At 39.4% G+C, this 72,089-nt stretch overlaps 1 protein-coding gene across 1 annotated transcript; it reads left to right on the plus strand.

The window, feature by feature from the left end:
* The first annotated feature begins 283 nt into the window (after positions 1-283).
* Positions 284-52,167, plus strand: LOC116754963 (zinc finger protein 883-like). Its single transcript, XM_032633854.1, has 8 exons — positions 284-380; positions 1,019-1,063; positions 9,040-9,166; positions 11,657-11,744; positions 13,476-13,485; positions 14,348-15,464; positions 51,230-51,380; positions 51,633-52,167. Exons 2-8 carry the CDS (start codon positions 1,049-1,051, stop codon positions 52,165-52,167), a joined length of 2,043 nt encoding a protein of 680 aa, XP_032489745.1. The 5' UTR covers positions 284-380; positions 1,019-1,048.
* Positions 52,168-72,089: the final 19,922 nt, after the last annotated feature.

Genomic DNA, 72,089 nt, shown 5'->3' on the forward strand with positions numbered 1-72,089 from the left:
GTCTTAGCTGAATAGGTTCCATCCTCCTATACCTGGAATTCTTTCCTAGTTTATGTCTTTGCTCCTTCATTGTTTCCGTACACCTTTTCCGTAGCTCCCGTATTCCAGTTCTCACAGACTTTGCTCTGAGAATTTTCTGCTGTACGGCACCAACACCTACTCGAAATATGGCGCCTCCCAGTCTGTCCCACTTTTCGCTAAACGGGCGCGGCCATGTTAACCCCCTGGCTAAGGGAGACTAACAACCGGGGAAGTCTCGCGATAAAGGCAAGTCAGGGGCCGTGCCACCTTCCGCGATAGCGCAGAGGGTTCAGTGTCCCCGGCGTTGTAAGGGGCGGATTGTATCTTTCAGCTAAGGGCCAGGGAGGAGAGGCGGGAAGGTGAGGAGTCCGGTTCTCAGGAAAGGTTTCAGTCACTGACTGCGGTGTTGGGAGTAAGGGCGTCATGTTTGACCAGCGACTGAGCGTTTGTAGCGGTCCGTGTATTCCGGTCCTGTCGTGGTTAGTCATTAAGGTGGCTTGCCTAAGATAGTGATTGCCGCCCAGTGGTGCTGCTGGTAGTGGACTCTGAGGAGGGTGAGAGGCTTACTGTGGGGTTTGTGGGGCTAGTGATTGGCCCTGCCTGTGTGAGTGATTCTTTCAGGGTCATGGGTTGAAGTGATAGAAGTCAATGGTTGGGGCCCTGAAGGGGGGTATCCCTTCCTTAGTGTTATTTAGGGTCAGTGAGTGGAGGGTGTAGCGCACCTGCGGGGCGCCTCTGTGATAGCTTAGGGAGCAGGCGGCTCGTGGTCATGTCCTGATCCTTTCAGAACTGCAAATTAATAGATTGATGTTATCACGGTGTAATTCTTCGTGGTCTCTCTGAATATTTGAAAGGAGCAGTCTCTAAAGGGTAGTCTTTTATATAGTTGATCATAGGATTTCATAGGCTCATGGTTGTGGGAATCACAGAGCAGGCTCAGACTCTCAAAGCTATCTTCTTTTTCCCCTCCCTGCTCATCCCACCTCTGTCTGTACAGATATCTGCTGCTTCTGAAGAGCAACAGAAAATGAGCAAGTCTCAGGTAAGTGAGCTATTTATACCCCATTTTGTTTTCCACTGTATTTGAGGCAGTTTAAAAGAATTAATTCAATTAACTGAAAAAATGGAAATAGAGATTGGGGAAAATAAAATAGAAGATATGACCGAGGAAACTTGGAACATAGACATACAAGTTGTAGGATCTTTCAGAGTTAAAGTTGAGCATATCATCTGCAATTATATGATTTACATTGTACATTAAATTTGATAATTTCTTGAAGATAGTAAAGATTTTTTTTTGCATTTAGGTTTGAAGTTATTTTCCTGATGGGGCTTCATGCATATGATGTAGTAGTCAGTGTCCTTAACATTTACCAACACATGATAAATTCCATAGCAGTTTTCTCCCTGGCTGTTTCTTAAACCATTTCTCCCAATAAGTATAGGGCATAATAACAAGGCAGAATTCAATTTCTAGGCAGTAAAATCACAGGGCCAAGTACACAGCTGTCAAACAGTCTGGCTTGATCCATGAATAAAATCTGTAATTTTGGAAGCAGCATTTCTGGGAGTTTGTAAAACTAGTCGTCCAGGGGATTCATGTCATTAAAGGTAATACTAATTTTAATTTTATTAAATTTAAAATAAGTTTAATTTGCAGTTTTTGACCAATAAATAATCAGATATTTTTCCTTTAAAATACAATAGATTGAGAACCTCGAAGTGTATATCAAGTGAACATGCTTGGTGGATAGTGGAGATCAAGTGAATTTGCTAATTTCTGTTGGTTTATCACTCAGCTACTAGCCAGCATCTTAGTGGTTGTGATTGTCATACAGTTTTAAATGTTTTTATTTGAAGGTACATATTGTTTGATTTTTACCTATAATGTTCCATTGGTTTATTCCCACTGTGTCGCATATAGCTTCAGCATAGTAGTGTTCAAAGTGGGGAGCATGCATTCCTTAGGAGATGTGCAAGATGATCCCCTGGGAAATGGAGAGAAAAGATGAGAAATTCTACTTATATATCTTTTTATGACCATAATATCTCAGTATTGAGTTGCTTATATATAACTTATGGGTTTTTTTTAAAGGTGTATATTATTGATGTGTGTGCTTTTTTTAACTGAAACATGTCTCACCAAGATTCGCCTCTCGGGCTTCCCTGGTGGCGCAGTGGTTGAGAGTCCGCCTGCCGATGCAGGGGACACGGGTTCGTGCCCCGGTCTGGGAGGATCCCACATGCCGCGGAGCGGCTGGGCCCGTGAGCCATGGCCGCTGAGCCTGCGCGTCCGGAGCCTGTCCTCCGCAACGGGAGAGGCCACAACAGTGAGAGGCCCGCGTAACGCATAAAAAAAAAAAAAAAAGATTCGCCTCTTTAGAACAAAATATGCTCCTGTCAACCAGGAGATTCCAAAAATTTTAGGAGCTCTGTCAAAAAATCAGAGTCAAAGATCAAATATTAGAACAAAAGATGCTCCTGGTACCTTTATTGCTTAGGAAATTACAAAAATTTTAGGAGCTATGACCAAGAGCCAGGGAGAAGACTAAAATATATATTTCTTATCATATCAAAATATCATGGTTTCTGATTTTAAAAGTTTGGGGATTACTGGGTTTTTTTTTCTTCTTTTTTTCATTGAAGTATAGTTGCTGTACAGTACTGTATAAGTTATAGGTTTACAATATAGTGATACACAATTTTTAAAGGTTATACTCCATTTATAATAAAATATTTGCTATATTCCCTATGTTGTACAATACATCCTTGTAGCTTATTTTATACCTAATAGTTTGTACCTCTTAGTCCCCTACCCCTATATTTCCCTTCCCCTCTTCCCACTGGTAACCACTAATTTGTTCTCTATATCTGTGAGGACTACTGGGCTTTGTACCTATAATTCTGTACCCAATTTCAATGTGTGGGTTTTTCCATACCACCAAGAAGTCTTCCAACACCAGCTGGGTGTTCTACAATTTAACTTAATTTTGACACTACCTACTTGGAGAAAGCATCAGATCCTATAGGTTATGGGCTTAGTTCCACAAGGCTGCCCTTCACCTCGGATGCTAGTTGCAAGTCCAGATTGTTATCTGTGCTTCTGACCCACTGGCTGTAAATCAGAGGTTCCCACCACCCCCTCCTTTGTTTTGATTTATTTGCTACAGGGGCTCACAGGACCCAGGAAACCAGTTTACTCATTAGATTACCAGTTTGTTATTAAAGGATATTAAAGGATATGAATCTGCGGCGAGCCGCTTCTGACCAGCAGAATGACGAATCACCACACGCTAGATTCTTCTCGCATCACACTTTATTGGAGTACAGCTTGGTTTCGGGCGGATGGAAGGAAGACCCCGTACGCTCGAGCCTGTCTGCTTATATAAGGGCTTAAGGACTCGTGTAAGTCCCTGATTCGTCCGTATGGTTATCGCATTTCGCAAGCCGGACTTTGGATAGGCCACTGCTTCAAAACCTGATTAGCATATTAGGTGCATACGCCCTAGCGGCATACTTAGTGCATGCGTAATGGCTATCCGGCCGCGCCCTACATCTCCCCCTTTTTTCTTTTCGACCATTGCAGCGGACATTGACCTGTACCAGTGCTCATACCAGGGTATGTACACGGTGTACCGGTAGTTTCCGCTTGCATTCACAGACACCCTCCTGCGTGCAATGCTCGCAATCGAACTGCAGGGTGCAAGGGCTGTCTTCACGTGGCATGGGCTCCTCATGGAGGTGCAATGGTAACGAGACCTCTCCGTGCAGAGGCAGCCCCTAGGGCCGATCCCCTATAGAGGTGCAATGGCGGCAAGGCCCCTCTGTGCAAGGGCGATCATATGTTTTTTAGGGTGGAGAGCCAGGCTGCGGGGGACTCGCCTTCACTGATGGCCACAAGCGCCTGAGTGAGCATTATCCTATCTCGCCGGGTTCGAATGCGAATACGACAGACCAACCAGAGACACAACACTATCCCAAACAAACAGCAGGCTGCGAACAGTCCCACACCCACCCATTCCTTAAAAAAGGAAAATGCTCTAGCTAGCCATGCGGTAAATTCTCCAAGAGTCACTGGATCCACTCTGGTTGCATTCAGCTGCAGGATATTCAACTTCTGCTTAAATATCATCTTCTCCGCCTCGCGGGACCAATTTCCCTTTAGGAATTCTCCAATCTGCTTGCTCTTATTCAGAGCATCCAATCTGTGCTTAGTGGCCTAGCACAAGCCGTATTCATCTCACAGCTAGTGGAATACAATACTGGGAGAATGGTACTTTGAGAATGAACGGGGATGGGGACTGGCCAGGTTCGGCTAATTCCCCAAAACGTCTTGATCTCCGCCTTGAGCAGGGGGAAGCTCATCAACAGTATCCAGCCCAGTGTCACTCCTTGAGCGCTCCACATCGTTCTTGGGATTATCTTCCACGACTCTTGTTAACCTTGTCGGGACCCAAATCGGATCTTGATCCTGAGACCAGACTTCTCTGGGTATGAATGTACACTTTGGCGGTTCCCGAACCGCAGTGCCGGGGGGGGCGCTAGCAATAAAAGCGGAAGTCTGAGTACATGTTAAAGCTTTTGATTTAGCAGAAGCACAAAATGGCGGACGAGCACCCGCAGAGGCACAAAATGGCGGACGAGCACATGGGGAACTGCCATATCGTCCTCTTTCATATTCGGCAGCTGCTTCTTCCAGATCCGCCTCCTCCTTGGGATTCAACTCATCTTGAGACAAATAAAGCGCTTTAAATTCATCTAAAAGTGGATACAATCCTGGCGTTGCATCCGATTTTTCTATTTGTTTTTCTCTCCTTTTCCTAGGATTCTTAGGCCTATCTACCGTAGTCCCTATATTTTCACTTTCTGACGCACTATCTTGATGTATGCTAAGAGCTTTACGGCCCATCTGTACAATATCTTCGCATTTCCCTTCTCTTAAGCACGAATGTATCATTCTCCATAACGGAAACGTGCCTCGAGAGAGCTCCCCCATTTTGTGACGATCAGCCAAGTCCTTCCCCAGTTTTTCCCAAGATGGAACAGTCAGGCTTCCAGACACCGCAAACCATGGGGCGGCACCATCAATATCCTGCAACAGTTTACTAATAGTTTTATGTGAAATCTTAAGTCCTCGATCGTTCAGAAGGGCTTGGATGGGCTCATGGAATCCAACGGTTGGTTCCGCGGATGAACTATTCCCCATAGTTCACTCTCATATATGAACAACTTGCTAAAGCGGGAAGATCTCTGACCTATCTAATGGCCAGGGGAGACACACTCGGTCGGGCTGATGGCACCGTAGCCACACGCAGACAAAAAGTGCGACAGCTACGAAGAGAACGAAAGCGAAAATAAAAATCTCGGGCTCTATTGCAGCAAAAACATACCTAAACTGGACTACTTAACGGCGGTTCACTCCGTGTGTCGAGTTCTGAATCGGTCCTCCATGCGGGGCGCGCAGGTTCCCGGGTTTCGGCACCACTTGCGGCGAGCCGCTTCTGACCAGCAGAATGACGAATCACCACACGCTAGATTCTTCTCACATCACACTTTATTGGAGTACAGCTTGGTTTCGGGCGGATGGAAGGAAGACCCCGTACGCTCGAGCCTGTCTGCTTATATAAGGGCTTAAGGACTCGTGTAAGTCCCTGATTCGTCCGTATGGTTATCGCATTTCGCAAGCCGGACTTTGGATAGGCCACTGCTTCAAAACCTGATTAGCATATTAGGTGCATACGCCCTAGCGGCATACTTAGTGCATGCGTAATGGCTATCCGGCCGCGCCCTACATGAATCAAGAGCCAGATGAAGAGATACATAGGTCCTGAACAAAGGAGCTTGGGGACCAGCATGTGACACATGGAAGCACTGTGGTCCACCACCCTGGAGGTTTTCTGAACCCTTTCCTCTTGGGTCGTTATGGAGACTTCATTATGTAGGTGTGATTGATTATCATTGGCCATTGGTGATTTGTTCAACCTCTAGCCCTGCTCCGCTCCCTAGAAATCAGGGAGTGGGGCTAAAAAAAAAAAGCACCCTCTATTCACAGTTGGCTTCCCTGGCAACTAGCCCCCATACTTAGGTGCTTTCCAAAGATGCCTCATTAACATAACAAAAGATACGTTTATCCCACTCCTCACAGAAAATTCAAGGGTTTTTAGGAGCTCTGTGCCAGGAACAGGATAAGGACCAAATATACTTTATTATAAACCACAGTGTCACAGTACCATTGGTACTAGTGCATCTCCTCATTTCCTTTATTCAGCCACCAATTCCCATAGTCATAGTCCAGATTTATAATTACCAGTAGCTCCAAGCATTTCACTCTCTGGCCCTTCCTTCCTTCCTTCTTTCTTTCTTTTCTTTCTTTCATTTTTTGGCTGCGTTGGCCTTCGTTGCTGTGTGCGGGCTTTCTCCAGTTGTGGTGAGCGGGGGCTCCTCTTCCTTGCGGTGCGTGGGCTTCTCATTGTCGTTGGCCATTATTTCTATTTCTAGCTCATTATCTAGTACCTTGACTCCAGCAATTCTTCAGTTCTGTACAGACCTCTGATCAACTGACCATCCATTTTTTCACTGTTTATTACATTCCTCTCCCCACTTCTTAATTCTCTCTTTTCTCAGCTTGAATTCCATGCTTCTCAGTTTTTGTTAGGAGCAACTGTCACCCCACGGAAGTCCAGTTGCCTACCCATTATTGCCATGTACATGTCAATTATAATAGATACCTTGAGCTTAATGGGGCAAGTAGATTTTCTTGTAAAAAATATATAACATAAAGTTTGCCATTTTAACCATTTTTATGTGTACAATCAGTTGTATTAATTATATTCACAATTTGTGCATCTATCACCACTATTTCCAGAACCTTTTTATCACCCCAAACAGAAACTCTATGCCTAATGAGCGATAACTCCCATTCTTCCCTTCCTCCCACAGCCCCTGGTAGCTTAAAACTACTTTCTGACTCTGTAAATTTGCCTATTCAAGGTATTTCATGCAAGTGGAATCATACAGTATTTGTCCTTGTGTGTCTAACTTATTTCACTTAGCATGTTTTCAAGGTTTATCTGTGCTGTAGCATGTATCAGAACTTCATTCCTTTTTATGGCTGAATAATATTCCACTCTATGGATATACCACATTTTGTTTATCCATTCATCTGCTGATGGACACTTGGGTTGTTTGTACCTTTTGGCTTTATTGTAAATAAAGCTGCTATGAACATTTGTATACAAGTACCGGTTTGAGTCCTGTTTTCAAATCTTTTAGGTATATACCTAAGAGTGGAATTTCTGGGTCATGTGGTAATTCTATGTTTAACTTTTGTAGGAACTGCACAGCAATTTATGAGGATTCCAGTTTCTTCACATCATTGCTAACACTTGTATTTTCTATTTTGTTGTTGATAACCATCCTACTGGGGTAAAGTGGTATCTCATTATGGTTTTGATTTGTTTCTCCAGTGACTAATGAGGTTGAGCATCTTTTCATGTGCTTATTGTCAGTTTGCATATCTTCTTTGCAGAAATGTGTATTCATGTTCTTTGCCCACTTTTTCACTGAATCATTTGTCTTTTTATTGTCGAACAAGTAGAATTCTTGATTCCACCTCTCCCTCCACCAAGACCAGATCTTTCTTGTCTCCTGGACTTCAGTGGGATGCAGTTGCTTACACCAAAAACCAAGGAGTTTTAGTTGATTCCTCTCCTTTCCTCATACACTGTCTTTCAGAAGTATCTCGGTTGGATTTGATTAAGATCAAATTTTAAAAGAGGGTGCTCTTATTGAGGTAGAACTTAACCATGGTTTGAAAAGTAAGGAACAGTGAGTTCATTAGCACTTTATTGTTACTAACTGATCAAAAATTATTTCATTTTTCTCATTATGTCTAGATATGCATTTTAAAAATTGAGTAGATTAAATATTACTTACATTTTTTATTTTAATTTTAACTTTAAAAAACAATGGTTTCTGCTTTATTTAATTTTGTAAAGTGTTTTAATGGAAAAATTCAAACATATATAAAAATATAGAGAACAGTATAATAAACCCCCTGTACTTCCTCATATATTTTCAACAATTAATATTTTACCAATCTGACATCTTTCCTCTTTCTCTCCTTTTATTTATTTGTTCTCTAGAGTTGCACATTTTAAAGCAAATCTCATACATGGCATTTCGCCAGTATATACTTGCTTTGCAGATTACTGTTGTTGTTATCTTCGTTTTCTGACAAGTGATACTGGTTTTCCCTTTAGTGGTTTCCTTTTAAAATACATTTATTTAAGTAAAGAAGTTGTTGAGTTAAAACTATTAAGTCAATAATAGCGCAGGTGACATGCAGATATGGTAAAACTTCTGAAGGCTGTATGTGAAAAAATGATGTTTGAGAGCATTATACTGAAGTGCTCACAGGTCCTTGAATTTACCATGTTCTTCATGTTCACATGCCTTTTTCCTACTCCACTCTTCATCTGGAATGATCTTTCTCCCTCCTCCACAGGTTACGAGAGAATACACTGTTCATTTTTTATGTTTCAAAAACTTTCTATTTTATCTTTACATTTAAAATTTTTTATTTTTACATTTTTCATTATTCATTTTGTATAATTTTACAAAGCCCAAAATAGAATCACTCTTTCTTTCCTATTTCTGTCATAACCTATTTAACATCTTATAGCATTTATATACTTACTTGTTTGCCTCCATCTACTAGTCTGTAAACCTGCTGTATTTTATTCATATTCGTATCCTGAGCACCAAATAGTGCTGGTCACATAGGTGCTTAATACATGCTTGATGGAAAGAGAATGGATGATTCTCAATGGCAAAGTTTTTCTAATAGGAGTTTGACTTCTCCCACATAGTAGAACCCAAAATTGGCCTCATGGTAAACATTTTCTTTAACTTTTTGTGATGAACCCTGCATGATGAAAACAGCAATTATTTCTCATACATCTCGTATACATCACTCAGTGTTTTCACTTTAGATTTAATAGGAATGTTCTGTTACAGGGATTTGTTTCATTCAAAGATGTGACTGTGGACTTTACTCAGGAGGAGTGGCAGCAGCTGGACTCTGCTCAAAGAAACCTGTACAAGGATGTGATGCTGGAGAACTATAGCAACCTTGTTTCAGTGGGTAAGGACATCTTCCCTCAGAGGGTACTGATGTTAGTTACCTATTGTTGTATAACAATTATTATAGTGGCTTAAAGTAAACATTTTTTTACAAACAATTTCTGTAGGTCAGGAATATGGAACAACTCAGCTGGGTGGTTCTGGATTGTGGTCTCCCATGTGGTTGTAGTCAGATGTTAGCAGGGGCTGAATTCATCTGAAAACTTGACTGGGACTGTAGGATCCATTTCTAAGGTAACTCACTCCCGTGGCTGTTGACAGGAGCCTTAGTTCCTTGCTGTTCATTGGCTGGAGAACTCAATTCCTTGCCATGTGGGCCTGTTCTCATGACCTGGAAACTAATTTCCCCTAGATAGAGTGAGAGCAAGGAGGAAGTCACAGTGCCTTTTATGACCAAGTCTCTGAAATCACACATGATCACTTCTACCTTCTTGTGTTCATTAGAAGTGAGTTACTAGATATACAGATTGCCAGCAAACACACGAAAGGATGCTCAACACCACTAATCATTAGAGAAATGCAAATCAAAACTACAAGGAGGTATCACCTCACACCGGTCAGAATGGCCATCATCAAAAAATCTACAAACAATAAATGCTGGAGACGGTGTGGAGAAAAGGGAACCCTCTGGCACTGCTGGTGGGAATGTAAATTGGTAGAGCCACTATGGAGAACAGTATGGAGGTTCCTTAAAAAACTAAAAATAGAACTATCATATGACCCAGCAATCCCACTACTGGGCATATACCCTGAGAAAACCATAATTCAAAAAGAGTCATGTACCACAATGTTCATTGCAGCACTATTTACAATAGCCAGAACATGGAAGCAACCTAAGTGTCCATCGACAGATGAGTGGATAAAGAAGTTGTGGCACATATATACAATGGAATACTACTCAGCCATAAAAAGAAATGAAACTGCGTTGTTTGTAGTGAGGTGGATGGACCTAGAGTTTGTCATACAGAGTGAAGTAAGTCAGAAAGAGAAAAACAAATACCGTATGCTAACTCATATATGTGGAATCTAAGAACAAAGAAGGCTCTGATGAACCTAGGGGCAAGACAGGAATAAAGACGCATAGAGAATGGACTTGAGGACACGGGGAGGGGGGTGGGTAAGCTGGGAGGAAGTGAGAGAGTAGCACTGACATATATACATTACCAAATGTAAAACAGATAGCTAGTGGGAAGCAACTGCATCACACAGGGAGATCAGCTCGGTGCTTTGTGACCACCTAGAGGGATGGGATAGGGAGGATGGGAGGGAGACGCAAGAGGGTGGGGATATGGGGATATATGTATACATGTAGCTGATTCATTTTGTTATACAGCAGAAACTAACACAACATTGTAAAGCAATTATACTCCAATAAAGATGTTAAAAAAAAATGAGTTACTAAGTCCAGCCCACACTCAAGGGGTGCAGAATAAGCTCTACTTCCTGAAGGGAAGCATGTCAAAGAATTTATGGGGATATATTAAATCCACCATAGTACCCAATCGACTGCCTTTCCTTTATATTTTGCTAAAAGCTACTGGGTCTCTGAATGCTTAGAGAGCTTCATTTCAACCTATAAAGGTCAAAAGAATATTAATTTTGAGTACCAAATACTGTGCTTCTACCTCTCCAGTGAACTTGGATGGAAAGAAAATGGGTACTGCATCCTGCTCATTCTTCAGAGGCTGAAGACAATGGGCTGGGCCGAAGTTCTTGGTTTTTATAAATTAATTGTGATATAATGTATATAATAAAGTGTTCAAATATTAATTACACAGCTGATGCATTTTTTCATATGTATACACCTACCTGACCACTACTCAGATCAAGATACTGAATATTTCCAGCACCCCAGCAGGCTCCCTTGAACTGCCCCCTTACCATTTACCTACCTCCTCAGAGATAACAACTTGGGGTTCTATCACCATAAATTAATTCTGTTCTTGACCTTCATGTAAGTGTAATCACACAGTATGTAAGGTTTTTGTTTTTTTTTTTGTCTAGCATATTTCATTTAACATAATATCTGTGAAATGCATTCATGTTATTGCATGTGACAGTAGTTTGTTGCTCCTTATTGTATTGTATTCTGTTTAATGAGTATACAATAATTCTTCAATTTATCCAGTCTACTGTTGATGGTCATTTGGGTTGTTTCAGATTTTGGCAATTATGAATAAAGTGCTTATTAACATTTTTATACATATCTTCTGGTAGAAATAAGCATATCATTTCTATTGGGTATATACAGAGGAGTGGAATTTCTGGGTCATAGGGCATATGTATATTTAGCTTTAGTAGATACTACCAGTTTTCCAAAGAGATTATACCAATTTATATTAAACTAGCAATGTAGTGGAGTTCCATCAACCTTTAGTAATGTCAGTCTTTTTAAATTTTAGCCATTCTGGTACATATGTAATGGATGTGAGTTCTAGGTTGGTTAGTTTATCCACTAACACCCAAGTCCTATATTATTTCCCATAAACAGGGTATCAGTCTCTGAATTCAGATGTAATCTTCTTGTTTAAGCAAGGAGAACCATGGATGGAGGAGGGAGAAATGTCAAATTGGGCCTAGTCAGGTAAGTTGAGAACCTGGCAAATGGGAGGCAGGGAAGGAAGATTCATATTGATTAGTGATATGTTTGTCTTTTTTTTTTTTAATTTTTTTATTTTTGGCTGTGTTGGGTCTTCGTTTCTGTGCGAGGGCTTTCTCCAGTTGCAGGGAGCGGGGGCCACTCTTCATCGTGGTGCGCGGGCCTCTCACTGCCATGGCCTCTCATTGCGGAGCACAGGCTCCAAACGTTCAGGCTCAGTAGTTGTGGCTCATGGGCCCAGTTGCTCCGCGGCATGTGGGATCCTCCCAGACCAGGGCTTGAACCTGTGTCCCCTGCATTAGCAGGCGGACTTTCAACCGCTGCGCCACCAGGGAAGGCCGATATGTTTGTCTTTGAAGTATTTTTTAGGAAATTATTATTGAAGGCCATAGATGTTTACAAATGGCTGAAAATAATTGATGTGGGTTTGTGGAACACCTAAATGACACTGCTACATATCAAACACCCACATAATCCTTTTCCTTTAGTTGACTTTTAGAGAAATAGGCAATCCTCCTACCTATACTCTGAATCTTATCTAGTCCACATATTTAGGACACTTCTTAATTAGTTAGCATCTCTTTGACTAATATCTTTAGCACTCCATTCTCCCAAAGTGGGCTTATACTCCTCTCCTCATGCACTCAGGCATTCTTAGGTATGCTCTCTTTCAAAGTAACTTACCGAATGATATTCATATTCTTTCTAATTACCTTCTGTCTTTCTCACCTTTCAGTGTGAAGTGTCTTGGAGTTATAATCTTTTGTTTGTTTCTTAAAAAAATTCTTTAGGGTCTCCAGTAATAGAAATATTATTCCTTCTTTTCCTATCTTCCTTTTCCACTGCATTCTCTATGACCATTTTAATCTGATTCTTTTTTTTTTTTTTTTTTGTGGTATGCGGGCCTCTCACTGTTGTGGCCTCTCCTGTTGCAGAGCACAGGCTCCGGATGCACAGGCCCAGTGGCCATAGCTCACGGGCCCAGCCGCTCCGCAGCATGTGGGATCCTCCCAGACCAGGGCATGAACCCGTGTCCCCTGCATCGGCAGGTGGACTCTCAACCACTGCGCCACCAGGGAAGCCCTAATCTGATTCTTTATGTCATTTTTATTATCTTGGTTGTTTTCTTTCCTTTAGTCAGTTCCACTTATTAAATTTTTATTTCCCTTCTTTTCTTCCTGACCACACCTTGTAATTTAATCTTCCATTTTTTCCCCTGAGTTCAATCAGTTCTTTTTCATTTCTCCCTGTTTTTCATTTTGGTTTTTATCTTTTGAAGTTCTGACTCATGGTGGTTTTCCATGTCCTGATATGCTTGTTTGAGTATATTTAATTCTGCCTGGAGTTCAAACAAAATTTTCTTCTGTTTCATGGCAAGTTTTTGAAGGGGACAATTTCCTATGTTTATTTCTGCACAAATTCATTTCCTGATTTTATGTAATAGTTCTCTATGGACTTTACTTTTTCTTTTCATTTTATCATATCACAGTGTTTTTATGAGATTTCTAATTTTATGGATCCCTTTTCTGTTAATATAGCAAAGTTCAGGGACTTGAGCAGAGTCCTTTCTTCTTCTCTCTCTCCCTCCCTCCCTTCCTTCCTTTCTGTGATTAAGGAGGAGTTTTGAGTTTTCTGGTTTTGTGGTTCTCTTTTGTCTTCCAGGACCCTAAATTTCCTCTTTTTTTTTCTTTTCCCCATTGCCACCACCCAGTTACCAGAGGGTACTTCTTCCTTCTTTTTAGCTCTTTGTCTCCCTTTGAAACTGCTATTCTTCTGAGGACTGTCCCCTTTAAATAGAGTCTATCTTGTGCCTTTTTAATGTCAACTGACCCTTTAAGATGCATGTACTTTGAAATCCTCTCTCTGTAGTTGTGCTATAATCTGCCTGGTTACATATAAAAAAAAATATATATATATATATATATATTTTTTTTTTTTTTTTTTTTTTTTTTGTGGTATGTGGGCCTCTCACTGTTGTGGCCTCTCCTGTTGCAGAGCACAGGCTCCAGATGTGCAGGCTCAGCAGCCATGGCTCACAGGCCTAGCTGCTCTGCGGCATGTGGGATCTTCCCGGACTGGGGCATGAACCCGTGTCCCCTGCATCGGCAGGCGGACTCTCAACCACGGTGCCACCAGGGAAGCCCACATATAAAAACATTTTCATATTTACTGTGAGTTTAATCTTTCTGCTAGTTACAAAAACTCACTCTCTGTCCCCTTTGCTAGCATGCTTCCTCTGTCTTCCTGAAGTTATTTTTTGGTCTGCCTTCGTTCCTCACAGAGCCTTGTGATGGAGTGGAGATGGGGCAGAAGTGTGTGTGGGACCATGACACTGAGCTCATCAACTCTGCTTTTTCCATTGCTCTCCTGCTCACTTCTTTTTATGTCTGTTCCTTCTTCTGTCTTTGGGTTTTAATATCATATTCTTAAATTTCAAAGTTGAACATACTGATTATCAGATTTCTGTCTATTTCCATTAAAATGAAGACCTTTATTTTTTGTGTGTGTGTTTTGTGTTTCTCAAAGCTCGAGAGAGAAATAACATTATTTACACTTGAGTTTTCTCTTAGAGTTTGAAATTAGACCCAAATGAAAGAATTAGCTCCACAGAAGAGCATTTCTGAAGAAGTAATACACCATAACATGATAGTATACTCAATTTTTGAAGACTGGAAACTTGAAGATGAGATAAATTACCTGGAAAACCAAGACAAACTTTTGAATCAAGTTACATTTATTAACAGTAAGTCACTGACTGAGGAGATAGACCAAGAATGTAACGCACTGTGGAAAGTAGTTCATCTGAACAGAACATCTAATGAACACATCAGAGCCTTCATACATAAGTCTCACCTCTCTGCACAACCAAAATTTCTAACAAGTGAAATATATAAATGTATTCAGTGTGGGAAAGCCTTCAGTGGAAAGTCAGGACTTATTGTACATCAGAGAATTCATACTGGGGAAAAACCGTACAAATGTAATGACTGTGAAAACGCCTTTATTCAGAAGTCACAGCTCACTGTACATCAGAGAACTCATACAGGAGAGAAACCCTATGAATGTAGTGAATGTGGAAAAGCATTCATCCAGAAGTCAAACCTCTTTATTCATCAGAGGATTCACACAGGGGAGAAACCCTATGAATGCAATGAATGTGGGAAGGCTTTCATCAAGACGTCAACACTTAGTGTTCATCAAACAGCTCATACGGGGGACAAACCATATGAGTGTGATGAATATAGAAAAGCCTTTATCTGGTGGTCACAGCTCATTGTACATCAGAGAATTCATACTGGGGAGAAACCCCATAGATGTAATGAGTGTGGAAAAGCCTTCAACAGGAAGTCAGAACTAAGTGTGCATCACAGAATTCATACTGGAGAGAATCCCTTTGAATGTAATGAATGTAAAAAAGCCTTCATTCAGAAGTCAGATCTCATTGTACATCAGAGAACTCACACTGGAGACAAAAGATACCAATGCAATGAATGTGGGAAAGCCTTCATCTGGAGTTCACAGTTCATTGAACATCAGAGCATTCATACTGGGGAGACACCCTATGAATGTAGTGAATGCAGAAAAGCTTTTATCCAGAAATCACAACTCATTGTGCATCAGAGAATCCATACTGGGACAAAACCATATGAATGTACTGAGTGTGGAAAAGCCTTTAGCAAGAAGTCACACCTTACTGTACATCATAGAACACATACTGGAGAAAAACCTATGAATGCAGTCATTGTAGAAAAGCTTTCAGCAAGAAATCTACTCTCATTGTTCGTCAGAGAATTCATATTGAACAGAAACACTTTTAATGGAGTGAGAAAACTTTAATTCAGTGATCAAAATTTCATTACACTTCATAGAATTCATATAGGTTAGAAACTCTATAAATGTACTAAACATTTATAGTTTAGTTTAGAAGCTTAGAAGTTTAGAAGCTTATGGGAAGTTTCAACAATAGTTCCAGAACTATTAAGTATCAGAAGATTCATACTAAGAAGATCTTTGAAAAATCATGTTTCCCCAAAACAACATATATATTGGACATCTTGGTTGAAATCTAAAAGTTTTTTTAAGTGTACTAGAAAAATCTCAATTACACATGATTGACTTGTTCACTGTGAAGTACACATTTTTTTAAATGAGTACGTAAATTGATTTATCATGACAATAAAGTGACAACGATATGTAATCATTCTGCAGGTGATCTAAGAATGGCATTTAAACCCAAATTATCTGTTGGTTGGAAGTGAATATGGATATTTACACCTGCCTTGCTTTTTCACACTAAAACAGGGGTCCCCAACTTTTTTGGCCAGTTTCGTGGAAGACAATTTTTCCATGGACCTGGGGCAGGGGGATGGTTTCAGGATGATTCAACCACATTACATTTATTGTGCACTTTATTTCTATTATTGTTACATTGTAATATATAATGAAATAATTATAGAACTCACCAGAATGCAGAATCAGTAGGAGTCCTGAGCTTGTTTTCACTTGCCACTCACTGATAGGGTTTTGATATGAGTCTACAAGCAATGGATTTATTATGGTCTATGTGCAGTCAAACCTCTCTGCTAATGATAATCTGTATTTGCAGCTGCTCCCCAGTGCTAACATCACCACCTCAGCTCCACCTCAGATCATCAGGCATTAGGTTCTCATAAGGAGCATGCAACCTCGATTCCTTGCATGCACAGTTCACAGTAGGGTTGGCGATCCTATGAGAATCTAATGCCACTGCTGATCTGACAGGAGGCGGAGTTCAGGCAGTAATGCAAGTGATGGAGCGAGGCTGTAAATACAGGTGAAGCTTCACTCACTCCCCCGCCCCTCACCTCCTGCTGTGAGGCCCCCATTCCTAACAGGCCATGGACTGGGTACCTATATCCTGTCCCTCCATTATGTTGACTTAATTAACAAGAAACATGCATTTTAAAGGGATTATTAGATTCCATGTTCTTATATGTAAGAGCTGTCGGAAGATATTATATATTTTTTGAGATATTTGTTCAGGGATATCTGTTTTGCTGCCCTGTAAATTTCCTCATGACCAGCCTAAAATTAGAAATTTTACTATTATTTTCTACTTCATTTGAAAAAAAATTCTTTGTTTTGTTGAGTTGTCATTTTATTATCACAAATAACTTTTCTTCAAATCCAGTCATTATCCAAGGCATGCTTTCCTTTTAGAAACACAATAACCTAACCTTATATAAGTATTCATTGTCAAGTAATATTATGAAAAGAGGGATTGATATCTAAAAACCTTTAAAAACTTTTCTTGAATGAAGGTGAAGCTGATATATGAAGCTGATATACCACATTGAACTTGATCCTAAATTTTTTTTTTTTAAAGAAGATGTTGGGAATAGGAGTTTATTAATTTATTTATTTTATTTTTGCTGTGTTGGGTCTTTGTTTCTGTGCGAGGGCTTTCTCTAGTTGTGGCGAGTGGGGGCCACTCTTCATCACAGTCCGCGGGCCTCTCATTATTGCAGCCTCTCTTGTTGTGGAGCACAGGCTCCAGACGCACAGGCTCAGCAGTTGTGGCTCATGGGCCTAGTTGCTCCGTGGCATGTGGGATTCTCCCAGACCAGGGCTTGAACCTGTGTCCCCTGCATTAGCAGGCAGATTCTCAACCACTGTGCCACCAGGGAAGCCCCCTAAATTTTTTTATATCAAATACTTCTTTCTTAGATTTTTAAAGGAAAAATCATGCTTTAAAATTGAAATTAGTGAATAACAACCATGATTATTAATTTAAATTTTAAAATATTTAAGCTTTCAAATAATGATTTTAAACTAAAAAGTAAATTGCAGTCATGCAATTTTTTTATTAGTCATTTTTGAAGATCTGGGACATAAATGTATGCAATTAATTTTCTAAACAAACATATCAGCAACTAAAATATCCATGTGTGTCTTGCCCTTCAGTGTTGTCGTCTTGGAACCTATTTAATAATGCAAGTTTTTCAGTCACCAGTAATTTATGGAGTCCCTATCTTTTAGAATTTCCTTCAGGTCCAGCTTACCTGTTAGGCCTCATATGAAACCAAGTAATATTTTCAGAGTCTTAGTCATTAGAATTCATTGTCTTTCTAGCCCTTCCTTATCCCTCCCCACTATCAACCCATTAATTCTGTGCCTGACTTCAGCAAGGAAAAAGCTCATACCCTTTCTGTAGTCATTTCAAGTCTCAGATCCTTAGAAGATTCAATATCTTTATTTTCACATTTTGGCCTTCTACTTCATGGTTTCCTACCTGTAGCTGGTATTGCCATGAACATTGAACAGGCCTGAAATTCCTTTACTTTTTTACTTGCCTTCTAATATTTTTGATGTCTGACCCTAGTTTCTTCTATTCTCTTTAAAAGGATACTTCATACTGCTTCCTTTCTGCTTCATTAGTATTACTATTACTAATAGATATTTATTAGGCACTATGAGTCAGATACTATCTTGTTTTAAACAACTGGAACTTGAGAGATTATACAAGAAGCCATGACTCATACCCAAGGACTCGGAAACATTAGAATATACATAAATTCTTAGATATTTCAAAGTTTTCAGGCAGAGTTAAAAATGGAAACTACCCTAATAATAATATGGTTTAAAATGGTTTGCAAATTAAATGATTAAAATGGTAATCATGAATGCCATTCATTGAGATACTCATGTGCATTTAAACTTTTATATGCTGATGGTCACTCAAATGCTTAGGTATTATGTTTATTTCAACTTCAAGTTCTAATCACAGGTGAATACTTCACAGATGAATCTACCCTATTTCAGACATTCTTAGGGGCATAACAGATCAAAGGGGCATTATACAAGTGTGTGAGAGGTAAGATGGACAGGAGTCAAACCATGGATTTCTTTTTTTTTCTGGGAAGGTGAAGAAAATGGAATTTCAAAGCCCCTTTTCTATTTGGTAGCGTAGGTAGGGGTGAGTCACAAGAGAAATTAGAAAATATTTAGATAATACTGAAATCTATCAAAGTATTGGGGATGCCACTAGAGCAGAGCTTAAAGAGAAATTTATAGCTTTTAAGTGTTTTATTAGAAAAGAAGAGATGACTAAAATTAATTATCTAAGCTTCCACCTTATGAAGTTAGATATGAGCAAATGAAACTCAAATAAGTAGGAGAATAAAGTAATAAATGTAAGAGCACAAATCAATGAACTAGAACTCGGGTCAGATTATAGGCCAAATTTAGCTATATAACCATTATATTTATATTTCCATATAACCCTTAAACTTAGAATCATTTTTCATTTTTAGTGGGTTGTAAAATAACTATAAAACAAAGAGTACAAAACAGATGCCATATATGGCCCATAAAACCTAAAATATCTACTATTTGGCCCTTTACAGAAACTGTTTACCAATTCCTGAACTGGAACCTACACTAACAGTAGAAAAAAGTCAGTAAAAACAAAAGATGGTTCATTGAAATGATCAATGTAATTGATAAATCTTTGGATAAACTGATCAAGAAAAAGAGAAGGCCAGGACTTCCCTGATGGCACAGTGGTTAAGAATCCGCCTGCCAATGCAAAGAACACAGGTTCAAGCCGTGGTCCGGGAAGGTCCCACATGCCACAGAGCAACAAAGCCCGTGCGCCACAACTACTGAGCCTGTGTGCCACGGCTACTGAAGTCTGTGTGCCTAGAGCCCATGCTCCGCAACAAAAGAAGCCACTGCAATGAGAAGCCCACGCACTGCAATGAAGAGTAGCCCCCACTTGCCACAACTAGAGAAAGCCTGCACCCAGCAATGAAAACCCAACGTGGCCCAAAAATAAATTTTTTTAAAAAAAAAAAGAAAAAGAGGCCAAAATTATGAATAGGAAATAAAGGAGATGACACCACTATCCTAGAATCAACAGATAATAAGTAAGTTACTTATAACTTGTTTCAAAAATTTGATGACTTAGATGAAATGGAAGATTTCCTTGAAATACATGTTACCAAAGCTGAGTAAAGAAGAAACAGAATACTTAAATAATCCTATAATAATAAAAGAAATTAAATGTGTTATTTTAAATCTTCCCTGAAAGAAAACTCAAGATCTAGATGGCTTCACTGATAAATTCCATCAGTATTTAAGGAATAAACAATGCTAACCCTACAGAAACTTTCAGAAAGTAGAGGAGGATGAACATTTTCCAACTCATCATATTGGATCAGTAATACCCTAAACTGAAACCAGATGAAGACATCATATGTAAAGTTATAAGCCAGTAAATACCCTGATGACTATAGATGTAAAAGTTCTTTTAAAAATTAGGGTATTGACTCCAACAATACATGAAAAATGAAATATGTCCTGATTAATTTCTGGAGATTATTTCAGGAATTCAAGTTTTTATTTAAACATCTGATTATCACTACATGTAATTCCCCTTCATTATTAAAATAATGAAGGGAAAGACTCATGTATCATCTCTAGATACCAAGAATGCATTTAGCAAAATTCAACATCCATTTGTGATGAAAACTTTCAACAAATGAGCAATAGGTAGTAACTTCTCTACATCTACCAGTTTTATGGTTATTGCTTTCTACATAAGTTCAGACACAAAGCAAAAATATCTGTTCTCATCCTTATTCAACAAGGTAATAGAAGTCCTGGCCAGTGCAGTAAGAGAAGAAAAATTAAAAAGGCATACAAATAGGGAAAGAAGAAATAAAACTTTATGAACAATTAACATGATCTCATACATATAAAATCCTAAGGAATCTACAAAGATTCACTAAAACTTACAAATGAATTTTATAAGGTTCCAGGATAAAAGGCCAATATACAAAAAGTGATTGTATTTCTACATATTAACGACCAAAATAAATTTAAGAATCCATGTTCAGTAGCACATAAACCATAAAATAGTTTAAGAAAATTAACCAAGGATAAGCATTGGAAACTGCAAAATATTGTTGAGAGACACTTTAAAGCTGAATAAGTGGAAAGATTGATCATCTTCATGGATTGAAATATGCAATAATGTTAAGATGTCATTGGTCTCCACATTGGTCTATTCTATCCCAATTAAAAGACCAACAAAACACATGAAAGAATGTGCTTAACATCATTAATCATTAGAGAAATTCAAATCAGAACTACAATGAGATATCATCTCACACCAGTCAGAATGGCCATCTTTAAAAAATCTACAAACAATAAATGCTGGAGAGGGTGTGGAGAAAAGGGAACCCTCTGGCACTGTTGGTGGGAATGTAAATTGATACAGCTACTTGGAGAACAGTATGGAGTTTCCTTTAAAAACTACAAATAGAACTACCATATGACCCAGCAGTCCCACTACTAGGCATATTCCCTGAGAAAACCATAATTCAAAAAGAGTCATGTACCCCAATGTTCATTGCAGCTCTGTTTACAATTGCCAGGACATGGAAGCAACCTAAGTGTCCATCAACAGATGGATGGATAAAGAAGATGTGGCACACATATACAATGGAATATTACTCAGCCATAAAGAGAAACAAAATTGAGTTATTTGTAGTGAGGTGGATGGACCTAGAGTCTGTCATACAGAGTGAAGTAAGTCAGAAAGAGAAAAACAAATACTGTATGCTAACACATATATATGGAATCTAAAAAAAAAAAAAAGATCATGAAGAACCTAGGGGCAGGACAGGAATAAAGACGCAGACCTACTAGAGAATGGACTTGAGGACATGGGGAGGGGGAAGGGTAAGCTGGGACGAAGTGAGAAGTGGCATGGACATATATGCACTACCAAATGTAAAACCAGGGGGCTTCCCTGGTGGTGCAGTGGTTGAGAATCTGCCTGCCAATGCAGGGGACACGGGTTCAAGCCCTGGTCTGGGAAGATCCCACATGCCGCGGAGCAACTAGGCCGGTGAGGCACAACTACTGAGCCTGTGCGTCTGGAGCCTGTGCTCCGCAACAAGAGTGGCTGCGATAGTGAGAGCCCCATGCACCGTGATGAAGAGTGGTCCCTGCTTGCTGCAACTAGAGAAAGCCCTCACACAGAAACAAAGACCCAGCACAGCGAAAAATAAAAATAAGTAAATTTTAAAAACAGAGAGAGAAAAAAAAAGTAAAACCGATAGCTAGTGGGAAGCAGCCGCATAGTACAGGGAGATCAGCTCAGTGCTTTGTGACCACCTAGAGGAGTGGGATAGGGAGGGTGGGAGAGAGGGAGACACAAGAGGGAAGAGATATGTGGATATATGTATATGTATAGCTGATTCACGTTGTTATAAAGCAGAAACTAACACACCATTGTAAAGCAATTATACTCCAATAAAGATGTTAAAAAAAAAAGACCAACAGGTTTTTGTTTTTTGTTTGTTTGTTTTGTTTGTATATAGGAGTGTAAAGACCTAGAAGAGCCAAAATAATTTGGAAAATGAACAAAGTTCGAGGACTTAACACTATCTGATTTCAAGTCAGCAAAATATTGGCCTAAGTGGAAGTGTAAAGATAGTGTGGTATTGGCCTAAACATAGACCTAGATCAATGAAATAGATAGAAGAGAATGTTCAGAAGTACACTCATGTATACATGGTCAATTGATTTTTTAAAAAAACTTTTTGTTTGGGAATAATTTTTGGTTTACAAAAGTTGCAAAGATAATAGAGTTCCCATATGCCCCTCACCTGGTTTCCTCTAATGTTCACGTTTTACATTATTATGGTACATGAGTGAAAACTTAAAAAACAACATATGTCCATTAATATTAACCATATTCCAGGTTTTATTTTAATTTCACCATCCTTTTTCTGTTCCAGATTCCAATCCAGGACATCACATATCATTTAGTTATCATATCTCTTTAGTCTTCTCTGGTCTGTGACAGTGTTGAAAGTTTAGCTAAACTCCTCCGTAATATTGCTGCCTTGGCATCCATTTTGTGTGGCTAAGTGGCCAGCAGGGCCTTGAACTGACACTAGCCCCTCCCTCGAGTGAATGCCCTAGATAACAGTCCACAGAGTCACAAGAAAGTGTTAAGTTCCTGATATGACTCCTCCAATGCCCCTTGTGATAAACTGCCTCTCCTGCCTCTCTGCTCTTTCCCCTTGTGTCTCCTTTAGATAAGAAACCCTCCCCAAAACTTAGCAAAACCCTGCTTTTGTGGTTTGAATTGACTAATCTGGCCTTAGCCTGAGAACCCTAAAGCACTTCACTCTCAGAACTTTATAAAGGCACATGCTCCAGCTCCTGCAGTTTGCTCCCTGCCTTGACCTTGCCAAGTGGCCCTTTGAGGAGTGCCTGCAGGACCTGTGAATAGTAAACTATTTCACTTTCCCCTGTGGTCTTTGTTGAACCTTGACTTGCCATCCAACACCCAGGATTATATGTAAGATGTTAACAAAAATCAACACAACAGACAACTTCTTACTTTTCCGTTCTTTTTCATGATCTTGACTGTTTTGAGGGCTACTTTTGAGGAATTTGTAAAATGTCCCTTAATTGAAAAAAAATTTTTTTTAGCCATTCTATTAGGTGTGTAGTGGTATCTCATTTTGGTTTTAATTTGCATTTTCTTAATATCTAACGATGCTGAGCATCTTTACATGTGTTTATTGGGAATTTGTTTATCTATTATGGTAAAATTTCCAAATCTTGTGCTCATTTAAAAAAATTGTTAGTATTTATTTTGGAGTGCTATGTTCCAAATACAGGTTCTCTATAAGATATGTTTTGCAAATGCTTTCGCCCAGTTTATGATTTGTCTTTTCATTTTCTAAGCGGTTTCTTTAGAGGAGAACAGTTTTAATTTTGTTAAGTCCAATTTATCAATTTTTCCTTTTAATGGTTTGTGTTTTTTGTGTCCTCTTTAAGAAATCTTTGCCTAAATTGAAGTCACAAAGATTTTTTTCCAGTGGTTTCTTCCAGAGATTTTGTATTTTTAGCTCTTACATTTATGTTTAAGAGCTCTTTTCAGTTAATTTTAATATATTTGTGAATTAAAGTTGAGGTATATATTTTTGTATATGGATACACAACTGATCAGCACCATTTGTCAGAAAGATTATCCTCTACTGAATTACCTTGACACCTATGTCAGAAATCAAATATATATATTTTACTTTCTTCCTTTTTCCATTTATATTTACATCTATGCTTGCCACATTGTATTTTGTAATTTTCTTTTAATTCTTGAAATCAACTTTCTTCTTCTTTTTTTAGAATAATTATGCCTATTCTAGTTCCGTTACATTTCCATGTCATTTAAGAATCAGCATGTCGGTTTCTACAAAGAAACTGAGAGAATTTGATTGAATTTGGAGATAATTGACATCTTAGCAATTTGAATTTTCCTTTCCACAAGGCATGATATAACAATTTATTTAAGTCTTATTTAATTTCTCTCAGCAGTGTTTTGTAGTGTTCAATGTACAGGTCTTACACATATTTTGTTAAATTTTCTGCCAAGATTTCATATGTTTAGGGTACTATTGTAAATGCTATTTTATTTTCATTTTAATTCAAAATTTTCATTGTTCATATATTGGGTGGACCAAAGGGTTCATTCCGTTTTTTCATAAGATAGCTCTAGTAGCACTTAGTTGTCTTTAACTTCATTCAAAACAATTTGTGACAGCTGTCATATCAGTGTGCATTTAAAGTAAGACATCAAAATTGATGAGTTTTTGTGTAGCCATTTTAATATTGAAGAGGAAAAAAAGCAACATTTTCAGCATATTATGCTTTATTATTTCAAGAAAGGTAAAAACGCAATTGAAATGCATAAAAAGATTTGTGCAGTGTATGGAGAAGGTGCTGTGACTGATTGAACATATCAGAAGTGGTTTGTGAAGTTTCGTGCTGGAGATTTCTCACTGCACGTTGCTCCATGGTCAGGTAGACAAGTTGAAATTGATAGGGATCATATTGTAACAATAATTGAGAACAATCACATTAGACCACGCGGGAGACAGCTGACATACTCAAAATATCCAAATCAAGCATTGAAAATCATTTGCACCACCTTGGTTATGTGAGTCGCTTTGATGTTTGGGTTCCACAAACTTTAAGTGAAAAAACCTTCTTGACCATATTTCTGCATGTGATTCTCTACTGAAACATAAGGAAAACGTTCTGTTTTTAAAACAAATTGTGACAGTTGATGAAAAGTGGATACTGTACAACAATGTGGAACGGAAGAGACTGTAGGGCAAGCGAAATGAACCACCACCAAAGGCTGGTCTTCATCCAAAGAAGGTGAGGTTGTGTATATGGTGGGATTGGAAGGGAGTCATCTATTATGAGCTCCTTCTGGAAAACAAAATGATTAATTCCAACAAGTACTGATCCCAGTGAGACCAACTGAAAGCAGCACTCGACAAAAAACATCCAGGATTAGTCAACAGAAAACTCATAATCTTCCATCAGGATAATGCAAGAACACATGTTTTTTTGATGGCCAGGCAAAAATTGTTACAGCTTGGCTGGGAAGTTCTGATTCATCTGCCGTATTCACCAGACACTGTACCTTCGGATTTCTATTGATTTTGGTCTTTACAAAATTCTCTTAATGGAAAAAATTTCAATTCCCTGGAAGACTGTAAAAGGCACCTGGAACAGTTCTTTGCTCAAAAAGATAAAAAGTTTTGGGAAGATAGAATTATGAAGTTGCCTGAAAAATGGCAGAAGGTAGTGAACAAAAGGGTGAATACATTGTTCAATAAAGTTCTTGGTGAAAATGAAAAATGTGTCTTTTATTTTTACTTAAAAGCCGAAGGCACTTTTTGGCCCACACAATATATGTATAATTATTTACTGTACTACTTTTATTCTGTTACCTTGTTTAATTATTTGCTGGATTTAGTAGTTTTTTAAATAGATTTCTTAGGATTTTGTCTGTGTAAATTTTCTATGTGCAAATAAAAACTAGTTTTATTTTCTCCTTTCCAATTTGTGTATGCCTTTAAAAAGTTTTTATTCTTGTCCTAGCACACTGGCTATTACCTCTAACACAACATTAAATAAATGTGAAAAGAGTGGACTTCATTGCTTTTTTCTCAATCTTAGGAAGAAAGCATTAAGTTTTCACCATAAAAGATAATGTTAGCTGTAAGTTTTTTGTAGATGTCCCTTATTAATTTAAAAAAGTCCTTTTCATTCCTAGTCTAAGAGTTGTTTTTTTTTTTCATTTATCCTGAATGGGTACTGAATTCTATCAAATGCTTTTTTCTACATCTATAGAGATGAGCATATGGTTTTTCCTTTTTGTTCTGTTAATAGTTTTATTTCCTGACTTTTAAACTTTAATCCAACCTTACATTCCTGAAGTAAGCCCTACTTGTTCATACGTTATTTTTATATATTTCTGTGCAGCTCACTCCTCTTAAGTAATCTGGTTTGAATATTCTAAACTCCTTGGCCTCCCTGTTGTCTGATCTTTTTCTCCTCAAGTTAGTGAACCTCTGGCCTCTCTTTGAGATATTCCTCCCTGAGAATTTATCCTGGAGACTTCCTCCGGGATGCAGACTGGGGCAATCATAGAGCTAACCAGATTCATTTTTCTTAAGTATCCCAGTTCTGTGCTGTTATTCAGTGTCTGAAAACCATTGTTTTATATGTTTGTTCAGTTTTCTAGTTGTTTAAGGTAAGAGGGTAAATCTACTTTCTTTTATTCCATCATGGATGGTAGTGGAATTCTTACCTCCAACCCCATTCCTCTAAGAGTTTTTTAAGATTGGAATGGTCACATGTATTTTCAACTTCACCTGAAATTTAAAATTCAAAAAATAGCCCTAAATTTTTTGTAAGGAACACTCACAGAGGAATTTCTCTACCTGATAAACTTAGGTAGAAAACAATAATAATTAAACTAGTGTAGTACTGGCACAGGAGTAGCTCAGTAGTAAAAAAGGGGGAGTCCAAAAATTATATATGTATATATAATACATATATATACATATATATGTATTACATATATAACACATATATATACACATATATATGTATTACATATATAGCAGCTGATGCTTGAACAATGCAGATTTGAACTGCATGGGTCCACTTATATGTGGATTTTTTTTAATAGTAAATAATACATGTTATATGGTTGTTAAATCTGTGGATGCAAAACCGCAGATATGGAGGAACTGCAACCTTGTATACAGAGGGCTGATTATAAGTTGTTTTTTTTTTAAATAAATTTATTTATTTATTTGGCTGCGTTGGGTCTTTGTTGCTGTGCGTGGGCTTTCTCTGGTTGAGAAAGCGGGAGCTACTCTTCGTTGCGGTGCATGGGCTCCTCATTGCAGTGGCTTCTTTTGTTGGGGAGCACAGGCTCTAGGTGCGCAGGTTTCAGTAGTTGTAGTACGCGGGCTCAGTAGTTGTGGCACGTGAGCTGTAGTGTGCAGGCTCAGTAGTTGTGGCGCACGGGTTTAGTTGCTCCACGGCATGTGGGATCTTCCGGGGCCAGGGCTCAAACCCGCGTCCCCTGCATTGGCAGGTGGATTCTTAACCACTGCACCACAAGGGAAGCCCTGATCGTAAGTTATACTCAGATTTTTGACTGCGTGGAGAGTCAGTGCCCCTAACCCCCATGTTGTTCAAGGGTCAACAATGTATATTTATTTATTTACAGGTATATATATTTGACATTTTAAATCCAAAGCCATAAAAGTGGGATTGGTAGATTTGAACAAATAAACCAAAATACTGTATTCAAAGTCAGAAAAACGAGAGACAGATTTGAGAGGAAATGTTTGCAGTGCATACAAAGGAAAGGTATTAATAGTCAGAATATAGCAAAAGTTTCTATAAATAAAACAGATAAAGATAACCTATCTGAAATAAAAAATTTCAAATGATAAAACAGGTACTTGTCCAAAGAAACATATGAATGATACCTAATTTTACTAGTAATCAAAGAAGCACAAATAAAAATGAAAAAATATCAAATAGGCAAAAATAATTTTAAAAACTGATGTATAAGTTAGGTTCCAGTCAGGAAAATAGAACCTATGCTAGATGGTTCAATAGAGGGACTTCAATACAGGGAAGTTGTAGCAAAGGTGTAAGAATACCTTAAAAATGCAAAAAGGGAAAAGTGAGACACACCAAAGATTAGCACCAATAGGAATTTCCATGCTTCCAGAGACTGAATATTTGTGTCCTCCCAAAATTCATATGTTGAAACATAATCCTCATTGTAAAGGTATTTGGAGGTGGGGTCCTTGGGGGTAATTAGGTCTTGAGACTGGAGCTCTAATAAATGGGATTAGTGTCATTATAAAAGAGACCTCAGAGAGCTCTTTCCCCTTCCACCAAGTGAGGTCTCAGGATAAGATAGCTGTCTATGAACCAGCAAACCTCATTAGAGTTGTAAATCTACCAGAGCCTTGGTCTTGGACTTTCCAGCCTCCAAAACTGTGAGAAATTTCTATTGTTTATGAACCATCCAGTCCATGGTATGTGTTCTGTTTTAACAGCCCAAATGGACTAAGACATGCACTACTGGTAAGAGTATGAATCATCTCAGTCTTTTAGAAAGATAATTAGACAATATCTAAAATTTATTTAATCCACTGTGATTGTGTCCTAACCAAATAAGGGTGTGGATAAAGATCTGGCTATAAGTGTATTTATTTCACATTTGTCTATGATAGCAAAAATTGGAAATAATATGCTAACTATTGTGGAAGGAAAATAAAAATGGAGTCAGTATTGCTAAGAGGGCTCTCTGCATTGGAGCCAGGAGGCCATTAAGGAAGTGTAACAGGCACATCTCAGCCTGGATGGAATATGACCTTTGACCACTTATTGTCCTGATGAAGTCATCCAGAACATCTGCTAGAAACTCAAGATACCTACCCTAAAATGACTCATGATTTCTTAAGGACAAAGAAAGACACATCAGAGTCAATCACCGTTCTTGCCAGGCAACTTTTAACAACCTCATGGCTTTTTATCTTTATCTTTAAGATATATTTATCAGAGAGTCTTTATCTGACTCTCTTCCCTGGAATACTCTTTCAGGGTCACTTGAATCTGTGTCTCCCGAACTGCAATTCTAAAAAGACCCCAAATAAACTATTCTTATTTGCAGACTCCTGCATTATTTTTTGGTGAACACTATTCAAGTATTTTATTTAGACTCAGTTTGACAGAAAACTATGTTACTTAGCTAGGCTGGACCTGGTACCCTTTACTGGAGTGCTTGCAAGAAACTATAAAGGACTAAAAATAACTGCATGCATGCTAGTTGGGGCAAATTATGAACAATAAGATACTTATAAGTAATAAGATAAGTTTTGCTTTGCATTTCTCTAATGATTAGTGATGTTGAGCATCCTTTCATGTGTTTGTTGGCAATCTTTATATCTTCTTTGGAGAAATGTCTATTTATGACTTCTGCCCACTTTTGGGTTGGGTTGTTTTTTGTTTTTGTTTTTTTTGATATTGAGCTGCATGAGCTACCTGTAAATTTTGGAGATTAATCCTTTGTCAGTTGCTTCATTTGCAAATATTTTCTCCCATTCTGAGAGTTGTCTTTTTGTTTTGTTTATGGTTTCCTTTGCTGTGCAAACACTTTTAAGTTTCATTAGCCCACCGCCTAGAGAAATGGAAGTAAAACCAAAAATAAACAAATGGCCTCATTCTTGGTTCCAGACAATCTCTGTCTCTCTCTCCATAAGGAAGAATGAGGCTGTCAGAGAGATTTATTTTTAGAATGATATATATGCACCACAGGGTTAATAGTGATTATCTTTCTGTTATGGAATTCCATCTAGTTTGGGTGGGTTTGTTTTTTTTTCTGTCCTTTTTTGCCTACCTGTTGAATAAACGGTTATTTATAAATTATTGATATAATGAATAGGCGTTACTTTTGTTTAAGAGGGAAAAAGTTTGTTAACGAGAAACTTGCATCCCTTTAGACTCCTTTTTTCTTTAGCGAAAGGAAAAGCTTTTTCCCATTTAAATAACGCAGGAGCAACGCACATTCACAACTTGGAAGGATATGGAAAGGCAACTCCAGAGCCCAATAAGCGACACTGCGCGCAGACGCCCTGCCTTTGCGGAGGGTGCTGGAAAATGTAGTTCTAGGCGGCTGAGGGCGCATGTGCATTTGTTGGTTTGCAGGTTCCGACAGAGTCCTTTATTTTTCGGTGGAGCTGGTGGGCTCGTTTTTAACCCGACTTGTGCACGCGGGTGGGAGTTAGGGAGGACTCAGCTTCGGAATAACGTCCCCACCCCAGGGATGAGGTGGGGCTGGAGGGGCCTGAGAGAATGCTTTGGTCGGGCATGATTTGGGGCGGGGTGGGGTGGGGGCGAAAGGCGGAGATTAGGGCGTCGGGGTTGGTGTTTGGTTCTCGTTGGAGTCGAGTGCGAAGTAGCGACCTGTACTCCGAATCGGGGTTATGCGGGTCTAGGGCTGTCTCTGGGTTAGAGGGAGGCAGAGCCCTAGCTGTGCCTCCCCGCCTTAAGGGCCAAGAATTTGGGATCTCGCTTCTGGGTGGGGGGCTGGAGGGTGGGAAATCTCGAGGACAGAGCTGGGGGCTTTGGGGGCTTTGGCAGTAATGGAATCGATCGGGCAGATAAATACCCGGACGGGAGGGGCGGGCATCCTGGACTTTGGCAGGAAATTGCAGGAAAACTGATCTAGGAACTTAGTGGCCCTAGAATTTAGGGCTCCGGACATCCAATTCTTTGCTCTTTTATATGAAATGCACCTCGCCTAGAGGTACTTTTTTGTTTGTTTTGTTTAGGTGAATTCCTGAAGCCTCTTCTGTAAAGAGCTGTGGGAATGATTCCCTACTTTCTGTGCACGATGAAGAGCTGTTGATTGTTGTTCATTGAGATGGCATTTGTGTGTGAATGAGCTTTCAACAACTTAAAATGCTTTGCAAATGTCACTATTTTTATTAATAAACGGGAGAGGACTGATGTAGTAGATACCACCCATCTTGAGAGGGCCAGAGCTTTGGAGTTAACCCTGTGTCTGGATCGCAAGATTGGAGCCATGCCCCTAGACACTGCTGAGAATATAGTGACAGTGTCAGAGCCCCAGACAGCAATGTCAGTGGCCTTTCCCTTTGTACTCTGCAGGGAAGAAGTTTGTTCCTAGACTCATTCTGACCTCATTTTTAGGGAGGCTTTGGGTTACATCCAGGTGGTTAGATAGGGGTTCCATAAAGCAATCCTGATTTCTGAGGGCCCCTTTTCTTTTGCAGCTCTGTTTTCTTAAGTCTCTACTTGACTGGATAAGATGGAATTAAGAAGGAGGACCTGACCATTGGCCCCTGATTACATGTCTTTGGTGAGCAAAACTTTTCAAGCCTTTTGTATTTACCTTGCTGGGTTTAATTTCTAAAGTTAACATCTGCAGTATGAAAAATCACATGTAGTTAAATAGCCCTTGAACTTCTCTTATATTGCTTATAATTTATATGTACATGTTGTGTGTATATAACCATGCAGTAATGTATGTATAAATGTACCCAAATATATCCTTTAAACATTAAGATAAATCTTACCCTGGCAAAATGCTCATTTATGAGAGCATTGTGAGAATTGAGACTGAGGAAACAGCAGAATCTCCCATCTCACACTTAACTTCAGATAGCATATTTTCTTGAGCCTATTTGGCAAATTTGTACACATAAAACATACAAGTGAATCAACTTGGCTTTATTTTTTCTTTCCTGAAATATCTCTGTGCCCAGAGGGAGGAAAGGGTTTTTTTCATTCATTGAATAAATATTAGTTAAAGGCAAAAGCCAGGTAATTTTTGAGGCACTGGTGATACCTCCAGTGAGTAAAGCAAAGTCCCCGCCTACATGGAACTGACAGTCTAGGATGAGCACACAGACAATAAACAATATACAGTGTGTCAGATGGTGGCTGTTGGAGGCAACTGCACTATAATAGTGACGTTAGGGAGGGCCTGGGACAGCTGCTTTTTCACGTATGGGATCAGGGAAGGCTTCTCTAATAGTGTGACATTGAATAAAGACTTGAAGAAAATGAGGATGTGAGCCTTGCAGATATCTGGGAGGGGAAAATTTCCCAGAGAGAGGAAACAGCAAATGCAAAGGCCCTGAGGTGCAAATGTCCTTAGCCTGTGTGGAGAGCATCAAAGAGGCCATTGTGGACAGAGGAGTGAAGACATAGCATAGTAGAGGTTGAGATGACAGAGGTAAGAGGGGTCCAGATCACACAGGGCTGTGCAGGCAACTTGGAGGAGATTGGCTTTTACTCTGAGTGAGAAGGGAAGCCATAGGGAGGTGGTTGTAGTTGTTATTGTTTAGGCAGCTCTACTGAGGTGTAATTTACATACAATTTACTAATTTTCACAGGAGGATTTTGAGGAGAGAAGTGACATCATTTGACTTATATTTTAAAGGAATCATTTTGGATGCTCTGTTGAAAACAGACTGTAGGGGATCAAGAGGAGACTAGGGACACTGGTTAGGAAGCTAAGGCAGTAATCCAGGTGAAAGATGATTTCCTCATTCCCTTCGTTCTCCTGCTGTTTAAGGGAACCATCTGACACTTCACTCACATCGGACCTTCAACCCCTCCCCCACCTTCATCTCAGTGATGATCCTGATTTCTATTTCACTGAGAGAAGAGAACAAGCAGAAAAAAACTTCCAAAGTTACCACCACATCCACCAGCCTTCCTGGAAACATTTCCGTAGAGTCTGTCCTCCCTTCTGTTACTATAGAGAAAAGGTCTGTGCTCTAATTTATTTCCAATTAAATGTTACTTGTGCATTAGATTCCACTTCCTCTCACCTACCCAGGACAGTGCCTAGGGTAACCATTGGGCAAAATTCCTGGTCTGTCATTTATATATATTTTTTTGTTTATTTAGGTATATGGACAGCATTAATTTTTCCAGAAAAATAGAAAAATTCAAATATGAAGTGCTGATTTTTAAAAATTATAAATGACCTAATATCCATCAACACTAATTTGCTCTGGAAGAAATCTTTACACATATATTATGCCTTTATCATTCTTCTGTTACAAGGGAGCTTCTATTAAACGTTTAACTATAACCTCATTGGAAGAGAATTAAACACACAGGATTTCCTTCCTTTCCATAAATATCTCTTCCTATTGTTCTATTCCTCACCGCTTTCCAAGATCCTGTCTCATTTTCAGTTTAGTGTACTTCAAACTTAGAATGTTAAGAAAAGACATCTTAGCCAATTCTCAAAGCTCTGGTATGTATATGTTCAACCTGGGTTTAGATCATTTAAATGTATCTTGATCTCACTTCAATTGCAAACATAGTCCAGTGTCATTAGTGAATGTAAATTTGCTTTACAGACAATAAATTGCATCTGTCAACCACGAGGCTTTCCATTTTAAATGTTTATAGTTATCTACCTATTTGATTAAAAGCTAATACATTATCGTGATAATCATTAGCTAAACATTTATTTATTTATTATTTTTAATAAATAAATAAATTTATTTATTAAATAAATTTTAATTTATTTAAAGTAAATAAAGGGAAGTCCGTAAACATTTGCCTTATAATGTATTCATGTCTTTCTAAAGACTCAGAGTGATTTGAATGGCTCATTGTTCTTTTAATAAAATCTCTCTACAGAATTCTGAACCAGTGACTTAAAAATCATTTTTTTCCCTCTATGAATTTGGTTAATAATTCAAAATTATTCTTTGAGCCATCCTTTTCACTTTCTTTTCAGAAATAGTGTTTGGATTACTTTTAAGTGGAGAGAAATAATATTGAACTCAAGAATAGGGTAGAGGCTGTAGTCCTAGCCCGCCAGTGGCTAACTGTGTGACCTAAGCAAGTCTCTTGTGACTGTTGCCTTGAATTGCACATCTTGGAGAAACTAAGAAAATTAACCTTAATATTTCCTGAGCCTCTTTCTAGTTCAGGAAGAGGCTGAGCTAGACATCAGTTATGAGGTTTATGACATCAGTTGTGAGGTTTAGAAAGCAGGAGCCTCTAGCATCTCGTCCTTGTGTTCATCTTCTTGTCTTTACTGCTCTAACAGCATCAGAGTCAGCCTTGAAAAAGCAAAGAATTCACAGTTGGATGGTCTGAAAGATTGGCAAGTATTAGCACAGTCACCCATCTTTGCCTGACTGATTGCTGGGGTAGTTATGAGTTGAGAGCATAGTAACCACAGGGCGTTTTTAATAACAGATGCAGGTCGCCAGTATACCAGAAAGTAAGAAAGACAGGGTCTAGAATCACATTTTGGGAGGTATTCATGGATTCTGCCTGGCAACTCAGATCCAGAAGCCACAGGTTCAGCAACAACAACAGAAATACAGTTTAGAATTCTGATAGGCAGGCTTCCAGAGCCTAAACTGATAAAGGAGTAAATATCAGTTTATAGACTATTCATCAGCGAGTATGCATTAAAACAGCTACTGTGTGAGGGGCACTCTACTAAGTACATGGGGATTAAAAAAAAACGCAAAGAACTGGTCATAGTCCTTGCCCAGAACTGTAAGAGCTGACCACAGGAAACATTAACTCGAACTTTGCTTTGCAGTTAGAAGACATTCAAAAATCTTGAATCGAAAATTGTAACTAATAGTGGTTTAGCTGGAGATAGGTCTACATAGAGGAAGGGAGACCGATTAAATGATATTTCAGGATCCTGAAGCCTACCCGGTTCTGAACTTTATAGCAATATCGTGAGGCAGTCTGGATACTTTTATACAATGTTGAGACATAGAAAAAAATAGTCTTGAATACCACTTCTTTAAGATAGCAGGTAACTATCAGCACGCTGTAGTACAAAGACCACTTGATTAGGAATCAAGAGAAAATTTTATACATTCACTAGTTCAAGAAATACTTATTAGTTATGTAATATATGCCAGGTTCTGTGTGTGGCCCTGAGGACAAAAGAGTATATAAGTTAGTCCTATATAACTATCCTCAAGAAACTTAAAAGTCTAAGGAAGGAAGACAAGACATTGGAAGTAGAACATTGAAGTATAATGACTGTAGTAATTGGGGAAATATAAGGGGCTGTGAGTTAATTTTTGCAGGTAACATAATTATTATTAATATATATAATTTAAATAAGAATAAATTATTATCATGAACCTGGTATGATTGTAATGTGACTTTAATACATATAAATAAGTGTCCTTTCTGGGAAAGATCTCCTCCCCTTACAAAGGCTATTTTGGCTTAGCATCTATTTCCCCACATGCTTAAACAGCCTGGATATTATATGCTTTTAACATTTTTGCCAATTTGATGTTTGAAACATATTTTACTTTGCATTTCCATGATTAAAAGTGAGGTTGAAAATTTTGTTATATGTTGGTCATTGGTGTTTCTTTTGTAAATTTCCTGTTCATATCATTTGCCCATATTTGTATTACATTATGTTTTCCTAACTGGCTTGTAGGAACTCTATATAACTAATGATCTCTTCTGTTTTATTAGTTGCAAATATTTACGCCCAGTATGACTTTTCACTTTTAATTTTGTTGATTGCCTTGTATGTTTGTGTAGTCAAATCTGAGAGCTTTTTCCTATATAACCCCCAGGTTTTATATATTTTTAAGGACTTTCTCATGCAAGATTATAAAAATATTCTGATATTTTTCTGGTTGTTTTATAGATTTATTCCTAATGTCTATTGCAATTATAATTTATTTTTGTAAGGTAGCAGTGGTATGTTTATTTTTTTCCCTAGATTGGTAAGCCAGTTGTCCCAAATCATTTGAATTTCCATCTTTCCCCAAATATTCAAAATGCCCTGTTTAGCATATATTAAGTCCCTATAAATAATGGGCCTATTTCTAGAGTCTGTTCTGTTTTATTATTCCTTCAGTCTATCCTTGTTTCAGTAATACAATGTTTTAATTAACGTAGCTGTATGTTTTGTTACCTAGTATGGACAAATCTCCCCTCATACGCATGTTTTTTCTTTTTCAAAAATTTGTGTTATATATATTAAGTTGGGGGTGTATTAGTTTCATAGGGCTGCTGTAACAAAGTACCACAAACTGGGTGGCTTAAAACAATGGAAATGTATTGTGTCACAGTTCTGGGGACTAGAAGTCTGAAATCAAGGTGTTGGCAAGGCCATGCTGCCTCTGTAACCTGTAGGGGAATCCTTCCTAGTTTCTGGCGGTTTGCAGGCAGTCTTTGGCATTACTTGGCTTACAGCAGTGTAATTTTATCATCACATGGTACTCTCCCTGTGTGTCTCTGTGTTTTTGCATGATCATCTTCTTATAAGGACACCAGTCATATTAGATTGGGGCCTACCCTACTACAGTGTGACTTCATCTTAACTTATATCTGCAGTGACCCCATTTCTAAATAAGGTCACATTCTGAGGTACTAGGGGTAAGGAGATATATATATGTATGTGTGTGTATATATATATATATGTACATGTGTGTATGTATATATGTACATGTGTGTACATATATGTGTGTGTGTGTGTGTGTATATATATATATATATATATATATATAATTTTCTGGAGTGGGGGACACATTTAACTCATAACAGGAGAGAACTGGCATCTTTAAATTATTGAGTGCTTTTCACCCCAAAACATGGATTTTTCAATTGATTCTCTTCAACTGTTGAGAGTCAGCAGTGTTGCTGCTTTGAAGTTACTGTGCCTGTTTCTTAAACTGCTTTTAAGATTGTTCTCTGCCTCTGATTTTAGAATTTGGCTATGATATCCTTGGGTGTGCTTTTCTTTAGATTTAGCTTCCTTATGGTTTGGGACTTCTTGAATCTATAACTCATCAGTTGGGAATATCTTCCATCCTATTCCTTCAATTATTGTGTTATTTCTGTTCTCTCCTCTTGTTTTGAGACTCCTGTTATACGCATGTTAAACCTCTTGAGTAAATCTCATAGGTCCCTTATGCTCCAATCCTTTTTTTTATTGGTGCCTGTGAGATCTTAGTTCCCCTACCAGGGATCAAACCTGGGCCCCATGAGTGACAGCTGGAGTCCTAATCACTAGACTGCTAGGGAATTCTCTCTAATCCTTTTTTTAAAAGAGATAAGCTTATATGAAAAGATATATGAAAAGAACTATGTAAACTGCATCATCAGGAAATAAAACATAAAATAAGACTAAATAATGGTCAAAAGAAAAACAGGTGAAACAGGAGATTAACTGAAATACAATGGGATAACTTTTTGTTTTCTTTGATAAACTTTTTATTTTACAATAGTTTTAGATTTACAAAAATGTTGCAAAGATGGTACAGAGTGTTCCCTATATTTCACAGCCAGTTTTCCCAATTAACATCTTACATTAGTTTGGTACATTGTCACAATTAATGAATGAAGGTTGATACATTATTATTAACTAAAGTCTGCACTTTATTCAAATTAACTCAGTTTTTAACCTAATGTCTTTTTTTTATTTCTAAGATCCTGTCCAAGATACCATGTTATATTTAGTCATCATTTCTTTTTAGACTCCTCTTGGCTATGATATTTTCTAATCCTTTTTAAAATTATCCTTAGTTTTTTTTTTTAAACCTCTGTTCTTCAATTTGCTTATTTTTATTGATCTTTCCCTTAGCCCAATCTGTTGTTTTACCCATCCAATTGAGTTTTTAATTTCAGGTATTCTGTTCTAAATGCTTATTTGATTCCTTTTGGTTGATTCCAAATTGCTGTTAAACTTTTTCATTATTTTTTCTACTTTGTCTATCCTTCTATTTTGTTTTCTCTTGATATTGGTCAGTGGTACTAACACTTTGTATGTTTACTAAGTGTTGTTGGTTTTTTTTAATAGATCCACCTTTGTTTCCTTTTCTTTTTTAAAAAATTAATTTTTGGCTGTGTTGGGTCTTCATTGCTGCGCACGGGCTTTTTCTAGTTGCGGTGAGTGGGGGGCTACTCTTCGTTGTGGTGTGCGGGCTTCTCACTGCGGTGGCTTCTCTTGTTGCGGAGCGTGGGCTCTAGACATGCGGGCTTCAGTAGTTGTGGAGTGCCAGCTCAGTAGTTGTGGCTCACGGGCTTAGTTGCTCCGCGGCATGTGGGATCTTCCTGGGCCAGAGCTTGAACCCGTGTCCCTTGCATTGGCAGGCGGATTCTTAACCACTGCGCCACAATGGAAGCCCTGTTTACTAAATTTTGATTATGTGCTTGTTGTCATGATAAAAGCACCATAGAGGTTCAAGCTGATATCATCTTTCACCAGGAAGAGTTCTCTTTTTTTCTCTTTAAAGTAGATAGGATCATCTCAGCCAAGCTGAGTTAGTGCTGGGTTGCAGTTTTGATACGATTTATTTTACCTCTTGGTTGCTTCTTTTCCTAGGATGTGGCCCTCCTGGGCACTCAATTGAAAATGTGGCAGCTCTTTGTGTCCTCAGTCCTGAAAAATTGTGGGAGATTTACTTCTGACATTCAGAGGTTTTCAGCCTAGCTCTCCAGAGCCCCACCCCATACAGCTTAAAAATTCAGATTCTTTGAGAAGAATCTGGTCATGTCAGGGCTTCCCTGGCTGTCCAGTAGTTAAGACTCTGTGCTTCCACTGAAGGGGTCGTGGGTTTGATCCCTGGTCGGGGAATTAAGATCTCGCATGCCACATGCCGTGGCAAAAAAAGAAGAAGAAGAAGAAGAATTTGGTCATGTGTTTGAGGTCCCTTCCATCCTGAACGTTACTTTAGCCAGTTGTAAATGCCAAAATCTATACTGGTTCCTTTGCCCTTCTTGAGTGGCCTTCTGTGAGGCATCAGTCTTGGATTCTCAGCCAGAATTGGTAAGAATTTAGGTCCTCTAGGTGAAAAGTGGCTGTCTATCCTCAGCGTCAGTTTATTACTCCTCTAGAGCTTTCTTTTGCTTGTTTTGTTTTCAAGCTCCTCCCAAGTCTCCATTAAACTTTTCTTTCCAAGTAGAGGACATATCTTTTAATATCAAATCTTGTATCTGTTTTATCTGTCCTATTACCTAAAGAGGGTAGCACAAGGGAAGTTATATTGCAGTGTGAAATATGACAGACAGTGATATCAGCGTTTTCTGGGTAAGTTGTTTAGCTGTTTGACATCTGAGGTATCTCACTGTGGCACTTATCTTGGTGAATTCCTTATCATCTATGGTCTGATCCTCATATTTGTAGTTTCAGAAACTTGAAGTTAGTGTAGAGATAGATTTAACCATGTAAGTTTACAAGTGACAGATGAGTTAAACGGAAAGTGGATTTATATTACACTGAGATCCAGAACTACCAAGGAATTCATATTTTTATGTTGTCTGGCAAGAAAGGAAAAAAAAGGAAACAAAATTCTAATCCTAATTTTGCTTGGCAAGTGTGCAGTTATACCAAAGGGAGTTAATGGTATGATGCAAATATGTAAAGCTCTTAGATAAAGGTATCATATTAGTTCTAGCCCCACAATAAACTCTACCTGCTTACTGAGATAAACAGATCTAGCTAGTATTTGGTGCTAGTCTCTTTTCTTCCAGGTTTTGTGTGAATAGGAGGAGCCTACCATTTTTTGTATCTCTAACACCTCTTTTTTCTATGTTCTGTTACCATCACTTTACTTTTTCTGTTGTTTGTTTTTGTTTGTTTTTGCGGTACGCGGGCCTCTCACTGCTGTGGGCTCTCCTGTTGCGGAGCACAGGCTCCGGACGTGCAGGCTCAGCGGCCATGGCTCACGGGCCCAGCCACTCCGCGGCATGTGGGATCTTCCCGGACCGGGGCACGAACCCATGTTCCCTGCATTGGCAGGCGGACTCTCAACCACTGTGCCACCAGGGAAGCCCCATCACTTTACTTTTGATTGATCTTTTATAGTTGATAGATACATAGATAATTTCTTATTTTCAGTGTTTTTGTAGGGAAACTTCAGAATTGCTTCTGTATACTCTCAACAGATACATAGTAGGCACCAAATAAGTACTTTTGGCCACTCTTGAATTTAGAACTTTAGAACCCTGAACTCTCTTTGAACAACTTCCTAGCCCTCTACTTTGTCATTTTGAGTTATTAGCTTTACTCTTTCTTTCATAAGTATAGTTGCATGAATGATCCCTTAGAAGGTATTTGTTTGCTGTTCTGGGAACCAGTGGCATTGAAGGGTGTGCCAGTGGACTTTACCTTGTGGTAATGAAAAGAATCAAACCACTGTCAGATACTATAAGTGATAACAACTGCAGGAGCCTTGTCTCATGGGTTAAGTATAGCTTTGTAATTACTAGAGACTGCCATGACTTTTTCCTCAAACGTCAAAATGTGTGGGATTATGGGATTTACAAGTGTTTATCTGAGCTGGGCTTTGAGTTTAGGGACCAGAGATCTTAAAATTTTATTTGTGCATGGAGACAAGATATTTCTTTTATTATTAAACAGATGATTGCTCTTTTCTTCAAAACATTGTACGTAGATAACGTTATTATGTTGCCTTAGCAGCATCAACATTCCTATATTTCATAGTTCCTGAAGATAATTTAGGACACAATTTTGAGAGCCATCATAAACACCCAAGCCCATATCCTTCACCAAGATTCCGAGCATCAGCTTTTCAAATCAGATATTATCTTCTAAGTAGGAAGAACCATATTAATAGATAACAGAGGAAAAAATGGAGAAATGTCACAAGATACTTAGCCAAGAAAGAATCAGATAACTAACAAGCAAGTCGCAAGAAATCCTTGTAAATAATAGTTCATCTGTCCATTGTGGTGGTGGTACCAATGATGTTGGTACTAGGTGGTAGATTTGGAAATGCTGGTTAGTGTACACTGTGCAGAGCCCCCTCTTATCTGTGTATAAAACAGAGTTCACCCAGTGGGAGCAACATTCAACTACATTTCTACATATCTTTATCCATCTTCTCACATATCTTTGTGATCTCAGAGGGAGGGATAACCCTCTTTCATTTATTTATTTATTTATTTATTTATTTTTTGCGGTACGCGGGCCTCTCACTGTTGTGGCCTCTCCCGTCGTGGAGCACAGGCTCCAGATGCGCAGGCTCAGCAGCCATGGCTCACGGGCCCAGCCGCACCACGGCATGTGGAATCTTCCTGGACCAGGGCACGAACCCGTTTCCCCTGCATCGGCAGGTGGACTCTCAACCACTGTGCCATCAGGGAAGCCCCCCTCTTTCATTTGTTAATGAATCTCTCTATTTGTACCCCAGACTCCATTATTTTCTACTTGTTTTAGGACCTTGATTTAATGATTGTTTCATAATTCAGTGTCTCCCTCTTCGAATTTTAGATATCAAAAGTTTTTCTGGGTTTCCCTGGTGGTGCAGTGGTTGAGAATCCGCCTGACAATGCAGGGGACACTGGTTCGATCCCTGGTCCAGGAAGATCCCACATGCCGTGGAGCAACTAGGCCCATGCACCACAACTACTGAGCCTGTGCTCTAGGGCCTGTGAGCCACAACTTCTGATCCTGCATGCCACAACTACTGAAGCCCGCGCCTAGAGCCCGTGCTTCACAACAAGAGAAGCCACCGCAAGGAGAAGCCCACGCACCACAAAGAAGAGTAGCCCCCGCTCACCGCAACTAGAGAAAGCCTGCATGCAGCAACAAAGACCCAACACAGCCAAAAATAAATAAATAAAATAAATAAATTTATTTTTAAAAAAGTTTTCCTTACTTTTGAAAGAACATCTTCTGTAACGATGCTCTTTTATTTACCTTTTAATTTTATTCTCTGCTTTCATTATCAAACTTTTCATACTCATACCTAACAGCCTCAATTCTATTCAACTTTAATCTTTGAAGTTAGACTCTTATCATCTATTTTTCTACTAAAATTATTTTGAAGAGACCCCTGAATCCTGAATTCTTTCTTGATAGATATCTGTTCTTAGTCCTTTCCATATTCAAACTTTCAGCTGCATTTGATATTTTGTTTGCTTGTGTGACATCGCTAGATTATTTTCTGTTTTAATCTCTTTCCAAGTGCTTTTTCATTAGTTTCACTTCCTCCCTAACACAAATGCATGTCTTTTAAGGTTTATATTTTACTTGTTTATTTTTTATCCCAAAGAACCATGCATTCTGATATCCTCAAAAATAGTCCTTCCATGTCATTAATTCCCTGATATATTTTTTCAGCTCACATATCTCATTTGAGTTCCCCATAGTTTCCATGGTTAGAGTATATTGCTACTTGAATGTCCCACTTCACTTTATTTTTATTTTTATTTTTTTTAAACATCTTTATTGGGGTATAATTGCTTTACAATGGTGTGTTAGTTTCTGCTTTATAACAAAGTGAATCAGCTATACATATACATATGTTCCCATATGTCTTCCCTCTTGCGTCTCCCTCCCTCCTACTCTCCCCATCCCACCCTTCCAGGCTGTCACAAAGCACCGAGCTAATATCCCTGTGCCTTGCGGCTGCTTCCCCCCAGCTATCTACCTTACTACGTTTGTTAGTGTGTATATGTCCATGACTCTCTCTCGCCCTGTCAAAACTCACCCCTCCCCCTCCCCATACCCTCAAGTCCGTTCTCCAGTAGGTCTGCGTCTTTATTCCTATCTTACCCCTAGGTTCTTCATGACATTTTTTTCCCTTAAATTCCATATATATGTGTTAGCATACGGTATTTGTCTTTTTCTTTCTGACTTACTTCACTCTGTATGACAGACTCTAGGTCTATCCATCTCATTACAAATAGCTCAATTTCATTTCTTTTTAAGGCTGAGTAATATTCCATTGTGTATATGTGCCACATCTTCTTTATCCATTCATCCGATGATGGGCGCTTAGGTTGTTTCCATGTCCTGGCTATTGTAAATAGAGCTGCAATGAACATTTTGGTACATGACTCTCTTTGAATTTTGGTTTTCTCAGGGTATATGCCAAGTAGTGGGATTGCTGGGTCATATGGTAATTCTATTTGTAGTTTTTTAAGGAACCTCCATACTGTTCTCCACAGTGGCTGAACCAATTCACATTCCCACCAGCAGTGCAAGAGTGTCCCCTTTTCTCCACACCCTCTCCAGCATTTATTGTTTCTTGATTTTTTGATGATGGCCATTCTGACTGGTGTGAGATGATATCTCATTGTAGTTTTGATTTGCATTTCTCTAATGATTAATGATGTTGAGCATTCTTTCATGTGTTTGTTGGCATTCTGTATATCTTCTTTGGAGAAATGTCTATTTAGGTCTTCTGCCCATTTTTGGATGGGGTTGTTTGTTTTTTTGTTATTGAGCTGCATGAGCTGCTTGTAAATTTTGGAGATTAATCCTTTGTCAGTTGCTTCATTTGCAAATGTTTTCTCCCATTCTGAGGGTTGTCTTTTGGTCTTGGTTATGGTCTCCTTTGCTGTGCAAAAGCTTTGAAGTTTCATTAGGTCCCATTTGTTTATTTTTGTTATTTCCATTACTCTAGGAGGTGGGTCAGAAAGGATCTTGCTGTGATTTATGTCATAGAGTGTTCTTCCTATGTTTTCTTCTAAGAGTTTGATAGTTTCTGGCCTTACATTTAGGTCTTTAATCCATTTTGAGCTTATTTTTGTGTATGGTGTTAGGGAGTGATCTAATCTCATACTTTTACATGTACCTGTCCAGTTTTCCCAGCACCATTTATTGAAGAGGCTGTCCTTTCTCCACTGTACATTCCTGCCTCCTTTATCAAAGATAAGGTGTCCATATGTGCGTGGGTTTATCTCTGGGCTTTCTATCCTGTTCCACTGATCTATCTTTCTGTTTTTGTGCCAGTACCATACTGTCTTGATTACTGTTGCTTTGTAATATAGTCTGAAGTCAGGGAACCTTATTCCTCCAGCTCCTTTTTTCGTTCTCAAGATTGCTTTGGCTATTCGGGGTCTTTTGTGTTTCCATACAAATTGCGAAATTTTTTGTTCTAGTTCTGTGAAAAATGCCAGTGGTAGTTTGATAGGGATTGCATTGAATCTGTAGATTGCTTTGGGTAGTAGAGTCATTTTCACAATGTTGATTCTTCCCATCCAAGAACATGGTATATCTCTCCATCTATTTGTATCATCTTTAATTTCTTTCATCAGTGTCTTATAATTTTCTGCATACAGGTCTTTCGTATCCTTAGGTAGGTTTATTCCTAGATATTTTATTCTTTTTGTTGCAATGGTAAATGGGAGTGTTTTCTTGATTTCACTTTCAGATTTTTCATCATTAGTATATAGGAATGCCAGAGATTTCTGTGCATTAATTTTGTATCCTGCTACTTTACCAAATTCATTGATTAGCTCTAGTAGTTTTCTGGTAGCATCTTTAGGATTCTCTATGTATAGTATCATGTCATCTGCAAACAGTGACAGCTTTACTTCTTCTTTTCCGATTTGGATTCCTTTTATTTCCTTTTCTTCTCTGATTGCTGTGGCTAAAACTTCCAAAACTATGTTGAATAAGACTGGTGAGAGTGGGCAACCTTGTCTTGTTCCTGATCTTAGTGGAAATGCTTTCAGTTTTTCACCATTGAGGATGATGTTTGCTGTGGGCTTGTCATATATGGCTTTTATTATGTTTAGGAAAGTTCCCTCTATGCCTACTTTCTGGAGGGTTTTTATCATAAATGGGTGTTGAATTTTGTCGAAAGCTTTCTCTGCATCTATTGAGATGATCATATGGTTTTTCTCCTTCAATTTGTTAATATAGTTTATCACATTGATAGATTTGCGTATATTGAAGAATCCTTGCATTCCTGGAATAAACCCCACTTGATCATGGTGTATGATCCTTTTAATGTGCTGTTGGATTCTGTTTGCTAGTATTTTGTTGAGGATTTTTGCATCTATGTTCATCAGTGATATTGGCCTGTAGTTTTCTTTCTTTGTGACATCCTTGTCTGGTTTTGGTATCAAGGTGATGGTGGCTTCGTAGAAGGAATTTGGGAGTGTTCCTCCCTCTGCTATATTTTGGAAGAGTTTGAGAAGGATAGGTGTTAGCTCTTCTGTAAATGCTTATAGAATTCACCTGTGAAGCCATCTGGTCCTGGGCTTTTGTTTGTTGGAAGGTTTTTAATCACAGTTTCAATTTCAGTGCTTGTGATTGGTCTGTTCATATTTTCTATTTCTTCCTGATTCAGTCTTGGCAGGTTGTGCATTTCTAAGAATTTGTCCATTTCTTCCAGATTGTCCATTTTATTGGCATAGAGTTGCTTGTAGTAATCTCTCATGATTTTTTTAATTTCTGCAGTGTCAGTTGTTACTTCTCCTTTTTCATTTCTAATTCTATTGATTTGAGTCTTCTCCCTTTTTTTCTTGATGAGTCTGGCTAGTGGTTTATCTATTTTGTTTATCTTCTCAAAGAACCAGCTTTTAGTTTTATTGATCTTTGCTATTGTTTCCTTCATTTCTTTTTCATTTATTTCTGATCTGATTTTTATGATTTCTTTCCTTCTGCTAGCTTTGGGGTTTTTTTGTTCTTCTTTCTCTAATTGCTTGAGGTGCAAGGTTAGGTTGTTTATTCGAGATGTTTCCTGCTTCTTAAGGTGGGCTTGTATTGCTATAAACTTCCCCCTTAGAACTGCTTTTGCTGCATCCCATAGGTTTTGGGTCGTTGTGTCTCCATTGTCATTTGTTTCTAGGTATTTTTTTATTTCCTCTTTGATTTCTTCAGTGATCACTTCATTATTAAGTAGTGTATTGTTTAGCCTCCATGTGTTTGTATTTTTTACAGATCTTTTCCTGTAATTGATATCTAGTCTCATGGCGTTGTGGTCGGAAAAGATACTTGATACAATTTCAGTTTTCTTAAATTTACCAAGGCTTGATTTGTGACCCAAGATATGATCTATCCTGGAGAATGTTCCATGAGCACTTGAGAAAAATGTGTATTCTGTTGTTTTTGGATGGAGTGTCCTATAAATATCAATTAAGTCCATCTTGTTTAATGTATCATTTAAAGCTTGTGTTTCCTTATTTATTTTCATTTTGGATGATCTGTCCATGGGTGAAAGTGGGGTGTTAAAGTCCCCTACTATGAATGTGTTACTGTTGATCTCCCCTTTTATGGTTGTTAGTATTTGCCTTATGTATTGAGGTGCTCCTATGTTGGGTGCATAAATATTTACAATTGTTATATCTTCTTCTTGGATCGATCCCTTGATCATTATGTAGTGTCCTTCTTTGTCCCTTTTAATAGTCCTTATTTTAAAGTCTATTTTGTCTGATATGAGAATTGCTACTCCAGCTTTCTTTTGGTTTCCATTTGCATGGAATATCTTTTTCCATCCCCTTACTTTCAGTCTGTATGTGTCTCTAGTTCTGAAGTGGGTCTCTTGTAGACAGCATATATAAGGGTCTTGTTTTTGTATCCATTCAGCCAATCTGTGTCTTTTGGTGGGAGCATTTAGTCCATTTACATTTAAGGTAATTATCGATATGTATGTTCCTATTTCCATTTTATATATTGTTTTGGGTTCGCTACTATAGATCATTTCCTTCGCTTGTGTTTCGTGTCTAGAGAAGTTCCTTTAGCATTTGTTGTAAAGCTGGTTTGGTGGTGCTGAACTCTCTCAGCTTTTGCTTGTCTGTAAAGGTTTTAATTTCTCCATCAAATCTGAATGAGATCCTTGCTGGGTAGAGTAGTCTTGGTTGCAGGCTATTCTCCTTCAGCACTTTCAGTATGTCCTGCCACTCCCTTCTGGCTTGTAGGGTTTCTGCTGAGAGATCAGCTGTTAACCTTATGGGGATTCCCTTGTGTGTTATTTGTTGTTTTTCCCTTGCTGCTTTTAATATGCTTTCTTTGTATTTAATTTTTGACAGTTTGATTAATATGTGTCTTGGCGTGTTTCTCCTTGTATTTATCCTGTATGGGACCCTCTGTGCTTCCTGGACTTGATTAACTATTTCCTTTCCCATATTAGGGAAGTTTTCAACTATAATCTCTTCAAATATTTTCTCAGTCCCTTTCTTTTTCTCTTCTTCTTCTGGAACCCCTATAATTCGAATGTTGGTGCGTTTCATGTTGTCCCAGAGGTCTCTGAGACTGTCCTCAGTTCTTTTCATTCTTTTTTCTTTATTCTGCTCTGCAGTAGTTATTTCCACTACTTTATCTTCCAGGTCACTTATCCGTTCTTCTGCCTCAGTTATTCTGCTATTGATCCTATCTAGAGTGATTTTAATTTCATTTATTGCATTGTTCATCGTTGCTTGTTTCAGTCTTTAGTTCTTGTAGGTCCTTGTTAACTGTTTCTTGCATTTTGTCCATTCTACTTCCAAGATTTCGGATCATCCTTACTATCATTATTCTGAATTCTTTTTCAGGTAGATTGCCTATTTCCTCTTCATTTGTTAGGTCTGGTGGGTTTTTATCTTGCTCCTTCATCTGCTGTGTGTTTTTCTGTCTTCTCATTTTGCTTATCTTACTGTGTTTGGGGTCTCCTTTTTGCAGGCTGCACTTTCGTAGTTCCCGTTGTTTTTGATGTCTGTCTCCAGTGGCTAAGGTTGTTTCAGTGGGTTGTGTAGGCTTCCTGGTGGAGGGGACTAGTGCCTGTGTTGTGCTGGATGAGGCTGGATCTTGTCTGTCTAGTGGGCAGGTTCACGTCTGGTGGTGTGTTTTGGGGTGTCTGTGGCCTTATTATGATTTTAGGCAGCCTCTCTGCTAATGGGTGGGGTTGTGTTCCTGTTTTGCTAGTTGTTTGGCATAGGTTGTCCAGCACTGTGGCTTGCTGGTCGTTGAGTGAAGCTGGGTGCTGGTGTTAAGATGGAGGTCTCTGGGATATTTCCACTGTTTAATATTATGTGGAGCTGGGAGGTCTCTTGTTGACCAGTGTCCTGAAGTTGGCTCTCCTACCTCAGAGGCAGAGCCCTGACTCCTGGCTGGAGCACCAAGAGCCTTTCATCCACACAGCTCAGAATAAAAGGGAGAAAAAGTAGGGAGAATTAGTAGAAGTATGAGTAAAGAAAGAAGGAAAGGAGGAAAGGAAGGAAGGAAGAAAGAAGGAAAGAAAGGAGGGAGGGAGGGAGGAAGGAAGGAAGGAGGGAAAGAAGGAAAAAGGACAGAAAGAAAGATGATACAGTAAAAATAAAATAAAGTATAATATAGTTATTGAATTAAAAAATATTTAGAAAAAAAAAAAAAAGGGACGGATAGAACCTTAGGACAAATGTTGGAAGCAAAGCTATACAGAGAAAATCTTACACAGAAGCATACACATACACCTTCACAAAAAGAGGTAAAGGGGGAAAAATCATAAATCCTGCTCCCTGAGACCACCTCCTCAATTTGGGGTGATTCGTTGTCTAAAGGAGGGAAGGAAGGAAGGAAAGAAAGAAAGAACGAAGGTAAAGTATAATAAAGTTATTACAATTAAACTTAATTATTAAGAAAAAGAATTTTTAAAAAAAAGTCATGGACGGATAGAGCCCTAGGACAAATGGTGGAAGCAAGAGTATACAGACAGGATCTCACACAGAAGCATACACGTACACATTCACAAAAAGAGGAAAAGGGAAAAAAATCATAGATCTCGCTCCTAAATTCCACCTCTTCAATTTGGGATCATTCCTTGTCTATTCAGGTATTCCACAGATGCAGGGTATATCAAGTTGATTGTGGAGCTTTAATCCGCTGCTTCTGTGGCTGCTGGGAGAGATTTCCCTTTCTCTTCTTTGTTCTCACAGCTCACAGGAGCTCAGCTTTGGATTTGGCCCTGCCTCTGCGTGTAGGTCGCTGGAGGGCGTCTGTTTTTTCGCTCAGACAGGACGGGGTTAAAGGAGCCGCTGATTCGGGGCCTCCGGCTCACTCAGGCCGGGGGTTGGGGGATGGGGGTAGGAGGGGCACTACGTGCGGGGCGGGCCTGCGGCTGCAGAGGCAGCGTGACGTTGCGGCAGAGGCCGGCGTGATGTTGCACCAGCCTGAGACCCGCCGTGCGTACTCCCGGGGAAGTTGTCCCTGGATCCCGGGAACCTGGCAGTGGCGGGCTGCACAGGCTCCGCGGAAGAGGGGTGTGGAGAGTGACCTGTGCTCGCACACAGGCCCCTTGGTGGCGGCAGCAGCAGCCTTAGCGTCTCCCGCCCGTCTCTGGGGTCCGCGGTTTTAGCCGCGGCTCGCGCCCGTCTCTGGGGTTTGCGCTTTCAGCCGCGGCTCGCGCCCGTCTCGGGGGCTCGCGCCCTCAGCCGCGGCTCGCGCCCGTCTCTGGGGTTCGCGCTTTTAGCCGCGGCTCGCGCCCGTCTCTGGAGTTCCTTTAAGCAGCGCTCTTAAACCCCTCTCCTCGCGCACCAGGAAACAAAGAGGGAAGAAAAAGTCTCTTGCCTCTTCGGCCGGTGCAGGCTTTTCCCCGAACTCCCTCCCGGCTAGTCGTGGTGCACTAACCCCTTCAGGCTATGTTCAAGCCGCCAACCCCAGTCCTCTCCCTGAGCTCCGTCCAAAACCAAAACCCGAGCCTCAGCTCGCAGCCCCGCCCGCCCCGGCGGGTGAGCAGACAAGCCCCTCGGGCTGGTGAGTGCCGGTCAGCACCGATCGTCTGTGCAGGAATCTCCCCGCTTTGCCCTCCGCACCCGTCGCTGTGCACTACTCCGCGGTCCCGAAACTCCCCCCTCTGCCTCCCGCAGTCTCCGCCCGCGGAGGGGCTTCCTAGTGTGTGGAAACTTTTCCTCCTTCACAGCTCCCTCCCACTGGTGCAGGTGCCGTCCTTATTCTTTTGTCTCTGTTTTTTCTTTTGCCCTACCCAGTTACGTGGGGAGTTTCTTGCCTTTTGGGAGGTCTGAGGTCTTCTGCCAGCCTTCAGTAGGAGTTCTGTAGGAGTTGTTCCACGTGTGGATGTATTTCTGGTGTATCCGTGGGGAGGAAGGCGATCTCCGCGTCTTACTCTTCCGCCATCTTCAAGGTCCCCCCCCCACTTCACTTTAAATCACTTTAAACTCAATATGGTAAAAAGTGAAATCACCAAATTTCTCTAAGTAGCCTCTTTTTCCTTCTTCAGTATTTCTATAATTTTTACCAGTATTATTGGTACTGTTAGTTCCTCTAAGTACCACTTAGGGGATGTACCACTATTACTTCCAGCTTTCTTGGCTAGAAACCAAGTATCTTTATGAATCTCATTTTGTAAAAATTCCTCATGATCAATGTTAGTATATTTCTGTTTCTTTCTTCCTTTTTATGTTTTAGATTTACTCCTATACTAAATTCTTTTGTATTATCCTAATCCAGGCCCATGTCATTTATATTATACTTTCTTGCTGAATTTGATAGCCTTATTCTATTATCCATTTTATTTATTTATTTTTGTTTTAATTTATTTTTGGCCATGTTGGGTCTTCGTTGTTGTGTGTGGTCTTTCTCTAGTTGCGGTGAGTGGGGGCTACTCTTTGTTGCAGTGCATGGGCTTCTCATTGCAGTGGCTTCTCTTGTTGCGGAGCATGGGCTTTAGGCGCATGGGCTTCAGTAGTTGTGGCACACAGGCTCAGAAGTTGTGACACATGGGCTTAGTTGGTCTGCGGCATGTGGGATCTTCCCGGACCAGAGATTGAACCCATGTCCCCTGCATTAGCAGATGGATTCTTAACCACTGCGCCACCAGGGAAGTCCCCTATTATCCATTTTAGATGAAATTAACAAGCACTTCATCTAAAACATCCCACATTTATCGTGTTGCTACTATAACAGAAAACTTCAATTTTTCTCTCTGCTACTACATGACATTTCTCTGTTGGTCAGAATTTGTTATTATATGATTCCATTTCATTTTTCCTTTCTTATTTTTTCCTCTGCTTTCCAAAGACATATATTTGAACTAGTATCATTGACTCTTTGTCATGTCATGTACTTTTTATATCTTTATTTTTAATTATACTATGAATTTTGTCTCAGTGCTATCATTCCTTTTACCACACTTATCTATATTAATCCTTTCCTTCTTTAAACTTCCATATTAATCAGAACTGATACTGTATAATCTTTTGTTTTATCAGCAGTGGTTTATTTTTATTATATATTTTTCTGTAACTGATGAGTGAGCTTTGTTTTCCCCTTTATATTCCAGAGGGAAGAAATATTGTCTTCTGCTTAATCCTGAATATTATATCCAAAGTCAGAGCATTAATTCCAAAGCAGAAAGCTTCTGAAAAACAAATAGTGTCATGGCATGATGTTAGAACATTTTTCAAATGATGGTTCTACACATTAGAAGAATTGGAATTCAATAACCAATTTGAGAAACACAAATAAAATTAAATTATAAGGGAAAAATAATTCAAGAGGAAGATCATGAATATAACAGTTTGAGGGAAATATTAAATCTCAGCTCAAATCTTTTAAACAACTGAGAGTTTCTAGAAGATAAAGACCTCATAATTATGACACAAGTGGAGCTTAAAACATAATTCTGCTTCAATAGATTTTTTTAAAATGCAGCTTATAAATGAAAAATAATTTTAAATATAAGAAAGGATGCATTTGTACCTCAAACCTTATTCTGGAAACAATTTAAATGTAAACCCATAATTCAGTACTAATGGAATCTGAGAAAATTTGTATGAGAGAGAAACGTAAATGTAAACTATGTGATAAATCCTTCAGCGGAAACACTAGTCTTATTCAACATCAAAGAATACATACTGGAGAGAAACCTTATGAATGTAATGAATGTGGAAGAGCTTTTAGTCAGAGCACTAACCTTATTCAACATCAAAGAGTCCATACTGGGGAGAAACCTTATGAGTGTAATGAATGTGAAAAAGCCTTTAGTCATAGGTCATCCCTTAGAAATCATGAGAGAATACATACTGGAGAAAAACCCTATCCTTGTAATGAATGTGGGAAGGCTTTCAGCCATATTTCAGCCCTTACTCAGCATCACAGAATTCACACTGGAAAGAAACCATATGCATGTGTTGAATGTGGGAAAACCTTCAGCCGAAGCACACATCTTATAGAACATCAAGGCATTCATTCTGGGGAGAAATCCTACCAGTGTAAGGAATGTAGGAAAGTTTTTTGCCACAGGTCATCACTAATCCGACATCAGAGAACTCACACAGGAGAAAAACCCTACAAATGTAATGAATGTGGAAAAGCCTTCAGCCATACCCCCGCCTTCATTCAACATCAGAGAATTCATACTGGAGAGAAACCCTATGAGTGTAATGAATGTGGAAAGGCCTTTAATCGGAGTGCACATCTTACTGAACACCAGAGAACTCACACTGGAGAGAAACCTTATGTTTGTAAGGAATGTGGAAAAACTTTCAGCCCAAGTGCACACCTTACTGAACATCTAAAAATACATTCTGGTGTGAAACCCTATCAATGTAATGAATGTCAAAAACTATTTTACTATAGAACATCACTAATTCGACATCAGAGAACTCATACAGAAGAGAAACCCTACCAGTGTAATGAATGTGGAAAAACCTTCGGCTTAAGCTCAGCCCCTACTAAACATAAGCGAACACATACAGTGGAGAAACCTTATCAGAGTAATGAATGTGGGAAAGCCTGCAGCCATAGGTCATCCCTTAACCCTGAGCACTCACAGTAGTAAAAAACTCTTAAGATTGTTATGCAAGAAAAACTTGAGGTAAAATACTCATTTACTCAATATTATAGTGTTTGTACTGAGAAGAAACACTGTTCTCGTAATTCATCTGAAAAATGTGTTATCATTGATATCAAAATTTATAATGGAAACAGTCATCTCTAAAACTGAAATTTGTCTTTTAAAGACATTTAGAAAATTAATTTTAGAGATAATTTATTACCAATGTATATATTTGCTTATAATTAAAGCCTTTTCAGATACACAGAAGTTTTAGATAGATGATAAAAATTGTTTATATATAATCTTTTTAGTAGTTCTTATCTTATTTTTAAATATTAAAGTAACACCTTTATAGAGGGTTTGAATTTTAAATTTTGACAAGTTTAATTAAGCCATAGATAAGAATGCTTTCCCCACAGAGATAATATGCATTATTTTCCAGTATTCATGGAATTAAAAAAAATTTTTTTTAATTTATATTTTTGGCTGCGTTGGGTCTTTGTTGCTACTCGCAGGCTTTCTCTAGCTGCAGCGAGCAGGGGCTACTCTTCGTTGTGGTGCATGGGCTTCTCATTGTGGTGGTTTCTCTTGTTGCGGAGCACTGGCTGTAGGTGTGTGGGCTTCAGTAGTTGTGGAATGCCGGCTCAGTAATTGTGGCTTGCAGGCTTAGTTGTTCCACAGCATGTGGTATCTTCCCAGACCAGGGCTCAAACCCGTGTCCCCTGCATTGGCAGGCAGATTCTTAACCACTGTACCACCAGGAAAGTCCTGGAATATATTTTTTTAATGAACCATATATATGGCTACAAAGAAAATTTCAACAAGTTCTCCCTGAGGGAAATATTCAAACCTTCCCTGTTTATTTATATATTTTTTACCACAGTGAGATAAAAGAAAAGAACAACAACTGAAAATAGCACCACAAAATTATTTAGAAATTAAAAATAGTTTTCTAAGTAAGTTTTGTGTTAAAGAATAAATCCAAACAGAAAAAATGCAATTATTAGAAAATAATAAAACTGGAACATAAATTTTCAATTTGAAAAGATAGGCAACCAAATAATAATATAAGCCCAAAGAATAAAAAAGGAATGCATTAATAAAGATAAAAGAATACATTAATAAACTAAGTACAAAAAGTACATTTGATAAGTCAATATATAAATTCTAGCAAGTAGGATAATGGGAAAGAAAGGAGAAAACACAATATCTAGGAGTAAGGAAAGGAATATAAATACAGATAAAAGGGAAGTTTAATTTTCTAATTCAATCATTAACAAGTCAAATCTAGCAGTTTAGTAAAATTAATACTGATATTTGTCATAGCACTTCCAGACTAGTTCAAAAGGAGAAACGTACATTAATAAAGAAAGACTGTATTATACTAGATTCAGTAAAAGGATTTGGCAATATTCTACAGTCATTGGCATTGTTTTAAAGTTAGGAATAGAAGGAAACTTCTTTAAATTGATAAGAGATATTTACCAGAAACCTACCAAACACTGCATATAACTAGAATGTTCTTATCAGAAGCAGGAACAAGACAAGTGATGCTTAATGTCAGCACTCTTAGCAATGTTCTACAGGTCTCAGGTAATTCAATAAGAGACAAAATTCTGAGCCAGTAATATTTAAAAGGAAGAGAAAAAATCCTGACATCATGAGATGATATATTTGGTAGCTAGAAAATCCAGCTAGTAGGGCACATATATATTATCAACAATGCCCAAATAAAAAGCTTTCTTAAATAAAAGAAATTAAAAATGTAATGGAAAAAAGTGACAGTCACAGTATTGACCAAAAAAAAAAAAATCTAAAAATGCCAGGAATAAAAAAAAATTCCAAGAGATGATTATAGGATAAATTTGTTTCTAAAGGACATAGAATATTATAATAAATGAAGAGGCACGATTAGAAAAATTGTATAAAGATGTCAGTTTGTTTTAAATTTATCTTTGATTTGCAAGCTTAAATCAAAATCTCAGTAGAGTTTTTAAAAATTACAGCTTTATTGAGATATAGTTCTCATACCACATAATCCAATTTTTCAAAGTACAATTCAGATATTAACATATTCACAGAGTTGTGTGACTGCCACCACTATCTAATTTCAGAATATTTTTATTACCCCAAGAAGAAACCCATACCTATTAGCAGTGACTCTCCATTGCTCTTCTCCCTCCAGCTCCTGGAACTACTCATCTACTTTCTTTTTCTGAGGATTTGTCTCTTCTGGCTTTTTTATTTCAATAAAATCACAGAATATGTGGTCTTTTGTGGCTGGCTTTCACTTAGCATTATGTTTTCAAGGTTTGTCCATATTGTGGCACACATCACTACTTCATTTCTCTTTATGGCTAAATAACATTTCATTGTATGTGTATACCACATTTTGTAATCTGTTCATCAATTGATGGACATTTGGGTTGTTTCCACTGTTTTGTTATTGTGAATAATGCTGCTATGAACTTCCACATATAAATTTTTGTAATGTCATGTTTTCAGTTCTCTTGCACATATATACCAGGAAGTGAAATTGTTGAGTCTTATGTTAACTCTGTGTTTAAACTTTTGAGGAAATGCCAGACTATTTTCTAAAGCAGCTGTACCAGTTTTCAGTCCCATCAGCAACATATGAGTGTTCTTATTTTCCCCTGTCATTGTCAATACTTGTTTTTTTCTGTGAGATAGATATATATACATAACTATATATATTTATATACATATACATAAATATATATGTATATTTTCTTTGAGGAAATGTCTATTTGGATTCTTCAGGCATTTTAAATTAGGTTATTTATCTTTTTATTGTTGAATTTTAAGAGTTCTTTAAATATTCTGGATACTGGACCCTTATATATCTAATTTGCAAATATTTTCTCCCATTCTGTTGATTGTCTTTTCACTTCTTGATGATGTTCTTTGAAGCACAAAAAGTTTCAATTTTGATGTAGTCCAGTTTACCTATTTTTCTTTTATTGTGTTTCCTCTTGTTATAACCCAAGGTTGTGAAGATTTACATATTTTCTTCTAAGAGTTTTACAGTTTTAGCTCTTTTAGGTCTATGATCCATCCATTTTGAGGTAACTTTTTAATATACGGTGTGAAGTATGGGTCCAACATCATTCTTCTGCATGTGAATATTCAGTATTAGCACCTTTGTTGAAAAGACTGTTCTTTTAATTGTCTTGGCATCCTTGTCACTCAGTGGGATTTAAAATTGAAATTTAGGGCTTCCCTGGTGACGCAGTGGTTGAGAGTCCGCCTGCCGATGCAGGGGACATGGGTTTGTGCCCTGGTCTGGGAGGATCCCACATGCCGCGGAGCGGCTGGGCCCGTGAGCCATGGCCGCTGGGCCTGCGAGTCCGGAGCCTGTGCTCCACAATGGGAGAGGCCACAACAGTGAGAGGCCCACGTACCACAAAAAAGAAATAATAATAATATCTCAAAACAGAGAAAGAATGGACTATTCAATAAGTGATATTGGGATAACTGGCTATTTATTTGGAAAAATACCTCATAACATACACAAAATTAAATTCCAGAAGGGAATAATTGAATGCCGTCTTGTGGTAGTTTTCCAGAAGACAGGAACTGGGCACACAAATCTGAGGTTTTCTTCAGATCCTTCCATAACTGAGGCAGGAGATAGATGGGCCCCAGGCTGAGCAGCTTGGAGTTTGCCCCCACCGTGGACAGATACTCCAAAATAGCAGAAGGGAGGAGAAGCTAAGCCCTGCCCAGATAAGAGACCAAATATTTCTCATTCTCAAGGTCAAGTAGACCTTCCTGACTACACATGAGCAGAAAGACTTCTTGAAGGTCAAAAAGGGGGGTGAGCGCCATAGCATAGTAGATGATGTCAACCTACCCATAGGCCTCTTTGCTAGAATCCATCTTGCCTAAGAGATGCGTGTGCACACGTGGGAGGACCCTGAGATATACCAAATATGGACTCAGACCAGGCAAAGCAAGATGATTGGCCAAAGGAAACCAGGAAGAAATGCCCCATAAAAGTGATTCAAGCTATCACAAGGGTGCAACTCTTTCTCTAAGCCCACTCATTTTTCTGTCCACCCGTACTCCTTTTCCTCCTAATAACCCTTTACTCCTTTCATTGCTTTTCATCTTTGTGGGAATTCTATCCTGCAGAGCTGAAGAGCCAGGGCCTTGTCACTGGCCACTGGCCTAGTGGCTAGGATTCAGTGCTCTCAGTGCCACTGCCCGACCTCAATCTCTAGCCGGGAACTGAAACCCTGCTTCAAGCGGCTGCAGTCCGAGGCCATCCAAGATCATAACCACTATTGGATAAACACAAATTTTAGAGTTTTGGAAAAGTTTTATTATAACTACTGATAGAATTATAATGGCATGGCTCTTCAAATCACTGCAAAAATTGGAAAAACGATAGAAAAGGAATAAACCTAAAATAAAGGAACAAGTAATATTGGGTATAACCATTTTATCAGTGAAGATCCCTTTTAAAAGTTGCAGCTTTTAGATTAGAGTTACAGGAAGGAAAACTAACATTTGTTGGTTGCTAAATTAAATAGTGTAGAAATTAAGGTGCTAAGGTTACCTAACTCATCCATGGTTACCCAGCTTTTAAGGGCAGGACCAGGATTACAAAACAAATACATCTAAAATTATGCAAAAACTTTCACAATAAAAAGGTAGACAAAAATAAATTTGTAGGGCTCTGATGACAAACCTTGTATGAATTTTGCGATGACAGCATACACAATGGCCTATGCCATAGGGTAGAGCCCATTATTGGGCAGAATACGGACATAGGAAGCCAAAGATATGCATTTTCATTTTCTAGGACTGATGTAACAAATTACCAGAAACTGCATACAATTACCAGAAAACAACAGAAATTTATTGTCTCTCAGTTCTGCAGGCCAGAAGTCTTAAATCAAGATGTCGGCAGGGCCGCATTCCTTTTGGAGCCTCTACAGGAGAATCCTTCCTCACCTTTCCAACTTCTGGTGGCTGTCAGCATTCCTTTTGGCTGCATCATTCCAATCTCTGCCTCTATCTCCATGTGACTATCTTCTGCTTCTTCTCTTCTGTGTTTATCTTCTCCTCTTCTGTCTCTTATCAGGGCATTTGGATTTAGGGCCCACCTGGGTAGTCCAGGGTGATTTCACCCCAAGACCCTAACTTGTATCTGCAAAGACCTTTTTTCCAAATAAAGTAATATTCATAGGTTTCAGGGGTTTGAACATAGACATATATTTTGGGGGACCACAATTCAACCCACAACAGTACATGAAACTGGAGGACAAATATGAATCAATCGAAGCAGAAAGCAAACAGATGAAGCCATTCTGAGTTTTAGGATAAGAGGTGGGGCAGATATTGAGGTAAAAAATCCTGACTATGTTTGTCTATAAATTAGCACATGCATGTAAAATTAGACCAGGGCAATGATTTTCAAACAGGAATTCCTGGAGGTACATGGAAATACATGTAGGTATGGTTTGGAGATAATAAATTTCCATATTCTCTTTCCTAAAGTTTATTATCTGAAAGCAAACCTGTATTCACAACAACTCTTCTCTAGGTTTACATAAGAAAAGTATACTCCTCACTCATCCCACACTTCACTAATGCATACCAGACAAAATGGTTATCATTTTCTGGTGATAAATGAAGACACCATAAAGCCTTATGGCTTCCTTCTGTCAAGGGTGAACTATGGGATTAGAAATGATGTACTTTGGCCGATGTTAGGATTTCTAACATGAGATTATAGTGGAAGTAGGAGGAGGAGTAATTAAAGTTTTAAGAACTTCCCTTTTTTTTTTTTATTACCCCAACTGTTTCCAGAGAATGTATCGCTCTTGAGGGAGGGTCCCTTGAGAAGACAAAAAGAACATAAAAATATTAATGCTAAAAACAGCCTTCTTTTTTCTGTTTGTTTGGGGTTTTGTTTTGTTTTTTTGGCCACGCTGCACAGCTTGTGGGATCTTAGCTCCCTGACCAGGGATCAAACCTGTGTCCCCGGCCCACTGCAGTGGAAGCTCGGTGTCCTAACCACTGGACTGCCACGGGATTCCCCAAACAGCCTTCTTTATGTAATTAAACAAACAATTATTTTCACCTATTTTCAACCTTCATCCCTAAGTGTTTTTAGCTGGAAAGGAAAGCATCTTTGAACAACAGTAGTAAAGGTAGTGGTAAAGGTCTGCGGCACTATATTTGGTCATCCACTTGACAGGAAGTGACAGGTGGTCTGAGATAAGGGCCTACAAGGATTCCCGACTAGTGGCAAGTGGCTTGGTTGGTTGGCAAGAGGCCTGAAAGGATTAAGATTGGGATATTGTGGACAAGGAAGTCTGGGCAAGAGGCATGTGCATGAGGTTGTGCACCAGCTGTAGACTTTTGTGTCTCAGAAACAACCCCCTACAGAAGAGGCACTCAACAACTGGATGTACTAGCAAATGTCAGCCAGGCTCTGTGGTTTTCCACCACAGTGCTTGTGCAGTGGGCTTATGAATTGAGAAACCATGACTGCAGAGATGGAAGTGTTACATAAAAGACTCAACAGTATGGTCTCCTTCTCACCAAAGCTATCTCGCTAATGTTGCTGTTGAATACCTGAAAGTTCAGCAGCAGAGACTGACTCTAAGCCTCTGTGGTAACATCTCTAAAGAGATCAGCCAGACACTCGGTGGCAAGTTGATTACAATGGGCACATTCCATCCTGGAAGAGATGGTGATTTGTTCTTAATGGAATTGACAGCTAACCTTGGTGTGGGTTTGCCTTTGCTGTGTGCAGTGACTCTGGCTGCATAATTGAGAGCTTACTGAATGCCTAAGTTATGGATGTGGGATCCTCCAAATCATTGCCTAAGACCAATGTACCCATTTTTTAAATTTATTTTTAAAAATTTATACAATTTTATTTTATTTTAAGTTTTTTTTAAATTAATTAAATTTATTTTTGGCTGCGTTGGGTCTTCGTTGCTGCACGCGGCCTTTCTCTAGTTGCATCGAGTGGGGGCTGCTCTTCGTTGCGGTGTGTGGGCTTCTCATTGCAGTGGCTTCTCTTGTTGGGGAGCATGGGCTCTAGGCGCGTGGGCTTTAGTAGTTGTGGCACTTGGGCTCAGTAGCTGTGGCTTGCGGGCTCCAGAGCACAGGCTCAGTAGTTGTGGCGCATGGGCTTAGTTGCTCCACGGCATGTGGAATCTTCCCGTAGCAGGGCTTGAACCCGTGTCCCCTGCACTGGCAGGTGGATTCTTAACCACTGCACCACCAGGGAAGTCCCCCGCAAATTTTATACAATTTTAAAGGTTACACTCCATTTACAGTTATTACAAAATATTAGCTATATTCCCCATGTTGTACAATACATCCTTGTAACCCATCTTACACCCAGTAGTTTGTACCTCCCCATGTTGCCCCCCGCCTCAACTGGTAACCACTAGTTTGTTCTCTATCTGTGAGTCTGCTTCTTTTTGGTTATATTCACTAGTTTGTTGTATTGTTTTCGATTCCACATATAAGTGATACCATATATCAATAGTATTTGTCTTTGTCTGACTTATTTCACTTAGCATAACACCCTCTAAGTCCATCCAGGTTGCTGCAAATGGCAAAATTTTTTTCTTTTTTATGGCTGAGTAGTATTCTGTTGTATGTATATAAGTGTGTATATGTATATATATATGTATATATATCACATTTTCTTTATCCATTCATCTGTTGATGGACACTTAGATTGCTTCCATATCTTAGCAGTTATAAATAATGCTGCTGTGAACATTGGGGTGCATGTATCTTTTTGAATTACTGTATTTGTTTGTTTGTTTGTTTCAGATATATACCCAGGAGTGGAAATGCTGGGTCATATGATAATTCTATTTTTAATTTTTTGAGAAACTTCCATACTGTTTTCCACAGTGGCTGCATCAATTTACATTCCCACAGTGTAAAAGTGTTCACTTTTCTCTACATCCTCACCAACCAACATTGTTATTTGTGTTCTTTTTGATCATAGCCATTCTGACAGGTGTGAGGTGATATCTCACGGTGGTTTTGACTTGCATTTTCCTGATGATTAGCGATGTGGAGTATCTTTTTGTGTGCCTGTTGGCCATCTGCATCTCCTCTTTGGAAAAATGTCTATTTAGTTTGTCGATGAAAAATTAATCAGTCAATCTAAGAAATAAATGGAAAATTTTATTTGAGCCAAATCTGAGGGTTATAACCGGGGAAGAGCATCTCAGAAAGTTCTTAGAACTATTCCACTGGTTAGAAATCAAGGCAGAGTTATATGAGTCTCTTGAGACAGAGGGCTGTACATCAAATGACATATTATTGACAGTTTACATAATCCAGATCTAAGCGTCATTATGGTGGGTCATGTGTACCTCACAGGATCAAGAAGGAATGTTACCTTTTAAGGAGTTGTCTTGTTGATGCTAGGAGAATGTTGCTTTTTATGCTTGAGGAAGTATTATTGCCAGTGGGGGAGGCGTGTTTGACGCATAATGCAGATACACAATGCACAGTGTGGGGAGAGAGGAGGTTAAAGGGCAGAAAAAAATTTATGTTTAAATATTTCTTGTTCTTGCCATAGAATATAAATTTTATTTCACAAGTTCTTCTGCCCATTTTTTAATCGAGGTGTTTGGTTTTTTGATGTTGAGTTGTGTGAGCTTTTTATATATGTTGGATATTAATCCCTTTTTGGTCATATCATTTGCAAATACTGTCTCCCATTCAGTGTGTTGTCTTTTTGTTTGTCCATAGTTTCCTTTGCTGTGCAAAAACTTTTAAGTCTAATTAGGTCCCATTTGTTTATTTTTGCTTTTATTTCCTTTACTTTAGGAGACAGATCCCCCCAAAATATTGCTGCGATTTATATCAAAGACTGCTCTGCCTATGTTTTCCTCTAGGAGTTTTATCGTATCTTGTCTTACATTTAGGTCTTTAAACCAGGTCAGTGTACCCATTTTTGGTGAAGGCTGTGTATGGGTGTGTGAAAATGGGTGTATGATCAAGGAATCCACTGGTCCTCCCGTATGCCGTATGACCTACCAGCTGCCGTTCTAGTAGAATTTTCAGCTGGCCTCTTCAAGACTCAGCTAAGCCACCAGTTTAGGAATGACAGTCTTCAGAGTTCAAGTGCTGTTGTCCAAGTTGTGGCACATACATTGAAGCTGTGCCCCCCAAGTTGTCCTCCATCCCTGAGCCAGAAAATCCCAGTTCTTTCCCTCCTGAGTAGGGAAAACCCAGTCCCTCACCTCCTGGGTGGCTCTTTTATGTTCACACCGCTGCCACACTCACACAGAACCCTTCACTTCTGGTCACCAAATGTGTGGGTTTGTTGCCTCACAACAAGCAGTTCTGCACAGCACCAGCTGGTGTCCCGTACTTTAACTCAACTCTAACACTCTCTACTTGGCAACGGCATCAGATCCCGCAGGCTGAGGGCTCGGTCCCATGAGACTGCTCCCACCTTAATCGGACACCAGTCACAAGTCGTAGGTCCCTGAGTTACCCACAAATTCTGTCTGGTTTGGCTACAAATCAGAGGTTCACACGGCCCCCTCCTCAGTTTCAATTAATTTGCTAGAGTGGCTCACGGAACTCAGGGAAACACTTACTTACGTCTACTAGTTTATTAAAGGAGATGATAAAGGATACAGAGGAGCAGCCAGGTGAAGAGATACATGTGGTGAGGCCTGGGAGGGTCCCGAGCTCAGGGGCTTCTGTCCCTGTGGAGTTGGGGTGAGTCACCCTCCCGATGTGGATGGGTTCACCGACCCAGAAGCTCTCTGAACCCAGTACTATTAGGACTTTATAGAAGCTTCCTCACACAGATATGATCAATTATTAATTCCATTTCCAGCCCCTCTTCCCTCTCTGGAGAAATTGGGGTGGGGCTGAAAATCCCAAGCTTCTAATCATGGCTTGGTCTTTCTGGGGACCAGCCACCCTCCAGGAGCCCAATCAGAGTCGCCTCATTAGAACAACAGATGCGCTTAGTGCTCTTATCACTTGGGAAATTACAAGGGTTTTGGGAGCTCTGTGCCAGGACCGGAGGCAGAGACTAATACACATTTTCTGTTATCTCACAGCCCCCAGTGGCTGTTAGACACAGGCCCAGGAACGAAGGGTTAAAGTAGGACCAGCTCCTGTCACCATCACTCCCACTGTCCCACTTGCCCTTCCTTTCCCACAAACCTAGGCTGTGCTGGAGTGGAGGTCCTGTTTTCCGGGGCAGGATGTCCACTGAACGTGAAGCTGTGACCTACCACTGGTCTTCAGGGCCCTCATGTCAGTAGATCAGCTGGTACAGAAAGGAGATATTGGTGGGTAAACTGTGTGACCCCAACCGGTTAGATATTTTCTATTTGTCTCTCTGTTGTTCTTTATTCTTTATCCTATAAAAGCTTCATGCTTTCTGCCCCGTTTTGCAGTTCTCTGAAAAGAGACTGGCCACTTCATGAAGTGTTTAATAAAGTTTGTCTGTATCATCTAAGTGTTTGACAGCACCAAGAGAAAGTGGTGCAGAAGGGCCAGGCTAGGAGGGTTCAGGGCCTGCTGTGGGTGCTTCCTCGATCTTACTCCTCTTTTCAGAGTGAAAATGGTCCCGGATGAGAAGATTCATATTAGTAGAAAGCACCAGCCTGTGGGACTGGGGCTTTAAATGAACTACCGCAGCACACCCAGACCTCCCACCTCTAACCATTAGCTGCTTCGGGCCTGCACACAGACAGAGGCTGTCAAAGTACCACGTGCCTTCTGCCTAGAGGGAGGATCTGCCAGGTCTGGGACCCTGGCACTGAGGGGCACCAGGGGACCCAAGGAGCGGAGCAGTGGAGGTCATGCTGGAGGTGCCCACCTCCTCTATTTTCAGTTTACTTTGCTTTTCTTCTACAAGCCTTATGGAGTGAAACGTTGGGTCATTGATTTTTAGACTTTTCTTTTTTCATAAAAAGGAAGTATTTAAAAGCACAAATTTTCTTCTAAACACTGCACTAGCTGCAGCCCACAAATTTTGATATACCACATCTTCATTGTCATTTAACTGACCCAAGTATTTTCTAATTTTCTTGTGATCTCTTCTTTGGCCCAGGGCCTAGCTGCCCATTCCCAGCTCCAGTGGGCTTCTGGGCCAAACCCTGGATGCCTTCATCTCAGCCCGTTAGGTATTCAAGCCAATCTCACCTTCCTGTGATTCTGCCCCTGTGCACTTGGCCTTAGAGGCAACTCATGCGTACACACACACACACACACACACACACACCCCGCACCACCATGCTCCAAACGCCAAGTGTGGGGCTGGGCCCTCTGCAGTGCCGTCTGCTCTCCGGCTCAGGTTTGAGTCAGCTTTGTCCTTTCCTCTCCCTTTGGTTGGGCACAGTTGCCCCTTCACTTTCTTTTCATGGTCTCCATTTTCTTCTCATCACCTGCAGAGGTTTCTTTCTTTTTTTTTTTTATTTTTTTTTATTTTTTTAATTTTTAAAATTTTTTTTTATTTTAAATTTAAGTATAGTTGATTTACAATGTTCAGGTGTATAGCAAAGTGATTCAGATATGTATATATAATACATGTTCAGGTTCTTTTCCATTATAGGTTATTACAAGATATTGGATATAGTCCCCTGTTATACAGTAGGTTCTCATTGTTTATCTATTTTATATTCAGTAGTGTGTATCTAATTTATCCCTCCTTCCCCACTTTCCCCTTTGATAACCATGAGTTTGTTTTCTATGTCTGTAGGTTTGCTTCTGTTTCGTACGGAAGTTCATTTGTATCATTTTTTTAGATTCCACATATAATTGATATCATATGATACCTGTTTTTTTTCTTTGACTTACTTTGTATGATAATCTCTAGGTCCATCCATGTTGCTGCAAAAGGCATTATTTCATTCTTTTCTATGGCTGAGTAATATTCCTGCAGCGCTTTCTTGACCAGCCTCCTTGACCTGTTGCCATGGCTTGGTGAGGGCCCAGTGGGGAGGGAGGGATGGAAAAGAGCGAGTGGGTGGCTGATCTCGCTGCGGAACTCTGGCGGAGCGGGCGTTAGACCAGGCATCCAGTGGCGCCAGAAGTGGCCTCACTCTGAGAGCTTTGTCGCCGCCTAGCGGCCACTAGCCTCAACTACAACTTCCCAGGGCCTTGCCTGCCGGCAACTGCTGATTCTTCCCATGAATAAAGGAGTTTTGGCCTCATTTTAGTGTGGAACCTGAGACCAGTATGGAGATTTCTTCTGGCCTGGTGGTGAATGAGGAAGTCAGAATTTAGACTCGAGGGCATGTCAATTAGAATGGGAGAAAATAAAGAAATTAATTAAATTCCCATGTGCAGTGTGGGACCTTGGGCTGTGCACCACCAGTGGGCACTCACAGGAGGCTGGACCCCGGAACCGACAGCTCGCCCAGGGCTACGACCCCCAGTGCACCCATGTGCATGAAGAACGTGAATGTAGGCTGGGCACGCAGGCTGCCAAGACAGGTGGTTTGAACCCAGACTTTGCATTATTTGGTCCCTTTAAATACGATTTACACTGGAACGTCATAGTGTAATATTACATTATATTTTCTTCTAAAAACTTACATTTTCCTTGGAGTTGTTATTTCTTTATAGGTTTAGTTTCTTTATGTACATCTCCCTTATTCGGGTAGCTGGCAGAAGTGTAAATTGCCTTTTAATTATTTCTTTTCTTCTTCCTCTTTCTCGGTTTTTTCCTTCTGCCCCTCCTCCTTCTTCTTTTAAACCTGGAGACATACTCCTGGAGCTTTTCACCCTCTCCAGTCAGGTATTTGCGCTTGTGCCAACTTTGCTGCTTTGGTCTTGGGATGATCCTTTCCCATTATCCTAAGAGTTCCTCTTGCTTCTCTCTTGTGTATCATCCCATTTCCTGTATCTTTCTTTTTCTTTGTTTCCTTCCTCATTTCATGAATATCTTCCTCCAGAAACTTCCTGATAAAGGATACAAGGAAGTAAAAATGTTCACTCTTCATCTGTGAAACTGTCTTTATTCTCCTCTTACCCTTGATGGATAGCTTGCCTGGATGTAGAACTCTAGGTTGAAAAATCATTTTCTCTCAGAATTTTGAAGATATTTCTCCACCATTTTCTTACTTCCAGTGGTCCTGTGAGGAACGCCATTCTGATTTTTTATGTGACTTATTTTTTTCTTTGTAACTCTTAGGTTCTTTTGTTTTTCTCAAATTTAAGTGGGATGGTGCTTGCTTTTAGATTTTTTTCATTCATCGGCATGTAAATCGGTCGTTTTATCATTTTACCTTCCACCAGCAATGTATGAGAATCCTGGTTGTTCCACATTCCTCCAGTATGTGATGTTGTCAGGTTTTGGGTTTTGCCTTTTTTTTTTTTTTTTGCCATTCTGGTTAGCACATAGCAATATCACATTGTAGTTTTAATTAAAGAATGTAAATAAACAATAAAATATCAATTTGGTCTCCAAATTACTTAACCAAAAACGATATTACTACTCTTTTTTCTTCGGTGGGAGCAAACATAAATGACATTTTGATATTTATCACATTATTGCTGAAAGTTTAAATTTGTGCAGGCTCTTTGGAGGGCAACTATCTATTCAACAAATCCTCACTTACTGTCTGTCTACTATGCGAAGTACTGTCCTAGGCGATGAGTATGATGGGGAATAAGACAAGTCCTGCCTTCATGGGTGAGACAAATGATAAAAAAGTAAATAAATACGAGATCTTATATATCATTATCAATGCTAAGAAGAAAACAAATAGGGTGCCACAAAGTAAAGCACAGGGGTCAGCATACCTAGATGGCAGGGTCATAGAAAGCTCTTCAGAGAGGTGATATTTAAGCAAATTTGGATACATATCTAAAGGTCAAAGGTGCTTACCTCATGACCAAGAACTCCCACTTCGAGGAATCCAGATTACAGAAGTACACGCACACAGATACGTGTGTGAGGATGTGTACCCGCGCTTCCTCTCTTGTCCCACCAAGCCCGCATCTTAGCTCACAGCAGCCAGTGTGATCTTTGGAAAACTCAGATCTGACCATGTTCCCCTCCCGACTTAAAACCCTTCAATTACTTGCACTTTGGATAAAGTCCAAACTCGTTACATTTTAAATCCCACAATAATCTGACCACTCCCTGGTTATAGCTTAACTCTGTTTCATACCATTCTTCCGCTGCTTCTTATGATCCAGCTGCCCTGGTCTGTTTTCTGTTCTTCACATACTGTTCCCTCTGTCTGAAAGCTCTTGCCTGGATTCTTCCTGTGGTTAGCACATTCTCGACCTCAGGTCTCAGCCCAGAGCTCATTGCTCTCTGAAGGTCATGCTAGTCAGATGTGGTGATGGACAGATGGATGCAGAGGTGCCCAGCAGATTCCAGCTGGTAGTCTTTCTCCCTACCCTCGCCCCACTGTGTCTGGCTCTTTTTTTCCGACTCCTGGCCCTGCTGACAGCCTCAGGCCCACCCGCAGCAAAGGCAAGGGACGTGATTCAGGGATCCCACCCCACATGGGCACCGAGAAGCTGAGGCTCGTGAAAGCTGGTCAGCGCAGCCAGTAAAACAAGAAAATGAGATAATTCAGAGGCTTCCTGTCTGTTATGCTTCTTGGCCCCCAACACACATTGGGCAAAGTGGCTGTGATGATTTGCACCTGGGAGGAGAAAAAAGACTGGATACCCACAAATTATCCCATATGAACTATCTGAGGGAGAGTAAATTAATAATATTTATGGATTATTTCTGAGATGCAATTTTCTGAGGTCTTTGATTGGCTGTTTTTCTCTTTTCAGAAAAGTTGAAAAATGTTCAGTTGAGAGGATGCAATAAAAAACAAACAAAAAAGACAACTTTTGCCCGAAACATACAAAGTAGGATTTTTGACATGCCACATAGCCAGTGTCTTACTATTCCTTTATTCTTTATTTGCCATGTGTTCATTTAGCTCCTGCTCTATGCCAGGTGCTGTTTTGGGCATTAAGGACACAGCAGGGAACAAGCGAACAAAATCTCTGTACTTGGGGAGTTTATATTCTATTCAGAGAGACAGACAATAAGCAAACAAATGAAACAAATGTATAATAAAATTGCAGGGACGATGTGCTATGGCGGTGCTAAGCAGGCTAGGCAGTGACTTTGGGAAGAACAAGCCTTGCCACCGGGTAGGAGAAATGTGTTTTAGAGGAAATAGCAATTGCAAAGGTCATGCGATGGAAACAAGCTCCACATGTTCAGGGAACAGCAAAAAGCCCAGTGAAGGAGGGAGCCAGCCAGGACATGAGGGTGGGCTTGGAGGGGTCAACACTGGAAGTAGTTTGGATGGTTTTTCTAGGAGTGATGGAAAGATCGAGATTTTCAGCAGTAAATTTTTTTTACAGTAAAAAAAAATCATTACAGTAAATCATTTCCATTTTTATAAGTTTTCTCTGGAAGTTGTGTAGAAAATAGGTTACACTTGTGAATGAAAATCAACCAGATGAAGATTAGAGCCAATAGACATTGCTGCAGTTCTCAAATTTGTTAAAATAGCAGACATTCCAATTTTTTAAATATAAATTTATTTATTTATGGCTGTGTTGGGTCTTTGTTGCTGTGCGCGGGCTACCTCTAGTTGTGGCGAGCGGGGGCTACTCTTCGTTGTGGTGCACGGGCTTCTCACTGCGGTGGCTTCTCCTGTTGTGGAGTACAGGCCCTAGGCACATGGGCTTCAGTAGTTGTGGCGCGCAGGCTCAGTAGCTGTGGCTCGCAGGCTCTAGAGCGCAGGCTTAGTAGTTGTGGCCCATGGGCTTCGTTTCTCCGCAGCATGTGGGATCTTCCCGGAGCAGGGCTCGAACCCATGTCCTCTGCATTGGCAGGCGGACTCTCAACCACTGCATCACCAGGGAATCCCCCAGACTTTCCAGTTTTTAAAGGTCGCCATAATGGGTAACACTTCTGTACTCTGCTGAGACTCTTCAGCTGACAGTTGCAAATTATATTTACATGCGTGTATATGACAAAAATAAGCATTCAGTACTCCTGACCTCAGAAACCTCACAAGGCACAGAGGAGGAGAGGAAGCCGGAAGAGGCTGCGCCTGCGGGCCCAGGAACAGCCAGTGTGGCTGTGGGGAGCAGGTCATCCCTCCGGCTGGCCACTAGGGGGCGATCGTACACCTTGCTGCACTTTCCGTCCTGCTCTGCTCTGCGCTGTCTTCCTCTTCGGACTTCAACCAGCTTCAGCTGTGTCCCAAGCTGCTGATGGAAAATGTGGTTATGAATTCTTTCCCTTTCATCTCTGGATGATCTGGGCCAGATCCAAGCATGGACAGTTGCAGAGATCTTGGAGAGGCTGCTGCCCCTCTAGCTTCATAGTAACAGGTCTTTCTAAGGCCACCTGCTATCTTCAGAATACTAAATTACACAGACCTGTTTTCAGTCCTCTTTTTACTTGGCTTTTCAACAGCATTTGACCTGCCCCTTCCCTCCTTCATTTTTCTATATACTAAATTAAAATTTATTGAATAAAGAACCCTCTCCAAAACACATGATTGGATGGACTACATCACATGCAGTTAGACTGAACGCTACAGTCGTTTAATGTGGAAAATCACACAAATCGGCACTTCTACAGAATCTAAAAAAGAATGGATATATGCATTTGTTTAACAGATTCACTTTGCTGTACACCTGAAGCTAACACATCATTGTAAATCAACTATACCCCAATAAAAATGTTTTTAAAACTTGGCAGTTCTCACTGTACAAAGCTGTTTATACACCTGCTTTATAATAAACAAAGTGTATGTTACTAGACTTGTAAATAATGTATTTGAAGAAACTGGTAGATTTTTAAGGCATATATTAAAAAAAATCTGTTCCATATATACTATTCAAAAACTTTTTCATTGTTTTACATTCTAAATAAAACCTAAATGCCAACATTAAAACTATGGTCATCCCAGAAAATTGACTCTCAAACTCAGACTGCAAGTTCTGAATTAATGTCTATTAAGTGAATTAAGTAAGGCAAAAATCAGGAAATACCAGTCATTTCCAAATTCATCTTGGCACACTTAATAGTCCAGTTTTAAGGATTTCTTTAGGCATTTTTAAAAGTTTCTCACATTAATGACAAAAAATATTTTAAAATTCTATGTTTTATATTGAAGTATAGTTGATTTACAATGTTGTGTTAATTTCTACTGTATAGCAAAGTGATTCAGGGATACACATATATACATTCTTTTTCATATTCTTTTCCATTATGGTTTATCACAGGATATTGAATATAGCCCCCTGTGTTATACAGTAGGACCTTGTTGTTTATCCATTCCTATATATAATAGTTTGCATCTGCTAATACCAACCTCCCACTCCATCCCTCCCCAGCCCCCTCCCCCTTGGCAACCACAAGTCCGTTCCCTATATCTGTGAGTCTGTTTCCGTTTCATAGATAAGTTCATTTGTGTCATATTTTAGATTACACATATAAGTGATATCATATGGTATTTGTCTTTCTCTCTCTGACTTACTTCACTTAAGTATGATGATCTCTAGGTCCATCCATGTTGCTGCAAATGGCATTATTTCATTCTTTTTTATGACTGAGTAGTACTCCATTGTGTATGTATACCACATCTTCTTTATCCATTCATCTGTGGATGAACATTTAGGTTGTTTCCATGTCTTGGCTATTGTAAATAGTGCTGCTATGAACATAGGGGTGCGTGTATCTTTCTGATAAAATCCTATAATTTAAGAAAAATAATTACACGTCAGGAAAAGAAAATCATTAATGTCAACAGTAGCATCACTACTATTCAGTTGAACCATAAGAGACTGCCAATTATCAACTGTCTTTTCACCTATAAAAGGAAAATTTTACATGGTTCAACTCAATACATGTCATGTTTTCTGCAGTTGTCCCCTGAATATGATCCAATGAGTTTGGTATAGGTTTCTGAGTAAGCTGGAGAAAGCTAGAGAAACTAACAACGAACAAAATTGTCCCACTTCACATTGAATTAATTAAAATTGAAAAATTATTTCCTTTAAAAAAAGACGTTTAAACTGACAAGCAGATCTTAACTGTTCACCTGTGTTATCATGATTCTTATCAATACATCACAAACAAGCAACTTTCTGAGTGAAAACAGCTAAGACACTTTATTTTCTCATTAGTTCTTTCTCCTGGAGGAAAATAAAATCTCTCCTCTTCTGCCACCTTGTGGCCACTTCATTTTCCTGCTTTGCCAGTTTTTAATAAAAGACTCTCAATGGTCTTATGAAGACTTTGTTTTTCCAAAAGAAAAGTATTTGGTTCCTTGGCTTAAAGGATTTGCTTCTTTTCAAGATGCCAGGCAAAAAGGAGAATTGGTAGGCAAACTAGATTTGGTGTAGAAAGTATAAATTTAGTGCCTGTTGTGTACTAAGCCCAGGAGGAAACAGAAGAACGGGGACCAGTTATTTCCCTTTGGAGCTCAAGTCAGTATCTGGTGGGGAAGAGATCAAGACAGTTGCCTGATGCAAGGCCATAAGCAAAAGAATGAAAAGAAGAGCAGTGTTTTTGAAAGGGATTCACTCAGAATGCAGCTAGGATGCCCCAAGCTTTCTCCCGGAACGCTGGGGTTGCCTATGTTATAAGCTTGTTTTTTTCCCTCCTGATGGTAGGAAAGCTCCTTGTCTTCAACTTCTCTACTATTACTTGCACTGGGCCTGGACACTCAGCAAAGACTAGCTGGTCCCCAATAAGGGTGCCCTGGGACAATCTCTTTCTCCAGAAAATAGATGAGCTCACTGTGGCTGGCAGCCGCAAAAAGCAAAGACCTATTCTTCAGACAAGATCCATCAACAAAATGAGGCTGTGTTTCAGGCACGGAATAATCTGGGTAATTGCTAAAATGTTTGGAAATAAAACATACTTTTTTGTTTAGCAAAACAGGACGGTGTAGTGTACGCATCCTCCATCCTTTGAAAACACACACACGCACACACACACACGCACTCACACACGCGCGCGCGCACACACACACACACACACACACACACACACCAGAGAAGCGTTAATTTGTTGTCAGAAGGTGTACATTTGCAAAGCCCTGTAGATATGGTTCAGTATTTCCCAGTGGGGATGCTACTGGTGTGTTGGATGAAACAGTTCCACTTCGTAGGGGGCTGGCCTAAGCACTGCTGAAGGTTCTCATCCCTGGATCCTGGGCACCAAATGTTGGTAATACTCTCCAGTTACTGTAAAAACCAACAATGCCACATCCACCACCCCCATTTCCAAAATCTCTCCCTGGACTAGTGTTGGCCGTAGTTAAGAACCACTGAATCTTCTCATTTTATCAGTTGAGGCCCAGAGAAGAGAAGGAACTTGCCTAAGTCACAGACAGGACACATAGCAAACAGCCACAGAAGATTTATTGAAAGTCTATTACGCAGGGAGACTTACAGGCGGAGGCAGCACAGTAAATACAAAATGTGACCTGTGTTCTCAAAGAGGAGGGGAAGAGAGTGAAAGAACTACTATTTATTGGGGACCTATTGCATTCTAGCCCTTTCTAAACCTTTTCACATTATCTTTGCAACGACGCTGAGGAAACTTGAGTTGCACAGAGATTAAGTGTGGAAGCAGAATTTGAATTCAAGCTTTTCTGACTCCAGAGCCTGTCTTTTCACAATTACCTTTCCAGTGTGTTTGTAAACACAGAAACTAGTGTTTTAAAAAGTTATCCCAAAATGGAGAAAAGGTAAAAGATAACCATGTCTCCTTTCAGGGTCATACAAGAGCGCTACCTAATAAGCCGTCCTACCTGGTTCTCTTTGTTGTGGTCTGAGCGCGGGTTGGAAAAGAATTTCCAGATACAAGGCAGAAGGTAAGGAAGACAGAGTTTTCGCTGCAAGGACAGCAGGCCGACTTCCTGGTAGCCAGGGAAAGTCGA

Source organism: Phocoena sinus, chromosome 6, assembly GCF_008692025.1.
Source record: "Phocoena sinus isolate mPhoSin1 chromosome 6, mPhoSin1.pri, whole genome shotgun sequence".
Lineage (NCBI taxonomy): Eukaryota > Metazoa > Chordata > Mammalia > Artiodactyla > Phocoenidae > Phocoena > Phocoena sinus.

Bases quoted from the DNA above. Each gene is read 5' to 3' on its own strand.
- LOC116754963 (XM_032633854.1), top strand. The intron at 9,167-11,656 runs GTAAGGACATCT...TCCCATAAACAG, and splicing joins TAGCAACCTTGTTTCAGTGG to GGTATCAGTCTCTGAATTCA. The intron at 51,381-51,632 runs GTCATCCCTTAG...TTTTTGCCACAG, and splicing joins GAAAAAGCCTTTAGTCATAG to GTCATCACTAATCCGACATC.